General features: G+C 46.3%; 1 long non-coding RNA gene and 1 other non-coding gene across 2 annotated transcripts; both read left to right on the top strand.

Moving 5' to 3' along the window:
* The first annotated feature begins 1,045 nt into the window (after positions 1–1,045).
* LOC146766249 (uncharacterized) lies at positions 1,046–23,167 on the top strand. Its single transcript, XR_014958143.1, has 4 exons — positions 1,046–7,424; positions 16,398–16,477; positions 20,827–20,940; positions 22,270–23,167. It is a non-coding gene; the product is annotated as an uncharacterized LOC146766249 (long non-coding RNA).
* Positions 23,168–47,211: 24,044 nt separating this feature from the next.
* TRNAL-UAA (transfer RNA leucine (anticodon UAA)) lies at positions 47,212–47,294 on the top strand. The gene has a single exon. It is a non-coding gene; the product is annotated as a tRNA-Leu (tRNA).
* The last annotated feature ends 14,358 nt before the right edge of the window (positions 47,295–61,652 follow it).

Below are 61,652 nucleotides of genomic sequence, written 5' to 3'. Positions count from 1 at the left end.
TCTCAGGAGAAAACATGAGCTGATTTCTACTGGAGAGGGAATGAGCAGCTTCCAATTTACCAGACTGGGTGGATTATCTTGTCCTCTTGCTTTTAATAAACTGCACAGGATTAAAGAATGACTGTGGATTAGGTTGATTGTTTTTATTTTTTTCTCAGAGTTTTAACTTGGCACATAATTGGAGGCAAAACAGGGTTCTGGGTCCTTGTGCACCCCTGCCTTCCACACTGCCACTATAGCAAAACAACTAGTGAATCCAGCCAGGAATAGGGACCAGGGGCTTTGTGGCTTTGAAGGACTTACATGTTGTTAAACATTTCACAGTGCTTGAATTGTTTGTATGTATTGTTTTTTGTTTTCTTCCCCCTTCTCTCCTCCACTTCATCTTCAACATCTGCTCACCACAAACCTGATTTTAAAAAATGCATGCACTTATTAATTTATGAGCTGTGGTCAATGCTGTGGGAAGAGAGAGCTGAAGGGAAAAGGGGTTTGTGGAAGCAGCAGGGCTGTAATGAGATCAGCAATGGGGGAGGCTCCACATTTGGACTCTGCTCCTGCTCTGGCTGAGACACTTGATCCTCAAGGGAATGAACAGAGCAAATGGTATCGTCAGCTCCCCAGCAGTTTAATATTTCTCTGAATGATTGATAGCACAATGTACGGGACCTTCAGACATAAGGATGGAAAGGTTTAGACCACAAATATCCTGTGTTTATGGCTGACAGCAGCACCTAGAGGAGAGCAATTGCCCTGATGCTCTCCTCTGCTTCCCAGGGCAGCAGTGACCATTGCCTGGGGCAGGCAGTCCAGCTGTTCATCTCTGTGGAGGGCAAGGAAAGTCTGTTTCTGTTACAGCAACATATTCATAGATGCTCTTTTGTGGTGTGTCCAAAGCCTTGTCTTACTCTGCTGATATCAGGAAAAACAGAGTCAAAGGAGGGTGGCAGCTCCTTCTCATGGCAGAGGGACCAAGGCAAAGCTTTCCAGTGTGGTGGGGCCTGCTGGCATCAGCTCCTGCCTGGTGCATGTGGCTGACACCTGGGCAGAGGGTGGCATCCTGTAGAGACCACAGTGTTGGAAGGTACTGGCTCCTGCACTCTTGAGTGCATTTGCCTCAGTTAAAAAGCAAAAGATGTAAAAAACAGTGGATGGTAGAAGTGTTGTCCTGATTCCCAGCCCCTGATTTCAAGTTTCAATTTGTTGGTACTTCTACTGTAGTCCTATTGGAACCTTGCAAGTGAGATTGATTTTCTCCTTTAACCCTTCTCCCCTACTCCCATCCTAGGAACAGATTTTGCTTCTCACAAGCCCAACAGTGCCTTAGTTTCCAGATGCCCTGAACATGTAGTTTGTGTTGAAGGAGGTGTTTGTGCTGGGCTGGTGGTGGTGGCTCCTCCAAGAGCTGGGCACACCAGCCTGTTTCTGCAAAGCTGTTCAGGAAAATGGCAGTGCTGAACAAACTGGGCTTGTGGTTGAATGGCTTCTCGGGGGACCTTGGTGGCTTCAAGCAGAAAAAGTGCAATTAGTGCTGAGGCATCTGGGATGTGTTATGACTCTTCTGACACACAGAGCATCATATGGGTTTTTCCAAATGGATGTAAAAAACAAAAAGACAGGTCATCACTTGGCCCTTCTGATCTCAACATGCATCCCATTAATGAAGGGAAAAAATGATGCAGGAAGTTTGTGAGTTGGCTCAGTTGCCTGTGGGAAAAAAGAGAAGTGAGGAGGGAAAAATACTACTTTAAACATAACATCCATATGCCCATTTAGGATTTAATAAGAGTTACCACATCTCTGGTAAGTGACAGCTGGTTATTAGAAGCATACACTGAAGCTGTGGATCATCTAAAGTCAAAGCTGATGCTTAGCTATTTGTACACCAGTACATCTGCCTTTAATAATGGCTTTTAATTTTGTTAACACGCTTTAACTAGCTTATTAAATCAGAATAAAGTGGGAATCTGAGTCTTAATGAAACCGCACAAAAAGGATCCAACCTCAAACTCTGCCTCCCTGCTTGTATCCCATGATGCTCCAGATAAAAATATGTCCAAGGATAGGTTTAAACCAGCATGTTATTCTGGCAGAGTTACAACAATATTATATTTCCCCTCTCTATCCATTCTTCCTTTTTTTGACTTCTGCATTGCCATTCTTGGCACCCTCCAGAGTTTCTGTGTGTGGCACGGGTGGGAAGCTCAGCCTGGTTTAAAGTTATTCCATCCAAAAAATTGGTAGCAAGCATGATTTCTCCTGACTCTTAGAGAGGAGGTGGCACTTCTGGCCTCTCTAGGTGAGTGAGTGATCTGAATCAACTCTTCAGAGTGCAACATCCTGAGCTGCAAGGGAGCAAAAGCTTGGACTTGGAGGCACAGGCTGCATCTGTTGTGTTTTCTGCTTTAATAATGACAGACTGAGATGCTTTTAGTGTGGTGGGAGTGTCCCTCAGCCCATCATACTGGATAAGCACTGCCAGCACATTGCTGCTGCACTCTGCATTTGCAAACAGATTTGCTTGGATTGGGCTCACCTTCTGTTTTCCAAGCCAGCCCTGGTGTTTGTGCCAATGTGGGCAGGGAGGCAGCACTCTGGGATGGCTGCTGGTGGCTACCATGTGGGCAAGAGGCAAATGAGTGTCCTCCCTGCAATCTGTGCTGTGACAGGGAGGGAAGAAGGGCAGGTCAGACTTTAGTGATGCCAGTGCCTTCCAATTCCTGTCCCACAGCACCCTCTGCACCTCCCTGATAATTCCCATGGACTCTCTCAGTCCTTGCCTGGGGAGATGCACCAGTGTGAGATGTGCTCCTTGAGTACATGGTAGAAGGGCAGCAGCATGGTGTTAGTGCTTGGGTTCCCATCCAGGCATGCTCTGAGTCTGGCTTAAAAGAAGAAATGATGTTTTGGAATCAGGTTTTTGGGTTGCCTGCACCACCTGCTGCCCCTCTCCAGCTTGGTGAGGTTCAGCCAGTGGTTCCCTGCCCACAGGGTGGCATGGACTAAGGCTGAGGTTCTGCTTTATAAATCATCTCTATGTTTAAGTCTATCTACTCTGTTTCAGCCAGTTTGTTGTTACTTTATGTATTCAAATACTCCCCAGTTAACAAATTCTTTATGGGATGCTACTCTCAGCTCTTTGTCACCATCTCAAGACAGTGTCCCACCGCAGGTCACCTGCTCCTGTCGTGTTCCACCCTTCTCTCTGGTGAGGGCTGTTGAGATGTGTCCTGGTTTGAAAAGAAAAACCAGCGAGAGGCTCTAAGTCAGAAATACAATTTATTAGGAAAAAGGGAACAAAGAACCAAATACATACAATAGCACAAAAGAAGAACCACTGACAGAGTTAGAGATGCAACCTGACACTTGCTGGCTGGGGCGGTGGTAGCAGATATTGTTCATCTCTGTGGACTGATGTAGTTTCCCTCTGGAGGTCCAGTGTAGAGAAGGTCTCGGCTGTTCCTCTTGGAAGAGGGGATCTCCTTGCTGTCTCCACAGCCCTGCTTATATCCTTGATGGCATCGTTTGGCTCCTCCCTCTGGGTGGAGCATCTCACAATAGAATGCTGTGACCTTATCAGCCATGTGGCTGAAAGAACAGATCCTCCTGGAGGGACTTATCTCTGAGTCATGAGATAAGGGGAAAAAAAAGGGATTGCAGCTGGAGGTGGTAATGGAATACACCCCAATATTATAGCCTAGGACAAGATGCCAGCAGAGCACTGGGCAGGCCGAGCTCAGCATGCTCCGGGCTTGTGGCCTCGCTGGTCCCCGCTTCCATCTGACCAGCAGAGCGCAGAAATTGCCTGTTACCTCGGGTCGATTTGTCATGCACTCCTAAATTGCTTTGTATTGACACGCTGTCAGAAATGGATTGTCACATTAACCCAGCCACAGCCGGGCTGGGGCTGGCCAGCACGTGCTCTTGGACTGATCTCCCTACAGGTTCAGGGCAGGCTGGTTTCCTCTTGGGTTTGCAGAGATGTTTCACAGCACTTTTAATTATGATCCAGATGAGCCAGTAAAAGGCAAGGCTCTCCATATCCTCTGTTATGTAGCTATTTCTTCCTTTGTTGGATTAAAAAGGTGACTTGAAAGGATGCTAGCTCCTTACCTCAGCTATAGGGCCTACTGGTCTGACTCACAAGCTCTCTTCCAACATGGGAGCAAGTGACTGAGCACAGGATCCCAAGGCTTAAATTATTAAATTAAATTAATTTCCCCAAGATGAGTCTGTTTGCCCATGATGGTAGTTGTGAGTGATCCTCCCTGTCCTTATCTTGACCCTTGAGTGTTCATTATATTTTGTCTCCCCTCTCCAGCTGAGAAGGGGAGTGGTAGAGCAGCTTTGGTGGGCACCTGACATCCAGTCAGGGTCAGTTCACCACATCAGTGATTTTGAATATGGTGAATATAAGGAAGCAAGAGTGATGGACTCACTTTTCCCCATGAGCCAGCTTGCACAGAAACTCCCATTTCTCCTGGTCATTTTTCTAGGTGATGTGTAATTTCTAGAGCTTCCCATCCCTACCCCTGATGACCTCTTCAATTTTTCTAATGAGATTCCTCCTCAGAGATTAGCAAATGCCTCATTAAGTCAGAGTGTACACCGCCCACTTCATTCTCTTTGTCTTTTCATGAAAGAAAAATCCAACACAGTGCTATGTGAGCTGGCAAAACTCAGCCCATGAAGCCAGAGGTGCAGACAGTGCTTATGCAAGTGGGTCTGAGCTCAGTGATGAACATGGTCATTCCTGCAGTGAACATTCCCTGTGCTCCATGAACTCCTCCATGGCACAGGAGAGGCAGCCACAGTGCCTTGGCCATTTGGTCATTCTTGGCTGAGAGTGCTGATATCAGAGCCAGCTCTGGAGTGGCATTTACCCAGACACACATTTTATCTGGTAGCTTTGTCCCTGCAGCCCACTTTACATTAAATGCCATGCTGCTGATGTGGCAGGATGCTTCAGCCCCTGCTGCCTGAAGCCACATGGATGAGAGACACTGGACTTCAGCCCAGGAGCCCTCCCAGGAGCTTTTCCACCCTCCTCCCTGTGACCCTGTATCTGAACATCTTTGTCCTTTTCGGTACCTGACACTGCTGTTGTATTGCAGATGAAAAACATCCTTTGCTGTATGGAATAGTTCCTGCCATTTTCCCACTTGATTTGTCTTTCTCTGCTCACTTCTTTTTTTGCTGCTCAGCCTTTTCTTCTCATTCCTGTGCTCCTTCCCCCCTCACCCCGATCAGTCAGACTTCTCCTAAGCCCTGATGTGTTGTGACTGGGGCTGACTGACAGCACTTCGTGCCTGACACACATCTCTGGGATGCAGCCCAGGATGTGTATTTAAGAGCAAAGTTGTATTGTAAAGTGCCATGTGGGAGTCTCTGAGAAAGGAGTCAAAACACCATCAAGCCTATTCTTCCTGAGAGGAATGGAGATGTTGTGTGGAGCCTGCTGATGCCAGGAGAGACTCTGAAGGCTGGGTAGGAATCATCCTGTCCCATAGGCACTGAAAGCTGCACTTAGTCTCTTTGCAGAGCCAGGGCAAGGGTTGAGGGGAGCTATGGAGAACCCACCCCCATTTTCTGGATTGGTGATGCTATTTTTAAACTCACCATGGGTCTGTGTGGATGACATGGAGCAAGCAGAGGAGTCACCTTCTACTGCACCCATTCTGGGCACAGGGCATGGTACCCTGTGGTGGCTGTTTCTGGAATTTTGGCTAGGAAAGGTGAGAAAATTTGGGCAGCAACTGAAAAAAGTTGATTAATGAGTCTTCCTTCCATCTCCTCTTCATCAGACGACGTCAGAGATGCTGTTTCCCACCTTCCCAAAATTTGTTTCTTTCCACCCTAAATCTGGAATGAGATCATGGAAATGTAGAATAGTTTGGGTTGGACAGGACCTTTAAAGGCCACCTAGTCCAGCCCCTGCAGTGAGTAGGGACATCTTCAACTAGATCAGATTACTCAGAGCCCTGTCCAATCTGACCTTGAATGTTTCAAGGGATGGGCACCTGCCACCTCTCTGGGCAGCTTTTGCCAGTGTTTTACCACCCTTATTGTACAAAACTTAATCTTTGTATCAAATCTGAATGGACTGTCCTTCAGTTTAGAACTGTTTCCTCAAGAGATGTGCTGGCAGAGCTCTGGATGGACTCACAACTCTGAACCACTTTGTTCTGCCACCACACTCATCTTGTTTCAGCCCTGCGTGGGCTCTTGGGCTATTTTTGGTGTACATGAGAGCATTTTCCAGAGAATGGGCCTTGATGAATTTGCAGAGAGTGGTGCTTTGCTGGGAATGAAGGAAGGTTGTCCTGGCACAGAGGAGCTGGGTGAAGTAGAAACAGCTGTTGTCCTCCTCTCTCTCAACCCACCTGCAGGCTCAAGGCCACTTGCCCAAGCTCAGCAATTATCTCCTGGGGCTTAGAGCCAGTCTGCTCTGCTTTTCCCCAGCCAATGCAGGCTTTAGAGGAGCTGGCTGGGCTGGAAGGTCTAATTTGTACTTGGAGGAGGCCTGTAGTTTTGAGGGCCATCTTTAGCACCATCATGACACCATCCCCTGCCTGCCACCTCCTGAGTTTTCTGCATGTAGAGTCATCTCTTCCCACTGAGAGCCTTCTGTGTTTATCTCCCTGTCTTATGCAAAGTCACCTAAAAATCCTTTTTGCTGGCCTCCCAGTAACCCCAGGTGCTCCTTGAAAATCTCTTGGAGAAGTAATCATCCCGTTTGGATTGCAGCATCAGTGACCTTCAGTGCCTCTGACAGTCCAAATTTTCTTGTGTGTTTGACTGTAGAGCACCAAAAGTCAAACACAGCTGTAGGCTTCTGGTTTGTAGAGTTTTCTTCACCTGGGAGAAAACCAACAGGGTGATAGTTTGTTCCTTGATCTCTTCACCTGCTACCCTGTCCCCTGCTCTTCTGGTGGCTTTGATACCTTCCCTGGTGGAAGGCAGGGAGAAGACCTCAGTAACTGGTGCTGCTAATGGGAGGTGTTCTCATTTCTGTAGGTGGGGGAGAAGCACATGGTGATTATGATGAGAAATGGGGACTGATTTTGGGGTCTTTGCCTCCCCCCACATAGCAACAGTGTTCCTCTGTCCTGCCATGGGACCAAGAGGTATGGGTTGAAAGAGATCTCAGGATTTGCTTGGAGCACAGGATCACTGGGGGCCTTCTTGACTTGATTTGACTTGACTTAATTTGACTTGACTACCACACTAGTTTTTCTGCTGATTCTTAATGCCTCATCTTCTTTCATCCGAATCCTATTCATCTCCAGCTTTACGTTCTTTTTTTTCTGTTCCCATTTTCCAGCTACAGCACCAGTCCCTGGAAGAAGAGGAGTGTTGGAGCTGAACTTTATCCATCACAGACACAACCCTCCAATCATACTGCAGAGATGCTTCCTGGGCAGGTAGGTGTCAGAAGTGCACCAGCAAGGGTGAGCTGCTCCAGATGGAGCTATGAAAATGTTCCCAACTGATGTGGTATCTTGGTTAAAATTCACATCAGGAGGTAGCCTGGAGCTATTGAGGGCCATCCCTTCAGATGGAAGGGGTAATTCCTGTGCAGGAATTAGCAGTCAGCACACCTGTTACTACAAGAGACTACAGCTGAAAAGAGAAGAAGGATGGGAGGGGGTGAGGAAAAAAAAAAAAAAGAGGCTCTTCAATTTAGTGCAATTATCTCAATTTTCCCAGGATAAGGATCCTTGAGATATTTATCTGATTTATAAGGGTGCGCAGCAAGGCGGCAGACACGTCCTTAAAGAGACATTTATCAATTTCTTAAGTGTGGCTGAGGGGAGAAGAAAGAAAAAGCAAACCAGTGAGAAGGAGACACTGCAAGGAGACTTTTGGGCTTGAGAAGGAAAAAGGAAGTCTGCTCACTCTGTATATTTTCACTGATGATTAATAATCTGTGGAGAACTGCAGAAGCAGGAAGAGGTTGGCTGGACTGGGACAATGGCAGAAATCCTGTTGTAGATGGGTTGCCTTTATACTTTCAGCAATTTCTATTCCAGGGATGTGTATTAAGTATTTCTTGAAGAACTTCTTTAGCTTACATTTCTGCTGGAGAAATGCAGAGGGTTAGATTTATGCCAGGCCTGGAGACCCTGCCCAGTTACAGAAAATGCTCTGAACCTGTTTAAGTTTGGTTAAGGTGACACAAGATTTCAGCAGGATTCATCTTGTCCAAGTGCAGATGTTCTGGGCTCAGAGAATGCATGATTGTCTGCACTCACTTTTAGGAAAGGGGAGCAGAATTCACCTGACACTCTTGACTGCCCAATATTGGAGGGAGTGCACTCCTCTCTATTAAAAAAAACAGCCCTCTTTTTTATCTCCTTCAGTGCCACCACACTTTCTAATTTTTCCCTCTTGCCCATTTCACTGCTATGACCTTTAGTCCTCCTCCTCTGTACCAAATCCTAATGCCTCTTTGTCCCTTTATGCCCTGCAGCTGCCATTGTTTTATGTGCACCTTAGTAGCTAAAATGGTTCTGGAGACCTTTTGCATCTTGCAGGCTGCACCTTTGTTCTCTTCCTCATCCTTGTCTTCATATTATCTGTACAGAGAAGCAGGTATGAAAATTCTCATCTTTCCTAAGAGTGCAGCTGCCTTACTGCCATTCCTGCAGCTCCTCACAGCTCCCCTTCCCCTCCATCACATTCAGGCTTCCCTTCCCAGCCCTTTTGCCCCTCTGTTGCTCCTTCACGTCTACATCCCTTATTGTTCAGCTGACTCTGGCTTGTCACATTGTACCTCTCCTTTAATTTGACAACAGAGAGGAAAAAAGAAGGGATTCAGTGGACGAGAATGAAATGGGAAGTGGGAGAGGAGGAGCAGAGAAAGAGAACATCAGAGGGAATAAGAGCAAATGCTCGTGGCTTAATGTGGCTCAGGAATTCACCTGCGGGAGTCACCGACTGAGGGGTCACCGACCCTTGTGAGTAAATTTCTGTAATAAACTGGTAAAAGTACTGGCAGACCCAAGTGATTTAGTTTAGAAATTGCTATAGTTCAGCTCGCCTCAAGTGCAATTCAGCAGGACTGTTACCAAGTGCAAAACCATTGTCAGCCTAAATATGGATTACTTTTCTTTGTCCCTTAAGTTCATCTCCTTACAGCATGGTTATGTTCTCATAAATGTGTTGCAGCATGTTTGCCAGCAGCTGACCCATTGGAAAGGATTTGTGTCCACCAGAAAAGCCTTTTGGATAAACCTCTCTCTGGCAATATGCCTTTTTAAGGCCCTCCTGCACACAGGTTGCTCTAGGAAATAACTGCTTTGTCAAGGACCTGTTAACTTCAATATCAAAGGTCTGACTGAGGCAACAACCTTTGGCTGTCACACATGGGCACCCACTTGTCATCACTTGCTGTGGATCTGTCACCTCCTGCCCTCCTCTGTGACAGCTACTTCAATAAATGAGATGCAGCCTTACTATGAGGGGAGGGATTTTCAGATCCCTGATCTCAGTGAAGTTCCTCATGGCGTTAGAAAGTCAGAGATGCTTATCTGCCTGTGGTATTTTTATTCTTCTCTGGTATCATCTTCACTTACTTGGGCCTGTGGCTGGATCCTGCTGGGGTGGGAAGGCAGTCCATAAGCCTCCGTAAGGTCCAGTCCAGATCCAGTTGTTCAGCTCCCTGTATTGGCATTTGCATGGTACAGGCACTGGTTTCCTGTCGTGGTGTAACAAATAAGAGACTTTCCTTCTTAAAAGCCTTGTTGAGATACGTAATATGCATTTCTGCTCCATAGAGCAGAGTAGAGGGCAAATTATATAGAGAATATATATCTTGTGTAGTGTTGGTGTTTGTGCAGTGGGATCCTGCTCTGTGAGTAGGGGCCAGAATAGTGCAAGTGGAAGTACAGTCAGGTGCAGGGTGTTGACATTTATCCTGTTTGCCTTCACCTTGGCCCACCTGCCCATGGTGCCCCACAGTACAGACTGCAGCACCCACATGGGTGCTCATCTCAGTTCATCCTCACCTTTAGGTCTGTACAGACCTGGCAGCCAGCAGTTTGCACTGTCCTTCCACCTGCACATCTGCCTCTCCAAGCAGGTCACCATCTGCATTGGTGCCCAGAAGCAAGTAAAGCATGTGCTGGAGGTGTCACACTCACGGCAGAAATGATGGCATCTGGGGTGTCCTGGTGTGTTGTGCAGTGCATCAGCTATGATTTCACATCACTCTGGATCTGTAGGGGAGAAGTGGGTGCCCTTACCCCCCTGAGTACCCTTAGTCTCTCTCCCCAAATGTGGACAGTGAGCCAGAGGATGTGGCAGTGGAGAAATAGCCCCAGCAAGAGAGTGTTGGGGCTGTTGGGCATCCCTTTGAAGCAGAAGCAACCTTGTAGGAGATCCCTGGTGTACTCTGGAAGGGGTGATTAGTGTGAGGAGCCCTGCTACCAGCAGCCCATTGCTACTCACCTGCCCTTTTACCACTGAACTGCCTTTAGTCATGAGCTGTGCTGTGCAGGTGAGGGAAAAAAAAAAGAGAAAGAAAACTAGGGGAGAGGAAAAAACAAATCAAGAAACAGTGTGTTTCGTGTTGTTTGATCTTTGAGGAATGCTGAAGAAATCTCTTAGGCCACTGTCTCCCCGGTTGTGCTGGTAAGGAGATTATGGACCTCATGCTTTCACAGGAAAACACCCAGCTGCTGGGCCTGGCACAGTAATCCAGACAAAGGATAACAGCAGCCTAATTAATTCTCATGTCTCTGAATCTGATAACAGCACAGTACACAGACGAGTCCGTAAGGACTTAATGAGTTTAATCGACTGCACTTGATGATTTTATTTGAAACCTTGTGCCACAAATTAAACTATTAAAAATGCACTTGAACTTGATTGGCAGCTGTAATCCAGGCAAAGTCTACTTAATCCGTGGGGGTGGGAAGCAGGGATGGGTGCAAAAGGCTGGAGATGAGGAGAGTGGAGGGGAGGTTCTGGTAGGGAAGGGGATTTGGGGATGAGTTTAAAGGAAAGCTGGAAAGAAGGGCAGAACCTCACAGAAGCTGGGGGTGAGGGTGGGAGGGTAGGGGGTTAATCTGTGCCCACCCAGCCCTGGACTGAACTGTGGAATGTGGGAAGGGTTCAATGTGTTCTTGCCCTGTGCTCTGCCCTGCAGCAGTTTCCAAGCAGCTGAAGGGGTTGTTAGTTGGTCAGAGTGAATCAGCTGCTGGCTCTGGAGTGAGGTGTAACAGCAAGGTTTTGCTCAACTGAGATGGGGAGGGTGTGAATCTTGGGTCCAACTCCCAAATCTCATGCATACCAGCTTGGTGAAAGGCCCAGGAAATGCACACAGGGATATTCACTGTGTCCCAAGCAGTGCTGTCACCAGTGGGCAGGCACACACGAATTCTCAGCTGCTCATCATCAGTAAAAGCTGCCCAGGTGAAAATCAGCCTGTAAAAAGGTATCTGTGCAGAAACAGATACACTGTCCTATGTGTTCTCTGCCAACTGCTGTCACTTAGTGTTTGGCTGTGCTCATCCAGTTTGCTCCCCTACACAAATACCTATATACACATTAAGATGTGCACAGTGATTTGGTTCAAAATGGGTCATTAGCCAAGGAGGGAAATAGCATGTAAGTTTCCTTTGAAAGTCTCTTGCCCCCCACTCTGCTATTTAAAGTAATTTGCAAAAAATTTGCAAAATTATAAACCAATTTGCAAATAAAGATCATGATTAATGGCATATTCTTTAGGAGGTGACAGATCTGTAATAGATCTGTAATCCCCTTTATTATGCAGGAACCATTAACAGCAGTAGGTGTTAAGAGACTACATTACAGCTAGAATAGGCTTCAGCTGTACCTCTGGAGTGGAATGGGTCAAGTTTCTGTTGCTATGGCTTCTTAACTATTGTCATGGTCATAATTGGTAGAAAGGAATGAATCTCAGTGCCACTTGGGTTTCACAGCTTGCCCACCTCACCCTACCCTAAAACTTATGCCCTTTGGCAGCAGAGGGAAAGCCTTCATCTGCTGATGAGTGGAGGCATTGCACATCACCATGGCAGGAGGGGCAGGTGGCTTGTCCCTTTGTGCATCTCATCTCCAGCTTTCTTCCTGCTGTCACCTGGAAGGGACAAGACAAGGGGTAATGGCTTCAAACTGAAAGATGGTAGACTTACATTTGATATTAGGAATAAATTCATGGCTTTGAGGTTGGTGAGGCCCTGGCACAAGTTGCCCAGATAGGCTATGGATGTCCCATCCCTGAAAGTGTTGAAGGCCAGGTTGAGCAATGCTTTGAACAATCTTGTTGAGTGGAAGCTGTCTCTGACCATGGCAGGGGGTTTGGAGCCGGATGGTCTTTAAGGCTTTTTCCAACCCAATCTAGTCTATGATTCTGTGATCTACACCACTCCTGGATGTGTCTTGGGATCTCACAGGAGTGCTGGGGGTGAAGGGTTATTTTGGCAAGCAGCTCTCGGGGCTGTATGTGGTTGGTGAAGCTTTGGTGCAAGGGGGCAGAGGAGCAGGAGGGAGGGTATGCAGCATTTTTTAGTGGGAGCCTGTAGCACACCCACACCCTGTGCTGGAGACTGAGCCCCACCATCTAAAGCAATTCTCAAAGACACTGAGGGATCAAGAGCAGTGCCAGTGCCTTTGATTTTTGAAACAGCAGGGCTTTGCTACATGGACATAAGCAGATGATCCGGCAGTCCAAAGCGCACACCCTGCTGTGAAGGATGGTAAAATCCTACTCCAGTGATTCCCTTCACTCAGAGAAAATCCATCCCTGACCTTACACCTTTCAAGGAGTTTAATGCATTGTACATGGATGGGACAGACTGAGAAGCTGTCAGAGAAGTTCCATCTATCCTGCTGAGTACCAGCCTGGGGCAGAGGGCAGCCCGGTCTTGCTCCCTCCTGCACACACTTTCAATACCATGTTGTGAACTTGGTGGATTGACAAGTAGCTGAAATGTTTTTATTTGATAGGTTGCAGCATTATCATTTCTTCCCCCCCTCCCCCTCCATTTTTTTTGTCTAACACTACATCTGCAGCAGGTGCTGGGCAGTGCCACAGTGTGTTGTGATCTTGTGAGGCTGTGGCACCTGCAGTGCTCTGCCTCTGTAGCAGGCTGGGACAGGAGCGTGGGTGAGGAAATGGGCACTGCAGCAGTCATTCATTAGTGATTTCGTGGTGCTCTTTCTAGAGAAAAAGTGTGTTAGGGGAGTTTTTTTCAGATGAGTTAACACTGAGATCTTGTCTGCTTTTCCTTCTGAAGCCTGGCAATTCTAGAAAGTACAGAGATTGTAATTTAAGGCATTGTGCATGCTGACTAATTATACTGGTCCTGGCCATAGCTGCCTTTTGTGTTTCTCACTTTAAAATACACTGTAAATTTGCAATTCACTGTTAAACAGATGCTGTATGCTTTCTCAGTAGTGGATACATTTTAAATATTTTTACAGAAAGAAAAATAATTGGCATATCTTTGACAGAATAATTCTTAAAGATCTTAACAGGAGAGATCAGCTAGGGAATGGCAAAATATTTTCATCTGTTTAGTGTTGTTAGTGCTTTGATTAAACAGACTAATATTTCTGAGTCTGTCACTTAGCATGAACAGCAGGATATTTTGTTATCAGGTAATTCCCTGCCTACAGTGGCTGCAGAAATGGTTGGATGTAAATCATGCAGTTAATAATACTCCAATACAGAAGGCAGATGCAACTGCTAATTGCAGAGCCTGGGATGCTCAGTGAAATCACAACAACTTATCAGCCTCTGTCGGGTCACTTGGGCTCTCCCCCAGCCTCACAACTCCTGCCAGGCAGGATGCTGTGCCTGGTGGCATGAGGGCTGTCCCCTCTGCTGCTCCCACAGCTGAATCCCAGGGCGGGCTGGGGACAGAGCCAGCCCAGGGCTGTCCCCACGGCAGGGAAGTGCTGGCAGGAGCCACAGTGTGGGCAAACAGCCACAGAGCCAGCACACGCACTGCGCTCCTCAAATATTTACCCTTTGTTTCAATCTCGACCTCTTTGCCTCTCAAGATAAATAATTTAGTGTGGAAGCCTTGAAGGTTAATCTTGCATTTATTTAATGTTACAGGACACTTGGCTCACTTACAGCTAAAAGCCCTGCATGCTGGCTGTTAGTTTATTTAATCCAAGTGCCATTTTCTTCCCCCTCTTCTCTCTGAATTGTTGAAAGGGAGGAAGGAGAGGAAGCAAGGGGAAGGAAGGGTTATCTGTATGTGGCTTTTAGCTCCTGCTGCAAACTCCATCAGGAGCAGCACCCTGGGGAGACGTCGATCCGAGTGCCTCAGCCCAGCCAGGCATGGCATCCACCAGCCCATGCAAGAGGCTGGCTCCCAGCACCCTGAGAAAAGGGGGAGGGCAGAGGGTCTGACACTGACACCCCCAGCACACCGCTGTGACAGAGCCTTGCCCAAATGTGTCAGAATTTGTGCTGTGCCAGGAAAAGAAAAAAGAGACAGCATGATGGGTGTAAGGAGGGGGAAGAGGTGAGGCAGTGGGGAGGAAGAGTATGTTTGCCTTCATTGATGAGATGCTTTTTCTCTCCTTTGTCCGAAAGCATCAGGTGGTCCTTTGCAGGAGACCTCTATAGCTGCTAGAAAGCTAACGCAGAAGGGGAGGGTATCTGGGTGAGGTGTGGGCTCTGATTTACCTTGCTTGAATGATGTTTGTAATAATTTCTAGCAAGCCAGGCCAGAACTTTTGGGTGGTTTGCAGCTGGTTCAGCAGTGGGGGGTTCAGCAGTGGGGGGCTCAGCACCTCTTCCTGCTGTCAGGGCCAGCAATGAGGAAATGGCCAGGAACTTCCAGATTTCAGCAAAGGCAGAAATAATCTTTTTGCTCAAGAGTTTCACAATGATGGATATGAAGAGCTGTAAACTTACTTGACAGTAACTTGCAAGGACTGGAGAAGACATTTCAGCATCATCCCTCTCCTTGCTCTCATTTCCAGAGAGGCACAAAAACAAATGCATGGTCCTTCCTGAGACTTTGTTAATATATCTACACTCCAGAAATATTGGACAAAGAAGCTGGAGAGAAAAAAAAAAAGCCAGACACAGGAGGCAGACTGGCTGCTGAATTTGGTTTGGCTTTTACAGCCCAGCCCACAATTTTGGATCAGAAATTTTGTGTTAGCTGCTCCCTCCCAACTGGGGCTTACAGCCAGGAACTCAGTAGGGGGGTAAATTCCAAGATTTCAGAACAGCCTGTCTGTATTTGTTCAGTGCAGACCCACGTGGACAGCAGGCAGTGAGGAAGCCAGGTTTTCCTGTCCTCATGGCCGAGCCTAGTGGAAATGTCACTCCCACATTGTGGCCTCAGGCTGCCCTCCCAGGCTCTGGCTGAAGAAATCTCCCTCCCAACCTCAGCTTGTACTTCACCAGGTCTCAAAAGCCACTTTGGCAAACTCTGCAGTCGTCTGAATGTGCTCCTTATCTCTTGCAGTGATAGCTACACTCATCCACCACTTCAGAGCAACTTCCTTCCCACCCCTGTTTTTAGAGGCCTCCTAAGGCGAAATGTCTCTGATTTCTCTAAAGGAAATAATACCTACATTCAGAAGCATTAGGGCCAGCAAGGGAAGAGGAGAAGTGTCAGAGGATGCTGACAGTGTGATCACACTAGCATGTCACCCTAGCATAGTCACATTTTCACCTGCTCATGCCGTCCAGCCCAGCTGTGACTTGCTGGTAATTACTTGCTTGTAGCTGGTGTGAGACTCCCAGTTCTCAAAGCCATCTGCTTACCTCCAGGTCCCTGCTGTGTGATCTTTCATTTGGAGTTCACCTCTACAGTTTATGGCGGTTTCCAGGATATTGTTCCAGCTGGAGAGCCTCTCGACTCCATCTTGTGCTGGCTTTTCTCCTTTTAAAGGACACTTTGCATCTTTCAAAAAGCACCAACAGGATGCTCAAGGTAGCCTGGCAGGATTTGACCCAAAAAGGATAACCATGTGTGATAGGTGGGAGACTTGAGCGTCTGGGTGTTTGTTTGTGCAATCCAAATCTCCTCAGGTAGAGATGTGAACAGAATGACCTTTCCCATGAGCTTCAAGTGCTTCAGTATTAAATGGGAAATGGCACAAGATCAATGTGTCTCGTAGCTTTTCAATGCCTCAGTCTGAACCAGGAGAGACAGTGATAAGAAAAAGAATAATTTAATGAACAATATGTGTTGTTTTTTCTTCCTTCTAGTGAGGATTCTCATATATGTTTGGATTTCTGAGTAGGTTTATTTTTGTTCAAGGCAGTAATTCAATTCAATTTTGATTTCATTTTGGTTCCTATTGGTATGTACTGGAAAGGATATGAGAATGGGATCTCTGGGAAGAAGATTAAGACACCTAAGTTTGACCTCTGCCTGAACTACCTTCTGCAGGAATCACTTCCCCATGTTGTGGAGGAAGATCCCTCACCTGCTGCCTGGAGATGCCCTGCATGTGTGAGCAGTGTCTGGAGGTAGGACAACCTGGGGAAATGGTGAATTACAATTGGTGACTGCTTTGTAATTCCCTCCACACTGGAAGAGGTTTGACCTAAAAGTTTCCTAAGAGCAGCTGGGAATTCACGACCTGAGCTGTGGTTTGTCTCCTAGGACCTTTGAGAAGAAACCGTATGGATGTGTTCCTCAGACATTTTTGTGTTAGCCTTTACGTACCACTTCCACAGTTTAACATTTTAAATCATGACAAACACCCTTCCAGTCAAAACAGCTTCTATCAAACTCACTCTCATAACACCCTGCCACCCACAAGGATGTGCTGATTGCTGCCAACCTTTTGGCAAGCTCTTTGCTTTTGTATTAGGACAAGGTGATTGACAATGCTTTGTGTGTCTTGATAATGGAGAAATGTGCTACTTAGAAAGAGAAAAATTCACATCAGTGTCTCCCCAACATAATCTGCTGACTGCCTTTTCCTCCCCCCTCTATATTTAAAAAATACATCAATCCAGACAGCTGCAGGGGCTGAAGAAAGCAGCTAATTCCCCTAACAAGTCTCTTGCAGAGAGAAGTGCCAGCCAACCCAACTCTGAACATGGGACTGGAAGTGTGTATAGGATTAGGGGCATATCTGGTGGCCCAGATTCCCCAAAGCCAATTAATGACTGTTACAGAAGGAGGATTTTCTTTCTGAGGTTAGAAATTCATCCTTGAGTCTGGAGGGGGAAATTTAAAAAAAAAAAAAGAGAAGGAAAAAAGCTAGAAGAGCTCAGGACTCAAAGGGAAAGTTCAAAGGGTTGGGATTTTTTGCAGCTGGAGCTCGGAAGAGAGGGGTTTGTGTGAGCGTGTGTGTTTTTGTACTGCTCTCTTCCTTCCTCCAGCTCTGTTTTCCTTATTGATCCCTCTCGTAATATGATTTCCCTCTGGTATAATTGAGCGAAAAATAACTGAGAGTAAAGTCTTGTAGATTTGCTCCTGCCCGAGTGTTTGTCTTGTCCTAGATGGCCGTGGACCAGCACAGATGCTGAGTGCTGTTCTGTGCTGTGCCACGGAGCCCAGGGGCAGCTTTGGAGTAACCCTGAGAACAGAGGTGCTGGGGGCTGTGTCTGCTCTGCAGGGCAGGGAAATGCCCAGTTTTCCTCGGTCCCTTTTTTGCTCCTCAGCAATCTGGCAGTGTGGTTCCTGGAGAGCAGAGGGATTTGCTGGAGATGCTCTGTGTGGCACCAGTGGGCAGTGACTGTGCTGGACCCAAAGGTGGCTTTGGGAGCCCGTGCAGCAGGTTTGCACCATTCCTTTGCCTCTCCCAGCTTCCATTCCATAGACATCCCTGTCTCTGTTTACTAAGAGCTTTGGGATCCCCTGTGATGAAGGCGTGCAAACAATTATCACTGGAGCTAGGACAGAAAGCAGAAGGCTTGTTTGTTTTTTTGGATCCAGGGATGTTTGCTCAGCTGCATTGGTATCACTGCTAATTATTAAGACATTTATTACCATGCTTTATTTATGTGTGTGGGTGCTTGTTTACCTTTCCCTGAAGCCTACAGATTTAGTTGTTTTTGGAAAAGGGTTTTTGGATCCTCAGTAGGATGGTTGGTAAGTCCCAATGCTCCCACTGAGGGGTAGGGTAGTGATATCTCTTTGGCAGTTCAGGACTTACTGCTTTCACTTCTATTCCTTTATTTCCAAGAGCTGATTTTTTTTAAGTTTCCTGGAAGAATATGGGATGTCTGCTCTGCTGTTCATTTTTTATATGTCCCTCACCCTCTCTATTTTAATCGGAAAATCTTGTGCTCAAGAGGCTTCTCTCATCTCAAAATCCAGCTTGAAGTGCTGGAACAGGGGAGATGGCTGGTGCTGAGAAGCTCTCCGGGGGCCAGGGCAAGGTGGGGGATTAATGAAAGAGATCTGTTCATACAGACCATTATGAAAAGTGGAGTTGAGGCTTTGCAGGTGCTATGTGGGGATGGGGAGATTAACTTCTGCTGGGGCTTATGGCTGGGATCAGGGCAGGTGCAGCTGGCAGTAGGTAAATATAAAATATGTGAGCTTGATATTAAAAAGGGGCTCTTATGTGGAGAAAGCCTTGAAAGCTGTTCACCTCTGCCCCAGCCCTGCTGCAGCACACCATGGAAGCAGGAACATGGAAGGATGTTTTTTCTTGAGGGCTTATGTACTGCTTTTGCTGGACCATTTCAGTGATGTCCTGGTAAGGAATGGGTGGCATTGAAGTTATCTCCATGGCAACAGCTATGGAGGGCACAGATTAAGTGGGTAGGACAAGGATGTGCGAGTCAGGACACCTGGTTTTTGTTTTCAGGGTTCGTGATACGATCTTGGGACAGTTGGTTCAATACCTGTAACCTGGCATTTACCATGCCAGCCCCTGTAAAGTGGTTAGAGATTGAGGGTTAAAGGTGTTTGCAGGCAGGGCAGGGAAGCAGCTCTTGAAGATCTCACTGACTCCAATCCCAAAGCTGGGGTGTCCTGCCGCCAAACAGGACTATCTTTAATTTAATGACGAGGTGTCTTCTTCCCTTATTCTTTTCCCACTCTTGCCTGGTACCTTTACAGCATCTTTTCCCTGATTTCCATGGATCTAAACAGGCTGGGCCTCGCAGAGTGCTCAGACTCTATGGCTGCGAGGCAGCATTATGCTGGAGGGAGCAGGTAATTTCATGAGTGTTTACATACATCTGCATTCCATATCGGCTCCAATTTGTGCATTTGTCAAAACCAGCATGCTGGTGTTTCTCAGAAATTTTGCTTTTCCTTAACCTTTTCTGTGCAGAGCAGAGAAGAGCCTCTGTCTCCCGGGCAAAAGCAGAGCTCACGTGCAGAAGCCGCCTGCCTGTCCCACAGCTGGGGGAATGCCTTTTGATAAGCTCTCAGCTGGGTGCAGAAGGATGGGCTCTGGGCTCTCCCACTGGGGTTCCTCAGCTCCAGAAGCACGGGAAGAGCTGTGGCCATCCCTGCTTCACTGCTTACATGAACAGATGGTGCAAACTGCAGCTGCAGCAGAGCCCAGAGCTCTGTGCAGTGAGGAAGGGGATGCTGGCTGGTCCCTCCACCTCTGTATCCTGCTCCATCTTGGGCATCTACAGCACAGCAGCCAGGGGACTGAGCAGGCAGAAATTTGTTGTGTAGCAGCAAATAATTCTAGTGGATCTTTTTTAAGCAGGTGGTGTTTAGTGGCAGCTTGCCTTGCCTTTGTTTTATTGATTTGAGGTTGCTGCAGAGTTGTTCAGGTTAAAAGAGAGAGGGGAAAAAAAGCAGGCAATGGGGACAGACCTGCAGGATCTTGGAGCTGGCACAAAAGTCTTGTCTGAGTTCTCCATGGAAAGGCTTTGTGGGTCATGAATGGAAACCTGATGCAGTGTTCTGGCTGTGACTCCTTTGGGAATGATCCTGCAGTTAGGGAAAGTGCATAGGAAAGGTGTGATGCAAAAAGAGATGATCTTCAGCCACGTTCCTGCAAGTACCTTCCACTTTGAAGCCTGCTGTGACTGCACACCCTCTTTGAGCCTAAAGGCAGAGCACTGGCCAGCCCAGGGCTGCTGAGCTTTGTGGTGCTTGCAAACAAAGAGCTTGCACTTCCCAAGCCAGATGAAAATCACCCGCCAGGCTGGCAATGCTCAGCTGGGTGAGGAAGCAAGACCAGGGCGCTAGCAGATGCTGATGGTGTAGCTGGGACTAAGGGCTGGAAACAACCACTTCACTTATAGGTAACTTGGAAACATCTGACTTGGGTTGGGACTCCGGGTGCTCCATCAGAGAGCTTCAGTGAGATTTAAGGGTGATTTGTGGGATGACAGAGCATGATATATATAGGATGGGCTGGGCACCCCAAAATCATGGGCACCCTTATTCAAGGTGTGGAGTTCAGTGAGGAAGCAAGTGAGCCTAGTCAGGAATCATGAATCAGTTGGAGTTAACTCTGCTCAGGTGTTAACCATGTTAACCATGACCCTGTCAAAGTGCTGGTCTCTCAGGGAAGGAGGTGGGAACAGGCCCAGCAAACCTATAGGACTAGATGGACTGCTGTTCTCAGGAAAAATGACTGTGACTGGTGAAACCAATCTATCATTATTGGGTGTCTCTTTCTCACTGCAGGGGCTGGATCCTGGAAAGCATGCAAAGCACAATATGCAGAGGCTAGCCATTAGTTTAGTTCTTATTTACTGGGGTGTAACTCTGAGAATTAAAAAATAGCATAGAAGTTGGCTCATTCCCAGTAAACAGTGGTTTGGGAGGGATGAGAACATCCTTTCCTTTTGGACCAGGAAACACTGAAAAATAGATCTTCTGTTATCTCTTCCTCTAGAGAGCAGAGCTGAAATGACATGCCTCCTCTTTCACCTCATTGCAGGATTGCTCTGATTGTTGTGATGATTGCCTCAATCCATAAGAATTTTAAGAAAAATACCTTTTGATTAGTCAGCCCAGCCTCGCACAAGAAAACCAGGCACCCCCAGTCAGCCAGGTAAGCATCAGCTTTCCCAGCCTGCTGAGGGAGAAGGATGCCCTGTGGAGCAAGTCCCAGGGTTTAGGGCAGAGCAGGCTTGGCTCCCAAGAGATTGTAAACATTAGAAAGAATGAGTATAAGGAGTAAGCATTAGAAAGGTGAGTATGAGGAGGAACACAGACTGTACAGATGATAGCAGCAGCCATGTCTAGGTACTGTTCTCTAAATGAGCCTTTTCTGGGAAGAAACTTGCATCAGCAAGTAAGAGTTGGCATTTACCAAAGCCTTTACAGTTGCACGTGTCATTCCTTCTTCATTGTTGTGGGGTGTGCTGCAGCCAGCCTTTCATATGTCTGACCAGTAATTAATTAGGAGAGGATCAAGGCTGATAATTCCCTGTAATCCCTTCTCTCTCATCTTTTTGTTCCATAATCCTTTTAATGCTAGCAACTTGGGGGGTGGGGAGTGGCAGGGGCAGCAGGAGAAGCCTGAGCTGTGGTGTGGTGCTGGTGCTGGTCAGAGCCTGGCTTTGTGATGCCAGAGCATCCCTCTGCTTCCCTCCAATGGCATTCCCCGAGGGAAGCATCCCAAACTGGAGGCAGCTCATGGGGCAGCATAGGAGAGGAGAACCTTCCTGTGGGGAGAACAGGGCTGGGATGCAACGAAGCAGGGGCAGGGCAGACAGCAGAGTCCCTGATTCTCCAAATGCTGACAGATTCCAGCTTAACCTCAGGATCTCCACTGACCAGATCTCTGCAGAGACCATTAGGACATCCCTCCAATGACAGGATTTTGCTCCAGCTCTCTGCCATCCTTCTTGTCATACCATGAGGACACTTAATCAGTGCTCTGCATCATCCTGTGATCTGGAGAGGGAACTGCCATCTGTGGAATTCTGATGTCTGCAGAGGTCCAGGTGTTGGCAACACAGAGATGGGGAAAGAAGTCCTGGATGGGGAGATAGGTGGGAGGACTTGCCTATGGGTAGAGTTCAGAGCTGCTGCTGCATTCAGGTGTGTAAGCGAGGAGTGGTCAGAGATGGTGGATTTTGAGCAGAAAAGGTTTAGGAAGTGAGAAAGCTGGCATCTGATGTGGCAGTGACAGCTGTAATAGCTCTGCCCTTCCATATGAATTAGCCAACATGAGCGCTGCTAACACTGACCCTCCTCCCTGCCAGGTCAGGAGGAAATGGAGAGTGTTGCCAGCCTGCATGACAAAGTGTTTGGGTGTTGAGAAAGCCCAGCATTAAATCAGCCTCCAATCTACAGGAAAGTTGTTCATGTTCCACAGCCCAACATCCTCATTTCCCTCTGACTCAATTTCTTTAAATACTTTCTTCCCCAACAGCTGGAAGATGAGATGTGAACCTGCTGATTCCAGGGACTAAGTGGGTCTGAAGGGCCTTTTGTTTGATCAGAGCTGTGGTTATTACCCCTGACAGTCACAGGCGAGGAAGTCTCCAATGTGTGTTTGACTGAGTTAAGGTGCCTTTGATTCAAACTTCTCTTTATCCCATTTAAACTGCAGATCATTTCCATTCACAGTGAGAGGAAACTAAATAATTCAGTGCCAGACAGCACCATTGATGCAGCTGGAGCTATGGGATGCCTTTACCATGCAGAAGACATGGCCTTGGCTGCTTAAGGGGAGGGAGTTTTGGGAGATGTAGGGCTCTCTGGGCTGGATGAAGGCTTGATGCACGGTAACACATCATGATGGAACAGATAGGAAAATACATGTGATGCTTTATGGACAGAACAAGGGCCATTTGCTGTCACAATCCCTAAATCCCCTCTCTCTGTGTATTTAATAATACAGATGTCTATAAAGTAAATGCCAGCTGATTATCAGAAAACCTATTTGCTGAGCATGAACAACTTGTGATAATCGAACACCGGAGATAAACACTGGCTATATTTTTTTGTAACTTCAAAGAGTTATAATCTGCAGTGTACCAAAATAATAAATGCCCATTGAGTAAACTCCTTTGTCTCTGTATCACAGTGCAAATCCAAGCTGGGTCCCTGGAACTGTTGATACTTAGAGGCTCCTACCTCCCTTCCATTGGGATGTAGATGGAAGCCTATTTCCTGCATGACATGCATTGTGTCTTTCTAATTCTTCTCTCCCGTGGCTGTGCATGGGATGTCACTCAACCTACAGCATAACACCAGCACAAAGGATGGCCAGAAATATGGTGTCCACAGCACCCTGCAGCCTGGAGCCTTCCTCCAGCCTCACTTTGCAGAGATGTAGTTTACAGTGATTAGAGATGACCATGGGTATTCACTGACCTGCAAAAGCAAGCTGGGGAAGCCTCTAGCAGGTTTGCAGCTGTTCCCATCTGAAAGACCATCATCTGGCCCAAACAGAGCCATTTTCTTCAATACAGTAATCTGTGTATTCCTTTCACCTCTGTACACAGTTAGGAGCACATGGGCTTCTGTTCGTCCAGTCTTTGTGCTGAGCTGCAGCTCTGCTGTGGGCTTTTTTCCTATGCATCATTTAAAATAGCACAGAGTTAAACATCTATTTTAAAATAGCTTTGTTAAAAAAGAAAAGCTTACTCCCCATGGCAATCAAAGAAAGGAAGAATAACCTCCCCACAGCACCCGCCAAGTTTCAGGTGAAGGGGAATATGTGAGAAATAAACACGGTGCCTCTGCCTGACACTTCCGATGGGGTCAAGTTTTTCTTGCACCATAATGAGGTCTTGTTAGGAAAGTGGGAGCGGTGAGGTATGCTCCTTTCGCTTGGATCTCTGCATTTCAAGCTGCCTGCAGAAGGAGTGTGGTTGGGGATGGGAAAGAAAAAAAATTACTCGTTAGATATTTCTACCCTGGGCTTGGATGTTCTGAGGATACAACAGTGAAGAAAGAAAAGATGGGAGCAGGAGTAGCAGGAGGCCAGGCAAGCTCTACAAACAGTGCTCATCTTCCCCCCTTTCTTTTTTGTGCCAATCTTTGTTGGTGCCTCCATTAGATGTTTTAACTTCACTTTCTGTGATGAGGAACCTGGGAGATGTCTTGGCAAAAGCTTTGCTTTCCTGGCAATAAGAAGGCAATACAGATTTGGGGGCTCTTGTGGCATCTGAGTGGATGGGGAGGGGGAAGGAATCCAAACTTTCAATCAAGCCCTGCCAGCTCTTTTCCTTTTGAGAGGAATGAGGCTTGCCTTGTTAAAGGCAGAGCGCAAGTGAGAGCGGGCAATGTGCCAAGAGCCATTTGAGAGGCAGGTGAGACTTTCTGAAGTAAGAAATATCCATTCCACTCTAAATTGAAGTGTGTTAAATAAGGATGCTGTTCAGTGCTAATAAGGCAGGGAATGAGCTGGAGAGCACAGCTGGGGTTACGGCTCTCGGAGAGCAGAGGACCCGTGCTCGGATTTGGCCGCGGCTCTGCTGTGTGCAGGGAAATGAGCTCCAGGCAGGTGTTGCCCTACTTCCTGAGCATGCACATCGGTCAGCAAAGGCATGGTTTGCTTGACTTAGCTTTTTTTTAGTGTTTGAGCCCTAGGGTGGGAGTGATAGGGGTGGTGGAGGTCATGGCTGAGTGTGCAGAGGGACAGGGCTGGGTTTGGAGCTGGCATGTTGTGGAGAGCTGCAGTGATGGACTGGAGCATTTGGACTTTCCACACAGGGCTGGCTCAGCACCTGCTTTCATTAGGCTTTTCTCTACCTGCAGGTCCGAACCCTCAACAGGAGAAATGCTCTCAGTTTTTATTTTTATTTTTTATTTTTTAATTTTAATTTTTAAATTATTTTTTAAAATGCTGAAGCATAGAAGAGCAGATGGAAATTAACACATAAATCCAGGTTGGAGGGTGTCACCAAAAAGATAGGTTGCACAGTAATTAAAGAGCATGAAATTTTCCATGAGATATTTTTTTAGTGTGCTCTAAATAGCCAATTGCTGTTTCTTAAATATTCAGTAATTACTGTAACTGGATGCAGTTTGGCTTGGAATTTAATGCGACCTTACTGGAGAGTCTATTTGATCACCAGGAGGCTGGTGGGATAATTTAACAGTAGTGCCTGTCTCTGCTTATTGATTGTGTCCAGAAGGCAGCGCAGTGGTGTCCAGTCGATAGGGCACGAGAAGGGGGCACGAGGCACGGCCTGCCCCTCGCTCCACTGCCAAGGGGGCTGGGGTGAGCCCTGGGGGTGCTCATCTCCAGCTGTGAGGGATTTTGTGCTCCACAGAGCCCTCCTTCCCGGAGCCCTCCCTCGATTTTATAGCAGAGCAGCAAGAGGCAGGGGTGGAGGTGTGTGTTTGCTTGGGTTGGTGCTCAGGGGAGCCCCGTGCTCTTTGCAGTGACCCTGAGGCTGGTTTGCCTCTGCTATCCTAATGTACTGGATCCCTGAGGTGTGTTGCCAAACCCTCCTACCCCCTCTGTGTGTATGTTAAGGATGAGGAAACACACCCTGGATATTTACCTCATGACATAGTGGAGAAAGACTCTTTGGGAAAACGCTATTTCCACCCTTGCTGGCTGGTGGTTCGGAAAACATGATCTGCCAAGTACGTGCTTTCCTGAACCAATACAGGGCCTAGGAAATTACCCAGGAGGAGGGGATGTTGTCTGGGCACAGCTGTGCTCTGGGTCAGCTGCAGGGTGAGGGAGGCTGGTGTGGGTGGGCAGCTCTGCTGGGATGCCCTAGGAAGAGGCCTCATGGTCCAGGCAGATCCTTTGTGAAGTTACTCCTGGGCTTTGTCTTGGGTTTTCTCCAGGGTGTCCCTGGACACCCTCTGGAAGTTGTCTCAGCCTAGGAGCCATGCCTAAATGGTAGCAGGAATCAGACTGCACATTCCCAAGCAGAATGCCCTGGCTGCCTCTACACTCCTGAGCATCTCCACGTGCTTCCTTGCTGTACCTCAGGGCACACATCTCACAGCAGCAGATGATATTGCTCTGGCAAGCTGCTGGGCAGCCCCCCAGTCATCTCAGATATTTAGGGATTGGAAGGTTAACCAGTGGTAAACTTTGGAGTGTCTTCCTCAGCACTTTGAGGTCATGGATAAAATGCAGTACTGAAGGACAGGCAGGTTGGTCCCTGCCAAATCTGAGCTTGTGCAGCTCTGGTTGCTCTTAAAATATATACCTGGGAGACTCTGAGTCAGGAAGGAGACAAATTCCTAATTCATAGCTCAGACCTGCCCACCCAGCTCCCAGCACCAATCAGGTAAGTTTAGTATGTCTAGGCAATGGCTGCAGCATCTCTTTATGCCTGGAAGTGATAAGCTCTGGTTTAAGGCCACAGTAGTGGGTTTGAAATTCCTACTTCCAAACATTGCTTCTATAATTAGGTGGTTTTGTATTGTGTGCCTCTCCCCAGGAATGAAAAAAAAAAAAAAACAAGAACAAACCTGTGAGATATTTTTGCACAAGTTCCTGCCCTCCAAAATGGAAAAACAGACTTGGAAGCTGAAACAACTCCAGCTGCTCAGCTCATTTAATTGTTGCAAGTGAGGAACAGGCACTTTAGAAAGAAATACTTTTTTTAATTGCAAACCAGCTTTCCCTGATAATTTATTCCTTTTTCTTCCTGAATGAGATTTCATCCTGACCTCGAAGCCCTTGGATCACACAGACAGAGTGTCACAGGATTATTTTACTCAGGGAGGGAGGCTCACTTCCACAAGCATTCCTCTGTATTCCCATTCCTGGAGCTACAGTTGCCTGATCTTTCAGACTCATAATCTAAGTGGACCTGCATCACTGGAACCCAATTTAATGCCAAGCCATAAATTGAAGGATCAGGAGCACCCAGCCACAATGAAATCCTGTTCACAGATTACGGAGTCCTGGCTGAGCAGCCCTAGAAATTGAACTGGGGGACTGGACTAAATCAATTTGATTCACCCTAAGGACAGTGATGCTACTGAAATGTATAAAACAGAAGACAGCAGGATCTCCCATTACCATGAACCAAAATAAGGGGATGAGCCATTCAAAAGTGCAGCCTGATCTTTTCTAGTACCATGTCCCAAGTGCTGGCTTCACTCTCTGTCTGTTCCCTTTATTCCCTTTTCCTCCCCTCCTCTTCCCTTTCCTCAGCTTGAGTAGTGGTAATTTTAGGCTCTAGGTTATAAAGAAATAATGATGGTCCTGAAAAAGGAGCTGGCTTCTATACAAAGCTTAGAGTGGAGCTGGACCTGCCATGTGTCCATTCTCTGGCATGGAACCTGGATAACCTTAACACAGTTTAGGTACTCCTGGGAAAGGGAGGGAGTAGACCAGTATTCTCCTGAAGGAATATTCCATACATGAGACCTCACTGGGACCTCAGGTGGAGAAAGAAGGGCATTGAGATGAACATCTGAAAGAGAATGCATTGTGCCATCCTTCCACCAAGTGCTTTGTGGATTGTCTCCCTTTCACAGGAGAAATCAGTGATCTGGAGCTCGAGAATGTGCTCATTTAATGCTCCATGTAGCAGCTCCAGAGTGGAGAGGGATGGGGGGAATGGAAGTTGATGCCACAAGCCACGAGCCTTGCTCTCATAACTCCAGAGCTTGCTCATGGGACAAGGCTCCACTTAGTGCAGGGGGAAAGGCAAGATCCCATTCAATGTCTCCATAGGAGCAAAAACAACTGCAAAATGTGGACTAAGCACTGTTCTTCAAGCAGAGCAGTTCATGCAAGAAGGCAAAGAATGCAGCTCAGGAAAAGCCTCTTACCCTGCTCTTCTGCCACTGCTCAGCATATCACTGCCTGCACCTCTCTGTGACTGCCAAATGTGACTGGGTCAGGGATGCCCTGATGCAGCAGGAAAGCTGATGGATGCTGCAGATGGCTGCAGTGGGGCTTGGAAATCCACAGCCTGTGAATGACCCTAGCACAATCCTTCATCCGTGGGAAAGCAGGGCTATTCCTGCTTCAAATCATGATCCTGAAGTTGCATATTTGATGGAGGATGCACAGGGAGTTTACTAAAGAAATTGTGTGGACATGTACACTCATACCCCACACGTGGAAAGTTCAGATCAAAGGCATCTTCTGTGGAATTTCTCCTACCCACAATATTCTTGGAAATTGCCCCTCTGCCTGAAGAGTTTGCAAACAATAATGACTGGCCCTTGTTCAAAACACTAGCTGTAGCTGGTGGGAGATGGCTCACCACACGGCAGTCAGCAGAGCAGTCCATCATAATTCAGATGTGGCTCGATCAAATTCAAGGCAGTATAAGATGTGGAACAGATTACAGGCTGGATCATATAAGCCACAAACCACATTAAAAGAGTAGGGACAACAATAGATATTCTGCTCTCACACTTAAACATGATCCTAAATGAAAGGATTTCCCCTGCCTCCAGCCCTTCTTCCCCTTAAGCAGGATTTCTGTCTCCAGAAAATGCCATCCAGTTGCATGAAGAGCCTTGGGAACCGTGAGCATCTTTGCATAACAATGTCACGTCAAAGAAATTCCTGCCTGCTCCTTGTCTACCACCTGATGTATTGTGCCCCAAAGTGGTTTTGACTACCTGCCACCTCAGCAACACCCGCTGGCTATGGAAGTAGCAATTGCAGAGGCAGCTGTGAAAATGAAAAGTAAAATGGGGTGGAGGAAGGAGGGGAAAAGCCAGCTCCATGGCGTGCTGAAGTGTTGGGACAATGGAGGGAAGAGGAAGGCCAGCTGGGAATGGGTTTTGTCCTCCACTTTCCAAATGAGAGATGATGTCTCTCAAGTGCCACACAAATGAGCAGTGGTGTGGAAGGGCTTTCTAATAATAAAGCAGTTCATTAACAGTGATGGTCGGCATTTTTTAAGAGGGACAAATTGTTTTCCTCCAGAGAGTAGAGCCCTCTCTTGCTGCAGCCCTGATGTTATCTGTGTGTGTGTGTGTGTACAGGGGCAGAAGGAGGGAAAACAGGGTGTTTTGGTACCCAGGGCCTGATGCTGAGCCTCCATTCTGCTTCTGGCTGCACCTTCAGCCCCAGGGGTGCTGTGTGGGGTCCCTGGGAGATGGGGTATCAGGGCTACCCAACACGTCTAGAGCAGATGTAATTAAAGCCTTCCCTGCCTGCCACACAGCATATGGGACATGTTAGCAGAGTAATTAAATTTTGTGAAGAGAGTCTTTGCTGGAAAGCTGGAGGGTGGGTTGGTGGGACCAGGGAGAGCAGCAGTGCTGCCTCTCTCACCACCTCCGGCCCTCACTCCAAATTGCTCCCTGTGACAAGCTGAGGAAATAATTAAGTGGTGACTCATTTGCATTATTTGTTGAGTTTGCATGTATTAAAAAATTCCGAGGAAGCTGGTCAAGCTGTACAGATGCTGCAGATGAAATAGAGGCTATATTTATATGTGTGTGTGAGTCCAAAGCAGAAAGGCAGAGGTGGGGATTGGAGAGCAGAAGGGGGAGAGAAGGGAATGGGGAGAACAGAAAATCTGATTTTCGCAGACCTGGGTAAAATATGTGCAGCGTACAGTAAATTTGCCAATTAGTGAAAAATTCCAGGAGGATGGAAACTGCTCATGAATTGGAGTCAGTGCATATCTCTGGTGAGGGATGGACTGAGGGGGATCACAAAGACTAGAAGTGTTGGTTTGCAGGTTTCAGAGTAGGACATGTCTTTTCTTTACCAGGTGAAACTTTCTGAGGCAAGATCTTTACATGTCAAACTTACATTTTGATATAGTCTTTTTCACTCTAAAATGAGAGCAAGCCTCTTTTCTAGAAAAGTAAATAGGTCAACTAATAACTCAGTTCAAAGAAAATTCCTGTCAGGATTGAATGAGTCATTTGTCGTTGTCCCACATTGAATGTTGTTTTGTTTCACTTCCCCCCAAAGCTGAGATTTGAGGCAAATCATACTCAGTTTATGCATCATACTGTTTTCTTTGGTCCAAATATTTTGTTTTCCCCTATTGAAATTGGTATTCACCCCACTTAGTGTTTGTGCAGCTCTCACAAAGGAGCCAGTTCTCATAAACACTCAGCTTCCAGCAGTGCTGATTGTGGAGCTTACTAATACATGGAATGGGTTTATCTCTTCCTGAGAACACATCTATAAGGACCTACCCTTTTCTGTCTCTTCAGGATGCTCATGGAGCAAATTGTGGATTGGGAAGGCTGGAAAATGGTGACCAACCACTGACCTGTCTGCAATGATTGCTGGATCCAAAGCTTTTGTGGTGAGGGAATAGAGTAGGTTGCTCCAGCACTGCTGGGATGTGTTATTCCCTGTTGGGCACAAGCATGGGGCAGCTTTCACATAGCACAGGCAGCTCTGCTTGGAGCAGTGCTCCCTAATTACCCTCCTGATGATGAGAGTGGCAGCCCCCTGTGCCAGTCCCAGCTGTATGGCTGCAGGTGTGCCAGCACCCCCGGGAGCTGAGCTGGGCAGTGGGATGCAGGCTCGGGCATCCCCTTCTCCTTCCTTCAGGGCACTGCCCCCCTGATGTGCTCCAGCAGCCTCAGCTGACAAAGGCTGAGCACAGGCCTTGCTGTAGGGTAGGTGTGACACTCTACCTGTGACGTGTTTTGGGTTTTGAAACACATCTGAGATGTGCAAGGGGAGGGAGAGGGGGTGGGATGTGGCTTTGTTTTGGGTAAACCCTCTTGCAATGTCCAATCCTCAGAACTGCTGAGGCACAGAAAATGTGTCCACAACAGCAATGTTTACTTGGTGTACTGGAAAAATTGCTCTACCTGGTTGTCCACAGGACCTTGGATCACCTCAGCTGGTTGGGATAGACAAACCCACACATGCAGGCAAACCCATTCTTTTACCCTATTCTGAAAGTGATGGTGGGTTAGGAGCAAGGCTTTAAGTAAAGAGTGATGCTGAAAAGTGGGGTCACAGTAACTGTTTGCCAAAAGAGCACTGTCTGGCTTCTTACTTGTTTAGTATCTGCTTCAGCATCTGCACCACTCCTTTCCTGGAGAACCCTTGCTCCAGCTGGAGGGGGTAGCTGTGACTAAGGGCATGAGTCTCCTCTTATCACTGCCGGTTCTCTCTGTCAAGGCATTTTTTCATTGAAAATGAGACATGCTTGTATCAAAAATAGTCCTGAGCCAAAAAAAGCACCATTGGTAGTGCTGAATGGTAGAAAGTTCAGATTTCAGTGTTCTTTCCCCCTCTTTTCCAGTTAGAAGTTATAGACTGGAGACTCCCCACAAGTCATTAAAGCTCCTACATTTAGCATCGATTCTTCCAAAGTACTGTCTTCCCCAAAGGGTTTGTTCATCTTTTGGAAATGCTTCCCTTGGTAGTTTCTCTTGCCTCTCCTGGAAGCTGCTCCTTTATCTAATTGCTCAGCAAGAGCAGAGCTTTCCCTGCACCTCATCTCATCTTGGTGGGTTATGGTTTAAGATTGTCAGGCTTGTGAGTCAGCAGTAACAGTGGATACTTTGGAAATCTGCAGTCAATGGACCCAGACCTTGTGTGCTGCTCCAAACTTCCTGACCTCCAGACACTCACTAGCTCAGCGTGCTCAGGTATCCTTGGCCATCCTTGGGTACAAAAGGGCCAAACATCACGATCTCACCTGGGATCCATGGCAGCCTGCTGATCTCCAGTGCCTGCTGCTGGAGCGTGGTGTGAGCTGTGCCAGCCCAGCCTCACGTGTGCCCTGCGTGCCACCCTGTGCCATAGCCAGAGAAGCTCTGTCATATGCTGGGAAAATCCAGGTGCAATCTGGGGATTGGCTTTGCAAGGATGCAAAATGCAGAGCAGAACGGGGCCTCACCATGGGCTTGATGCCCCTCTCCAATAGCACATGGGTGTATGTGGGAATGAGTTAAAGCTGTCAGAGGGCTCTTGACTCTGTCAAAAGACACAGTGAGTGAAAGACACCACCCTTACTCCTCCTGATTCCCAGCTCTATCCGAATTAAGGGGATCAGCAGCACTTGTACATGGCAGCACCATGTCACCCTTATACTTGCTGGCTTTTTAATAGTCCAGGGCAGCACCTGTCCAGCAGCAGCAGTGTTGCCCTGATTTTGAAAGTGTTAAGTTTTCTTTTATAGTTCTTTTAAAAGTTTTAAAGTTCTCATAAAACTTCTTTAATCTTCTGATAATGTTTGCATATTTCTACTGGAGTTCTCACACACTGTTCATGTAAATAATTATTGTTTTTCATTCTTCTTTATAGGAGGAAACAATTTATAGACTGTTAATTTGACCAGTGTGGTTGGAGAGGTAACAATTTCATCCTCCAATCCACTGTCACTTTTACAATTCTATATATTGCAAGGTCAGAAATAAAATTAGCTTTTTTTCTCTCTTGAACTCACCAAGTTTCTGTGTACTCATTTTGTGTCCAATAGCGACAGAGCAGAGGCTGCAGGACCTTCCTGGCCCTAAGGAAGACTCCCTCACTTGAACTGCAGACCAGAAGGATGGAGTTTGTTTAATGAGCATGTGCCCCATTTGCTCAAGAGGATGAAACTGCAAATGTCACTAGGTTGTGGATCATTTCCCCACTGTGCCAAAAATGACAGGCAGCTGTTGACACATGAAGAAAAGATGGATGGGAAGGACATGATGGAGAAAGTCACCTTGCATGGGGTGATGTGACACAGTCAAGAACCTTTCCTCCAAGGAGACCTGAGATGGTGCTGCTCAATATGCTCCTATCTACAGAGCTCCTGCTTTCTCCTTGTCTTGGCTTAGATGGTAGAAACTTCATGTACAATTTGCTTTGCAGCATGCCAGCCTGGCAACTCTAGTGAGAGAAATGGGGAGCGAAGAAGAAATATGTAACTAGGTCAGTCTGCTTTACATTACAGCTTCATCCTTTACCCAGGGAGGAGTTGTGGTCTTTGCCTGCCCCTCACTGTTCCCATTCAGTCACTTGATGGGGTTTCCAGCTACTTTGAGCCTACAACCCTCAGATCAAGACTTTTTCTTTTTTTTTTTTTTTCCTTCCTTAACTTGGCTTTCACGTTCGACTTTGCTTCTTTCAACCTGTGTTCTGAGGCTCACAGTGGAAGAAACCTTTTACTGTATTTAATTTTAAAAGTTCCTTCCCTATAAAAGTCTTGGCAAACTGGGCTGGCTCAGTGGTTAGTTCTTTGCTCTCTTCCTTGCAGGGGCAAAGTTCAGTTACTTAGCATCTGGCTGCTTGTTCCTTAATCCAAGAAGGAGTTTTTAATCACAGTAGGGCTGGATGCTTTGGCTTATTCACAGTAGGGCTACAATGCCAATTGCCATTAGGTCTCTTGTTCAAATATGGCCTGGATTGCTAGCAAAGTTTTAACTGTTTTGTGGCCAGTGATGAGGAGTTGCTGGGTTCAGGCTGTGTGCTGATGGGTGGATGTGCCTGTTCAGTAAGCACACCCACACAAGGAGCACCAGGGCATTTCCCATTGCTCTTTTTGTACCCACCCCACTCTTAGTTTGTGCTATTTGCCAGAGACCGAGGAATACATGGGGTGGACAAGGTCAAGCACTTGCAGATGTCCTTGAAGTCTGAGGGATGCAGCCAGGGACTGGTGTGTCCTCCTTGTGAATCCAGAGGCAGGGAGCATCCTGCCTCACTTATCCCTCTGCACATTCCCCTGTGGCCAGATGAGCAGAGCTGTCGCACCACAAACCTCTGCATCTCCCTTGGGTGAAGCCCGTCCCTACAGCACTTTGGATTTCCCCACTGAGGCTACAAACTTCCTGTTCCTTGTGATAAAGCTCACTGATGCCTTCCTGTGTTGTCCTCCTTTTCTTCTGCTTTGTTGGTCCAAAGCTGGAGACAAGGCAGCCCAGCCAGACTGCCTTAATTGGCTTTGGAAACACTGCTGGCATGGTATCATTAATACCATCATCAGTATGAAAGCAGAGATGGCACATATGGGCTGTTAGTAAGCATGTTAATTATGGAGAGGTGCTGCATTACTCACTGTGGGCTAGACCCTGCCCTCTGGCAAGTGGCACTGTCATCACTCTGCCCTCCCCGCAAACAGGTGCCAGAGCATCCTTCCCCAGTCCATGTGTGCCCCCGTGCCTGCGTGGGGAAGCTTTGGCCTTCTCTGGACTGCATCTGACAGAAAAAGGCACTGACACTTTGGGTAAGGCACTGGAAATCATCAAGAAGAGGAACTCTGCTTGTCAAATATTAGTGAGCATTTTAGAGGCAAAGCTGACTTTTTTTTTTTTCTTAATGATTCTAGTACAACTCAGGCTCAGACAGTATTTGCAAACCATGGGGAGAAAAAGATTTAAAAACAACAACAGAAGAGCATTAACAGGAAATAATCTCATCAGCCCCAACTCTCCAGCAGTGCTGAAGACAAGAAAATGATGCCTTTTTATTAGCCTTATTGTCTTTAATTAAAGCATTCAGCAGAACCCTCTGATAATGGACTGCAAGTGAGGTCGGCAGCATTTGTAATAACACAATACAGAGTTCAATTAAGTTGCACTTTTGTAGCTTTTCATCTTCAGTTTAAACAAGCTCATGATATATACAGAATGATTACCTTTCTGAGCCGGAGGAAAAGAGGGGGGGCACAGGGGCTTGGGAGACAAATCACTTGTTGCTGTATAACTGATGTTATAAACCCCCTCCATTTCTCCACATCATTTTCATGTGTTCAGTCAGCTTGTAGGGCTGGTTGTAATTTGGCTGCTGTACTGCAGCCATTAGGTATGGCTTTCTATACCACAGTTTCCTCTCTCTGTGGGTAACCACTGCAGGTTTCCTAAGCCTGAACCTCTAAAAAATATATTTTGGTGGTTGCAGTACCTAAAGAACTCCAAACAAACCTGGGGATCAGAGATGGCAGAAGAAAAGGTTAGAGGTCCAGGTATAACCATTTGAGCTGAAAGACTGTGGATGATTGACAAGCAGTTGATATTTGCTGCTCCTTCTTTTCCCTGCTCTTTTGAATTATTGGTCATAAAACACCCTGCAGTCACACTCTTGCTGCGTCAGAGAGAGAAGCCAAGAAAAGACCCACATGGCTAACACTTATCTTTATCTTCACCATTAAGTAATGCTAAATTAGAATGAAATCACTCTGGTAATACAGGTGACAGCTATATGGCGACCAAATGAATTCCCCACGATCAGGGCTGTTAAAGAGGCACATTGGCAGAATTCATGATGATGGGACACTTACTGTGCATATAACTCATGTGCACACACAGGAAACCCAGGGTAAATCTGGCTGCTGGTTTATGGCAGGCTTTATAAAAAATTAAAAAAAGAGAAAGAAGGTGGCTTTTAGAGCCTCTGCTCACTTTCTCATATCTCCAGCCCTGATGTAATTTGCAATAACTGAATTGCACTGCTAACCTGCTATGGTGGGGAGGAAGGGATGTGAATAGGATGCAGGGACTTTACTGAGGCTTCTGGAAGAGATTCTGGATGCTTCCATCTCCCATGCTGCCACCCAGAGATTGTCCCTTATGGCCTGGCACAGGAGCCATCACCAGTGGGACTGTGCTCCATGGATGGCAGTGGCAGCTCACAGCAGCCAACAGCTCCTTGTGGATAGGCAAAGAGCTGAGCCTGACCTGGATGCCTACAGGTAGGGATTGCCATGAAGTTAGTGTGGGGCTGTTTCTGGGACATTTATGGCCCCTGTTGATTGCTGTAGCCTTATACAAATGAGAGGATTGAACCATGCTTGGTCTCCATCACAGCTGTCCCCACAGGCCATGTCATGTGCTGCTTCCATCATGTGAAAAAGAGCAGTTTTTGGATAGGTGTCTATGTCCATAGAGCTTTGGCATGTGAGTTGTTCTTGCCAGGATGCTGGGGCCTGCCATGGGGGTATTAATCAGTCTGTATTTATGGCACAAGAAAGTCTCTACCCCTGTGCTGACTGTTATGCTGTGGTACCCCATGGTCTATCACACAAGGACAGTATCCTCTGCATACAGGCAAAAATTACAGCACAATATATTATTTCTGCCTCCTTACATCCTGGTTATACCTGAATACAGTTATATTTTGTGTTTTTACCCTCTCTCATGTAGTGCAGCTATGTACTGTTAAACAGCTGTTCAGCTCCCCCCTAGAAAAATAGCTTCAATAAAGTGCATTTCCCATACAGGTCATATATTGGTTACTCCATCCTTTTGGGAGAACTTTCAGACAGGAAATGTGGAGGCAGAGGAAGTTGTCCCAGTAGAGCACAACAACAGTTAAATTAAATCCAACCCTGGCTCTCACTACCTGCCATTGTTACAGAAATTAAAAGAGAAAGCAAAAGGACTGAGCTGCACCAGGGCTGTGTCACTGCCACTGCTGAGTGCTCCATCTCACGGGGTAGCTGTTGGCACTTTTATCCTAGAGAAGGTGAATCAAGTTTTATACAGCAACATCTTAACTTCTGTGATTCAACAACTGTTTTTTTTTTTGTATTCTTTGGTTAAAAGAGTAGAGCAGTGCCATACCTGTGTTATATTCTAGTCGAGGCATGATTGATGGGTAAAGGGGAACACTAATGTGACCAGGCCCCTTCATTCATGACGTTAAATGAAACGGCAAAAGGGAAGAAAGAAAACACATTGGAACTGTCTAGAAACAGAGCTGACCTCTGGTAGATTTTAGAGTCAAAGAGGTACAAAAGGGGCTGCCTCTGACTGTTCCCCCTGGACCACACAATTCACCAGACCTGTTTGGGCCCGTGGCTATGACTTCGTGTGGTCATGGCAGGAATCACTTCAGTGCAGACCCAGTGTGTTGTGTGCTCCACGTGGCTTTGCTGTTATTGCACCCTGACTGCTGCTGAGACAATTTCTTGCCTATTAAAATGCAGTTATGGCCTGGAAAGCGATAGTGTAAGAATGCCTTATCAGTGCTCCATAGCTATTTGCTCCAATCATCCGTACCAAAGGCCCGAGAATGCTCCCACAGAAGCCAATAAGACTTTTACCATTGACTTCAAAGGCAGCAGAGAGCAATTTAGCTGCTGCCACTAGACAAAGCAGGTTAGGCTACAGCTGGTACTTCCACAGCTAACTTGGCTCTGAAATCCTGACAATCTAAATGTATTTTTGCTGCATGGGATGTTTAAAAATAGACAAGACAAAGTAGTGGGGAAAGCAGATTGCTGGGAATATTCCCTCCCTGGTAGGAGAAATGGACTAGCTGAAGCTAGCAGGGCTTTTCCATCTCCAATGTGTACGAGTCTATGATTTTTGTCAGTAAACTAAGCACTTCTGAGCCTGAGGCAGCACAGAAAGCCGCTAAAAGCAATTTAGAGGTGCTGGTATAATAATTTCTCGATCCAAGAATAACTTCTGGTTTTGCATATATTGTAGGGCTCTCAAAGATTCCCCTGAATCCAGTAGAAAGCAGTGTCTTAAGTAGAGGTGATTCCACGGACAGAAAATGTAAGTCACAATATTGTGAAAGTCTTGAAAGGGCTGCTGTCCCTGCTGCCTCATGGGAGCAGGATATCGAGTGTACAATGCTGGAGAAGATCAAAGAGACAGCTCCACATATAAGCAGGCCAACAATGTTTAGTGAATCAATGTCTCAATACTTTAAATTATCCTCAGAACAGTTACTTTGAAGGCATGAAAGACTAAGGGTGTTTTGTTTGGTTTGTTTGTTTTTTTAGTTTTGTCTTAAGCAACATGGAGAACGTAGATCAGGTCAAAAAGCTTCCTACATACAGGTGGTCATCGTCTAGCTGTTTGTCACCCTCATGGACTTCATCAAAACTTGGTCAGGAGCTCCAGTGTTTGGAAAGGAGAAGCTAAAAGAAACGGAAGAGTAAAAAATGAGGCTCAAAATCAAAGCCCTCAGACAAGATATAAAGACAGTTTACTCAGCCCGTGTATGTTTTCAGGGCACTGTGTGAATGATAGAGGGAAGGGATGCATAAACTGGATAAGTACCATTTGCTAGAAGTGGAGCCAGCTGGAGTACTCAGGAGAAAGGAGCACAGACCTGGGCAGGGCTCTGCTCTCCACACTCTCTCATCAGTGTGGGATTATTCAGGCAGCAGAATGCCCTGGTTGAAAGCTGGAAGTGCCCCATCGTTTCAGCAGGAGATTGCAGATACCCCCTGCTCAGCCCTTTCCTGCATCCTGGGCTGGAGAGTCACCCTTGTGGGAGACAGGTCAGGGCACCCACCTCAGCTCCTCAAAAAGCTCTGCTGATGCATTGAAGTGGACTCAACACAAGCCTGAGTGTTTCATTAGCCAGGTTTTCCAGCTGGGAGGAGAGGCTCTGATTGCATTGACCTTAATGCGAAATTAGAGCTGTTTAAGCAGGTAACAGCCAGACAGCTGGGTGCAGCCATGCGATGGAGGCGTTTGTCTCTATTTGCAGACAAGCTGTGTGTGTGTTTCCGTTCTGCTCAACTTTTGCTGCTTGTTTGTTTAGTTAATAAGAGACAGCAATCTGCCTCATGGAGCAAACAGAAGAGCAGAGAGCACTGAAAGAAGGGCTTTTGTTCGACACTCGCTGGCCTTACAGCACCAGTTGTGTTTCACCTGCAAGGCAAGAGAGCTGGAGGGAGATACCTGCATCCAACAGAGATTTTCCCCTGGGGGAGCATGTCTTGTCTTTCTCCACCAGTCTGGGTACAAGACTGCTGTGTTCCCATCCCTGTGCTGGGCTTAGTCACTCGTGAGAGACTGGGCAGTGTGTCACTATCTCCCTGCTTCTCACATCCAGCTCGATGTAGCTGTACAGGAGTTGCCAAAATTTTGCCTCAAGAGGCGGACAGGAGGAAGTGACTACACCCTCCTGTCCATGTTAGTGCTTTAGAGAAAGAAAGCAGAAAGAAGGCAGCATGGACAGCTGCTACAAAACTTCTCCCTCATCCATCTCCACAGGAGGACTAATGTTGCATTTCAGGAAAATGCTCTGCCACTGTCTTGTCCTCTGTTTCTGCACCCAGCAAGTTTTTGAGCGCCAGTCTTACAGCCTCATGCTTTTATCCATCAACCTTAAGTGCCCCAGATGCTGCTAAGGACTGAAACACAGCTGCTACTTTTTGGAGTTAACAATCTTCCCATTTGGTGTTGGTGAGGTGTTCCCCAGCATCACCAGCTGTCCTGCCAAGGATGGGTGCTGCAGGCTTTTAGTAAACTAAAGATGGACTGAGATGCATGAACTCATTTTAGGGGATCATCAGGCAGGCAAGAGATTGAGCCCTGATCCTGGGCCTGTATTGCAGACATATGTTAAAGGACTCTGACTGTGCTTGCTCACTCCAGTGTAAACTGTTGTCTCACCCCCATGCCTCTGCTCCCACGTTTCTCAGTGTGTTCCTTGGATGTCTGAATTGCTGGCCTCAGTGTATGATTTCTAGCTCTGACCCCAGAAACATTCTTTTTACAGAGCAGGTATTTGCACAACTGCATTTACTTTCCCCATGCCCTCACTGCTCATATCTGGACCATTTCTTCCCCCGGTTCTCTGAGTACTTTCCTGCAGTGTTGAGGGGCTTGAACAATAAATGAAAGAGAGGGAATCCTTTGGGATTCAGAGGGAATCTCTGAAATGAACCAGGGAAGGCAGTGGCAAACATTTCCCAACAGGCCTTGACCCAGAGAATGCTGGAGGCAGCAGAAGTCCCCAGAAAAGAATCTCTGCAGTTTTAAGGCTGGGTCCCAGTTGAGTAGAGAATGCATTAGGGAGCCCAGCCCCTCGTGCTGGGTGCTGTACAGACACAGGGTGGGACAGAACTGCACACACATGCACACATCCCTTCTTGCATGTGTACACTTTAAATCCGATGCCTTTGGATCTCCAGTTAGCTGTCTGTTATGTATTGGCCTGTCCTCTAGGAACACAAATTAACACATGCTACCTAGTTTATCCTGTGCTTAGCTGCTAATTAGGAGTTTTTTAGGATGTACAATAGGAGGTGTTACCAATTAACTCAATTGTGGACCAAGACCAAAGCTGTTATTTGCTTTGTCATAGCTATTGAAAGCCAAATAAACAAATAGTAGTGTCTTTTCAGTCTTTCCCCTGTGCTTTAGCACAGCTGTTCAGCAAAATAATAATAATTTCATTGTCTACTTTCCAAAACTTTATGTTTAAAGCAGATCATAAAAAATCTTCACATGGCTTACTTTGCCTAATTGTTACAAACTCAGGCTGTAAATCCTAGAAGAAAGGATATATCTTACTTAAAAAAAACCCCAAACACAAAAGAAAGTCCAACCAAAAGGAAGCAAATTAAGAATGAAATATGTTAGAGTTTGTCTGACTGTTTATGATCAGAAGTTCTGAAAGAAGCCATTGGAGAGAAGTGCTTGATGTTCAGAAGGGCTGTAGTATTCATTTCACTGTGGCTCTTCTGAAAACAAAGTGTAAAAAAATATCATAGTTACAGCAAATTAGCATAAATTTGAAGAACTGCTTTTTTTTTTCTAATTTTTTAACTCCAGAAGTTTCTTTTCCAGTTTCCCAGGAAGCCACCAGCCATGTGATTTGAGACAGATTTCTTGTGTTGTACGCTCTCCTGGTGGCCAGTTCCTCTTGGAGATGGCCTTGCCCCTCAAAGGCCTCTGTTCCATGGGAGAAGCAAAGGATGAGAAGGACAGGAGCCAGCTGATGGGAATGAAATGGATCAGGAAAAGCAAAATTAAAGCAAAATTCTTTCAAATGCTAGACGGAAGACTGACTTGGATCTGAAGCTGTTGAACTTCACAGGTCTGCCCTCCTTCACCCCCATCCTTCTCTTTCATAAGCCTCTTTTCCCTTTACTTGGTAGCATGAGCATGAGTCATGAGGCAACAAATGGAAACTGAAATGCCACAGTCGTGGTGTCCCCTGGCAGGCAGGGGTAAGCTCACAGAAGCAGGTGAGTGCTCAGCCTTTGGCAGCTCCCTTCAACGCTCACATCTAATTAGGACAATCCTGAATTTTGACATTATTGATGTTTTTAGCAAGTTGGTCTCTTCCAAGGCAGCAAAGAAGTCCAGCTGGGAACCCATATGGAGAAAAAGATATATATTCCATAAACTTGTTATCTCCAGAAAACTTCTTGTATGTACTATGTGTGAGCTCACTCTATACACCTACTCTTCTCCACAACCTGATTTTAGACATTGCATGACAGATAGCAGATACCTGTCAGCATTTTAATATTTCTATTTGGAATCCACTGTAAGGCAAGTGATGCTCTCTTTTAGAGAGGAAAATATTTTCCTGGTCTTCCTATGAATTTTTGGTCACCCACAGCAGTCTCAGTCATCAGTGATTTCCACATTCCTTTCATGGGTGGAAGATTAAATTCACTCTAATCTGATTATTTGCTGGAAAACACAAATGCAGGTGCTTGGAGATTATCACCAGTGAGCTCCTTTAACACCCTGGCAGTGGCAATCCTTGGGCATAGTCCAAGATTCGGTGTTGTGTCAGTTTGAGTTCTAACTTTAAAACAATTTAATTTAGCAGAGCAGATATATGTCCAGTTACTTCAGCACATATGGTGAGGAATAAGTTATAAAGGTATTGGAATGCTGCCTGATGTAGGTACCCATACCCTCAGAAACACAGACTGGGTGAAGCAGACAGATCTTTTCCTTCTTTCAGTTCTAATATAAGCAGCATAGTGGTGGTCATGGGGGCCCCAGGAATGCCTGATCCTTAGCTGAGGTGCAGCTACAGCTATAGATAGGCACATAGACTTGAGCCCACCCAGGGGTGGAAAGTGGATGGCAAAACTGCATTTTAAGCCTAGTTCAAGGTTGCTCCTGGGGAGAGGCACTGACAGCACTGCCTGAACAAGCTCCTGCATCTCATCCCACACTAGTGTAGGCATGAACTGATGTGCTCCAGGCTGAGCCTGCCCACCCCTGAGGATGGGTGCCCCAGCCCACCAGAGATGCTGCTACACTGCCAGCTGGGCGCTCTCTTCCACGAAACGGTATCCCCTCACTTCCTACGTCCATTCACTTGTCAAGAGCAGGCTCATTTTTACACTGTGGATTCTAAATTTTCTCTGATGTAATTATTGTTTGACACTGCAGCCTTTCCAAGCACCTTACATAAGGAAAAAGGGAGAATTAAATATGATAAGCCTAAAAATAAAACTATTAAAAGGAGGCAGATGCTGGTTTGTGAGCAGCAGGAATGATGTGGTGCCTCTGAGAGATGGTACGTGGAGCCAAAGGAGATGTTCTGCTTTTAGGCAATCCCTTTTATTGTATTTCAGTGAAGTTCTGCACTTTTCTGAAGTTCTTAGGTGCAGGGCTTTTAGAAATGAGTCTGTTATTTCTCTTTGCTCTTGCAAAAACCACGACTTTCATACCATTTCCCAAGTCAATCTTCTTGAACAGACTGCAGCCAAAATTTTCCTTCCCTAATTAACCCGGAATGTTTTTTGAAGAAGTTTTAGCTGCAGAGAACATCAAATTTAGCTCTTAGCCTGCAGCCAAGCTCTGGGCTAAAGAACACATGTCATTTTAGGAATTCAGGCAGATGCACCTTGACATCTGGGATGTGATCTGTCGCCTGCACGCTTCCCTGCTGTGCTAACAAGCAGGAGTGGGCACTGCTGATGCTGCAGGTGGAGAGCAAAAGGTTTTTCCCATTCATTCCAGCACTTTTGTCCAAGGTATGTGAATAATTGTAGGAGACTTTTTTGACAAATGTGAACCTCTTCTACTGGTGTTTGTCCACATGTAACTCAGTCACCTCATTTTCCTCCCTGGGTTGATATACAGAGGAGAGTTACTGCAGTATTTCCTAAGTTATGGTTCCAGAAGGGATGGAGTTCTCCACTGAGCTGTTGTTTACCAGAGCTGACTCCTCTGTCATGTGAAAAGGCAGCCAAAAGTAACACATAAGTTTTTATTGTGTGATTTTGGAATGCCCTTATAGAGCCTGGTTTAAACACCTCTGGTGATCAATACATGCTGAAATGCAGGCATGGAGAGTGGGGCTGGAAGGGAGAGTGTGCTTCAAGTCAGGACTGGCCAAGTTTCTCTCTCTGCAGTGACTGTAGAAAAGCTGACTGCATTGGCAAGAACAGATGAACATGCAGCAAATGTCTTATTTGCATCAGGTCCTTTTATGACTCCATGGTTTGGGCACTCAGCATCTGAGGCACCAGTACCACAGCACTGTGATTCTTGATGTGTTCTTGAGCTTTCCCTTCTGCAAAGCTGTGACTCATTTTCTCTGTTTGGAAGACACACAGAACATCGACAGGAAGAGATGTGCCCATGATGGTCTCACAAAATCTAATTCAGACTGAAAAAAGGTGAAGTCTTGATGAACCACTCGTGCATCCTGTCCAGAACATCTTTAGGAACAATTGAATATGGGTGGCTGATGACTTTGAAATGCTGAACCATTACTGTTCATTCCTGACATCTCCTCACAAGCCCACTCACAATCAAAGCAGAAACAATGCTGCAAAGCCAGGCTGCTTTGAACCCTCAAGATTAATTTTTTGAGAAACTCCCTGTTGTCCAACAAATATTTGCAGAAAAAAACTGGGAGAATAATTTAGGGTAGTGATACCTTGTGGAAAATTATAAACATCTGGGACAGCATTCCTGAGAAGGAGAAAGTAGGCAAATCTGTTATTGTCTGTGACTTACTACTTTAGCTCTGGTAGCTGCATTGCTTTTGGTTTGATGGAGTTTTTTGTTGTTGTTGTTGTTGTTGTTGTTGTTGTTGTTGTTTTAAGAATTTACTCAAGAAAGAAGACTTATTTTACCTTTGGGATAAATAACCTCCCGTAATTGCACAACTCCACTGGTGTTTAATCAAGTCTGTGTGCCCACAGTAAGTGGTCTTTGGTTTTCTGGCCAAACACCAGTATTTGCAAGCCACATGGAAAAACTTTCCTCTGGAGGTACACAGCACCATAAGGTTTGTAGTTTCACAGGGGCTGAATTCCACCAACAAGCAGCAGGGCATCATGTCAAATTCTGCAGAGTATAAGCCTTTACCCATAGCAATACAATATGGATTTTCTAGCCAGCCTATAGCAAAAGTCCTGTGAATACAAAGATAGGCTGAATTGCCTCTCAAGAGGGAGAAAAGGCAGGGAGCAAGAGTGATCTTCAGTGCTTTCTTGCCTGTTTGTTCTTAAATCTACTGAGGCCCAGTTAAATAGTAATGCTGTTCAACTCTTCTTTTTGTCAATGAACTCCAGCTAATATCAAAATGTGGTAGATTCCAATCATGAAGGACATCAGTAGTATATTTTTACAAAGTCCTAAGAGCTTCCCCATTAATTTCTACATGAACACATCTATAATGAAGTTTCCCCCAAAGACTATGGCACAAGGTGGAGCTAAGCAGTCAAATCATGCTTAGCCTAAGATGACCCTTGTAGGGCTGCCAAAGCTTGGAGTCAGAGAGCTCCAAAGGGAACTCAGTGCTGAGCTCTTTCATAGCAGGGGAAGGGCACAAGAGGACCACAGATGAGAACCCTGTCCCACTTTTCCCCTTTTCCAACTAGTTTCTAAAGCAATGATATTGAGAATATTTTTGCCTCCACTTTAATATGGAGCAGTTTCAGCCTGAAATCCCTCAAAGTGTCATTTTTTACTCTACTTTGCTCTTAACTTTAAGGCTTTGGATTTTTTTATTAATTACCAATCAACCACTCTTTAGCTGCACTAGTAGTATGTGGGACAGAGTTGCCCCCAGAGCCAACTGAAATTAAACATAGATCTACTGAATAGAGACCAAGTGCCAGAAGATCTCCTTTGGAGGGAGAAGAGGGAAGAAACAGCTTTCCAGTTAACATTGCCAATGTGTTTCTGAACCAAAGGATGATTCCTTTCTGACTTCAGGACATTATTGTCTTTCTCTGGCAGAACATGTGTTCTGAAAGCCTATAGCCACTGTGTCATCTTCAAGCTGACATTTCGTGGAGATACTGCAAGCAAGGTACAGCCAGCCTGGCTTGGGATTGCACAGGAGACATCCAAGACAGTACATGTAATTCAGCTGATATTACAACGCTGCCAGAGGCAAGGCTGACTCTGGACACAGCCAGGGCTCTGTGCAGGTGAAGCCAACCAACTTTGTGGATGATGCACAGGCAGGGCAGACCCTGGGAAGCAGCTGAATTTTTAGATACAGTCAGGTTGTGCCTGTGACCCCCTTGGATATGTGTCACAGTAAGTCTGTACCAGTCCAGGGAAACTGAGCTGCCCCCACTCCTGTGCCTCTGTAGGATGTACATGGAGATTGTCTGAAATTTGGGCAGCAGTGGTGCAAGAACAGGCGCATACCTCATTGTCCCGTACCTCGTCCAACCCTCCCTGCATCAGCAAAAACACCAGTCAAAAAGAGGGTTCTGCAAAGGCTGGAAAGGCTCAGGGGGCTTTGGAGGAAGAGCAATCAGTGCCCAGCAGCAGGTCTGTGCTCAGGCTGCTCCCTTCCCAGTTTGATTGCGTGGCTGCCCCCCAGTTCAGCACAGTGGATCGGCTCAGCTCCTCAAATGGGTGCAAACGGGCTCTTGGCCAAGCACTGGAGGCTGTTTCAACACAAGGATTTATGGTGAGCTCAGGGAGGCTTGGAGGGGTTTGTGTCTGGGACAGAGTGGCCCCTGGAGAGAGCAGCAGAGGCATTGTGCAGCCCTGCTGTTCTGGGCCAGCATCTCCCTTCCCTGCCTGTGCTGGATGGATGCCACGGAGCAGGAAGCATCAGTCAAGCCTGCTCTCTCACACATCCATACCACTCCCTCCCTCCATGCATGCATTAAACCTTCACTGGAGCAGAATTCCACCACTTTATTCATCCCTCGGGCTGCCAATTCAAGTAGCATTTCCCAGCCTGGACCCAAGGGGTTAAGGTGGGTTGTTAACTTCAAAGCTGGGCTCTTTGGGGATGTGAGCAGTGTGGGTTATGGACATCCTTGCAGGCAGGTCCCTTCTCTCCACGCTGTGAAGAGCAGATGTGGTGTAAAAAACTTCCTTTTTGGGAGGGCATGATTAATCTTTGCTTCTTAGAGGATGACAAATATATTATATTCGCTGACATGCACACACATTCTCCTCTGCTGACGGGTGACCCCTGTCTTAATGCCAAGCGTGTGAGCTCCAGCTCTGTAAACGAAGAGGAGAGCTTTGCAAGCTCATTAATGCTTTGAAGTCGCTCATTAGGAGCAGATTCCTCGGGAGCTGGCGAGCACAACACCCTTTGTGAGCATGACTTCATTTGATATTAATGTGGGTGCTGCAGCTGGAGGCATCCAGGGATGCTGTGCTGTGATTCTGCACACACAGACCAGCACGGCAGATTGCTGTGGCTGTAATGAACAGGGTAAAAAGGGAAAGTTTCTCTTCCCTCTTGTGAGTTTTTCTCCTCCTGTCAGCATATGAATAGGTTGACCCAGTCCTCCGCTGAGCCCAGGATGTGCAGCATTCCCTCATGGAATGTCTGCAATATTGCTGCCTTTTCCCTAATACCTGTGAATTATCTCTGGAGGCCAGGGTGACCCCCCCCAGACTGAGGAGTTCTGTGTCACCCTCTTTTGAGGCCGGGAAATATCCCTTTTTGGTGCCTCTCACCTTTCCATCAGCCAATGAGAAGCCCTCCAAGTGTCTCAGCTACCCCAGGGCACAGCAATGAGCAGTCTCTGTGAAAGAAAGGAGGAAATTGCTCTCACCCTGAAGCAGGACAGGACCAGGACAGCCTGGCTGAGAATATCTGCAGCAGATAGAATACTTTGGTAAAAGGGTCTGGCAGGGTTTCTCTGTGATAACATCCCTGTGCTGGCCTGAGAAGATTGAGGACGGCTGAATTCAGAAACAGAATTTATCAGGCTCGTGTGGCTTAAGGGCTAAAAACTTCCTGCACATGGACGCCCGAGGGTTGTGGGTTTGAATCCCAAGAATTTTCAATAGTGGTGTTTGAGTTTTTTTTGTTCTCCCTTGATGATGGAAACACCTCACCCCAAAGGAAAAATAAAGACCTTCCTGTAGCACTGTCTGTCCCAGCCAGATGCACTAGCAGAGTACCTTATGCAGACAGGAGGGGGTAAGGAGTGGCACCTGGGGTGCAGAGCCAGGGCTTTAACTGTGTGCTGTGTGTGGCTGAGAGCTGCCAGGCTGTCAGAGCTGCTCCCTTCCCCTGAGGCCCCAGTGGGGTCAGGAGGGACCTCCCAGAGTTGTCCCTCCTGCTCCAGGGTGCCTGTTGGCATCACCACCAGTGACTGTGGTTCTTGTGTGAGGATCTAGGGTGGCACACAGGGGCTGTGCCATTCTTCATGGCCCGTGAGACCTGCTCTCTCCTGATGAGATGTTCTATCAATTGCTGGAGGCGCTAAAGAAAGCAGTGAGGAGGGAATGGTGTCACTGGGCTTGGAAAACATCCTGGGTTGGGACACCGAGGGCTTGGTGAAGTGTGGGCTCTCAGGGAGGAGCTGGTGGGCCAGGGGAGAGGCCAGAGCCCACCAGGATGGCCGAGTGGTGAAGGCGTTGGACTTAAGATCCAATGGGTGCATGCCCGCGTGGGTTCGAACCCCACTTCTGGTAGGAGCCTCCTTTTCCTCCAGCTCCAAAGCCCCCCGCCCAGCTTTTGGAGCATCACTTCAGAGCAGGGATGGGATCTCTGGCCCCGTGCCCGGGGAGCTGAGGCCATTCCATGCTCCAGCATGAGGACCCTGGTGGGACTGGGCCCCCCAGCCATCCAGGCTGAATGCGTACAGAGGCACAAGCCAGTCCCTCTGGCACACAGGCTGTGGATCTCCTCTCCCATGCAGGGAGTGCTGAGACAGTCATAGGCTTGAATCCCACATACTCCCAAAATAGTGACTTGTTTTTCTCAGGGCAGAAATAGAAAAACCTGACTACCCGGAACAGGGAAAAAAAAAAAAGGTGTTGAGCACTAAATATTTTGGGCAAGTCACAAGTGGAAAACAGTGCAAACAAGTGGGTTCAGGGAAACAGGTTTGGGGTTTCTGGAGTTTGTTCCTTTTGTCAGCCTCGCCCCATGACCCCAGGCCCATTGCAGACTCACCCAAAGCAACATTTGTCACTCTCTGAGGGGATTTGGAAGTGTCACAACCCCCTGGAAGAAGCCAGCATGGCAGGACGATATTCCTCATGCTGCTGCTTAGATTTAGGAAATGCATGAGGAGCTGAGAGCTGCTCCTCTCTTGCACTGGGTCACTGCCGTGGTCTGTTTTGGGTCAGTGCCTCCAAATGCTCACGAGACTTTTGCTCCCGTCCTTGTGTGCTTGGATGGGCAGCAGATATTCCCCCCAGTAGAGGGTTAGGCTGCTGGACTCACAGAGATGCTGTCAGGCTTTCATTTGGCTGCTTTGCTCCAGCCCGAGGCCAATCGGAAATGTCCTACTGCTGGGACATGATTTGAAGTGATGGTGTTAATTTGGTTAATTAGGATTCCTGGGAAGCGTGCACTTCTTGCAAATCAGCTTACCATTGTAGTATCACTGCAAAGAGTTATTTGCTGGTGCATGGGGTTATGTATGAATTTATGATTATGATGTAGGACCATTAATTTCATGTTTGTGGCAGATGATACAGCTCAATTAAAAGTTGCACGTTGAGATCTTTGGCTCTCTCTGATATGTGAGAATCGGATGGTGGCCTCCAGGAAATCTTAAAGGGCCTCATGAATGGCCATATAACAAATGGGGCAAGACCCAGAGGAGAGGACAAGGGAGGAATTACTCTGCTCCTCTCCCATTTGATTAGTGCTGGGAGGGAAATTTTGTGCATATCTGCTGTAGTTGACTTGTGGCAACTAACCTCAGTCATTAAGTGATGCAAAGAATGACAAACACATCTCTGAGGTATCCCAGGGGTCTCAACAGCACAGTGGGTCAAATCCTTTGCCTCTGGTGGCTAGGAGTCAGACTCCTGTCTCGTTCATGTGTCAAAGGCATTTGGTGGCCTCTGCTGAGTTCAAAACTGAAATCTCCTCATCTGAGTGTCTCTGTTGATCCATATTCTCACAAAGCTTGTGGTTTTACTGCCCAAGGGTATGGGTTCTGTGTGTTTCAGATCCCTCGGGGGTGTTTATCCATTTTACAAAACTATTGGGCAGACAGAGCATCATCTGGAGGCACCAGGAGCTGAATTCACAGCCTTTGTACGGCACAGCCCACCAGAGCTGTAGGGATGGCTGGGGCCAGACGTTAATGTGAGTCAGGACTGAGATCAGATGGCAAATCCCTGTAAGAGTCTGGGGCTGGAGATCTGGGGATTGAAACAGCAATGAGTCCAGTGACCAGGGTAGGGGAAGGCTGATAGGGGACTGTTAAGTGAACTGCCTTAGACGAGGCCATAGCTTTCCCCCTTCTCACCCCACGTCCTCCAAGGGACTGACAGAGGTAAAAAAAGAGCAGCTTGTTCAAAACCCATTTCCATGTATCATATTTATTAAGACAGTTACTGCAGGTTAAATATCAATAGTTTATTGCAAATATATTTATTATAGATTAACTATGCAGTATCTGCATCTGTTATGTTGTGGTTAAAAGTAAGCCTCAGTGAAAGGTTTTTAATAATGAATTTGTGTTGAAGTAGTGCATAATAAGTATCTTTAGCAATCTTATTCTCAATTTCATGTGACAGTTTTATGTTCAATAAATACCCAGAGATTATTAAAAACATATTTATCAAAGATTAACAGTGATGAAACAGATACAAATCTAAGCTGTTAAACTCAATATGCATACTTATAATAATCAATTCCTATATTAAACCACAATAATGGCCTTGTTTAATTTAAATGAAATAGGTTTTTTTGTACCTTTGTAAGTCTGTTTTTTCTGTGTGGTCCTGCTTGCAGGTCTCAGGTAGACCCTGGGACATTTGGACATCAAATAAATCAAATAATTAGGTAAAAGCCAAACAGACCTAGAATAAGGCAGGCTGTTTCAGGAACAGGGAGCCATTCAAAGGATGTAGGTCAAAGCCAGTTCACAGACACCAGAGCAGCTAGTCTAGCTTGCCTCCACTCCACATCCCTGAGAAATCCCCATATTCAATCTAACCTAGAGCTCATACCACCACCTACAACCACAGCATTTCCAGGACTGGGGGTCCAGAGCAGCAACCCTCCACTTTACAAGCACAGATGCACCCACACTGTTTTGGATGCTGAAAGCTGCCACTTGCCTTGTATCCTGTTATTACCTAGCACTTGGAGGCAGAGTGCTAAAATGAGCTAAGTCTTTGGAGGATAAACAAAATGTTATTGTTTTAGTCTTGTATTGCTGCTGTTCTAATTGCTGGCTGCTGAGTACTGAGAACTGGTACCTGTGACTCTTCCTGCCTCCTCTGCCTCCTCTGCCTGCACCTGCCTGCAGGTGCTGTTAGCTCTGTCCCAGACTGACTGTGAAAAGTGTCATGGGCTGTCTGGGTGCATTGTGGAGTATTGGTGGCCTTTGGACCACAGGAGGATTTAGATTCCTGAGTCCTTTCTGACAGCTGGCTGGAAACTCCACAAGGCATCTCCCAGCTGGTCTGGATCCAGTGTCCCATCCCAACATGTGGTGGTGGTTTAATCTTGTGTGTGAACTTGCACCTGTACATCAGTGGAGCTAAGTGCCAAATCCAGATGAGGATGTGAATCATAGGAACCCAAATTTGAGGGAAACACCCTGTGTCTAGAACATGAGCTGTGCCATGACGCGAGGGCCATGGTGTTGTTTTTATACATTGAGAGGTATCTGCTTCTTGAGATTACAGGATCTCAGAAACAATCTGAGAGGGATGGACAAATTCCCCACTGCTGCTCAGCAGTATCTCAAATACGGAGTGATTTTCCATCACTGAATTGTCTGTTGATTTCTTTTCTTTAGGAGTTTGAAAACCAGGCTCAGGCACTGCTTTAAGGGATGCTACTTCTCCATGTTAGATGCTATGGAGCAGTTTTGTAGGATCAGGTGTGTGCATGGGTCTGCCAGGAATCTCTTCAAAGCCAGAGCAGAGTCAGGAGATGATGAAGGCAGCTGGGCAGCCTTTTGGAGATGGACAGATCTCTTGGAGAGGTGATGGCTGAGAAGAAGCAGGGAGCTTCTGGACTGTATGAGCCACTTGGGGTAAGGACATATGTGTGCTGTGTGCATCTTTCTGTCTGTATCTCCTGCTATGGGAGTTCCATCTGTGCTTGTGGCAGCAGTATATGGAGCACGTGTCTGCTTGGAGGGATGTGTTTGACTTGAAAAATGGCCCATATGACCAGGGAAGATCTTTCTGTGCTTAGCTGGGCAAGGACAGTGCTGGCTCCACTGGGTGCTGTAGGGATGCATCATCATATTTTGTCAAGGTCAGGTCTGCATGATGCTTCCAGTGACCATCTGTGTCAGGAGTCTCTGGCTTCACTTTTTGGCCCATCTGTGAAATGTGACCTGAAGAGCTCAGAGGCTCTGTGTGTCCCCAGTGCAATCTCTGTGAACATCAGAACAGTCATTTCTGATTATATCCCAAATGAATTTGTCTCCTGCCTTTGTTCCTCATCCAAACACTCCCAGTGGAGGATGCTGAATTGGTAGGGCAGAGTTTCACATCTTAGCAATGGGCTGCAATTACAGAGGTGGCCAGAGAAAAGAGACAAGCAGGCATGCACCACTGCCTTTAATAGAAGGCAATGATTCTTGTGGGCTCCAGAGTAACAGGAGAGATCTGGTTTTAATAAATTAGCAGCCTACAAGTAACAATCTCAAGCAATTAAACACTGGAATGAAGGTGTGCACTATGAATGTATTCTGGGGTTGACAAGAAGGTGGCAAAGACAGTATTTGAGCAGTGGAGAAGGCAAAAATAAAACAAAAAATTCCCTAGAGAGCATAGGAGAGCTCTTCTCCCCCTCTCATTTCTATTGTGCATGCATGTGGAAGTCTCATCTTGCTCCCCATCACCCGTCCTTCTTTCAGTGGTTCCCAGGGACCTGATTTGGAGCCTCCCTGAGCTCATTCAAGTCTCTATCATCATTATCACTCTTGTGCCTGCTCTCACCCATGCAGGTAAGGAAATTCCCCTGATGAGGAGGGGATGGTTGGTGGGAAATATGGAAAGTACCTGGGAGTAGTGAAGGTAGCTATGAGCTGAGGAGGGGAACAAATAAATATGAAATAAAACTGTTAAGCTCCTTGTTTTATATTAATAGCCTGTATGGAATACTCTTTGCCATAGAATTGAATTTATTTCCATTTAAAGGCTGTTCTTCTCAATCAATGCTGCTAATAAATAGCTGCTGATGGCCATGACCCCCTGGGCTGAGGGAAGAATTTATCTTCTGAGCCAATTAAAGGAATTGAATAATTCCTTTTAATAATACTATGGGTTTTTAATAGAAGAAAAAAAACAAACCACCCACAAGCCCAACAGGAGAGGGAAAGAAATCCTTCCCCTGAGCCTTGCAGGGAAGGGTCAGTCAGGCTTTGCCAGGGTCAGGATTAGAAGCTTTAACTTGTCTTGTGCAATTGGAAGGGGAAATAGAGTGTTTCCTGTGAAACCACAGGAATGATTTTCTTTTCTGCTGTCTTAAAAAAACCCAACAACAACAACAACATAAAACAGAAATCAAAAAGCATAGTCACAAATTATGTTCCCTTGTTTACAGAGGTGTAAAAGTCTTGGAGATATTAGTGAGGTCCTCTACCTAGGTGGGAGAGAAGGACAGGTGGGGCCAGCTGTGATATCTCTTGCATTGCTGTGATCGGCAGGACACCCCTCCCCATGCTGGGAATTATCTGGGTGCCCCATGGGCACAAGGGCTGCAGGCCAGGGAAGCAGAACATTTCACCTCAGACACTCCCACACTCATGGGGGTAAGACAGGGCTGGCCTCTCCACAGCTATTTCTGAGACTCACATGACTTTTTTTAATGCCAAAAGTCCTCACTTGTACATTTCCTCTCGTGGGATCATCCTATGAGACACGTGGGTTCCCACAGCTGGTAGTGGAGCCAGTGCTCGGCCAGGAGAGCATTTGTGCCTTGTAAGACAAGCAGGTGTGAAGCAGGTGGCAAGGGAAGCAGAACAGACAGCTATTGAGTTTTCACAAAGCCACATAACCCCAAATGGCACTGGGTCTTCTCCACTCCATCACTCTCCTGTCAATGAAATCTCAAGACTCCTGTTGGCATTGGATGAGAGCATCAGTCAACCACACAAGTCTCCTTCGACCACTCCTGTGCTGTAGGGAAGTCTCTTATCTCCATTTTACAGATGGCAAGCAGAGGCACAGAGAGGTTAATTGACTTGCCCAAAGTCAGCACAGGAGGTCTATAAGTGACGCCAGGTCCCTTGAATCCCTGTCCTCTGGCTTAATCATAAGACCATCCATCTTCATCCTCGTTCCCCTCAGGATTCCCCAGCATCTGTGACAGCGTAGGCGCTCGTGTTGGCAAATTGCAGGTGGAGACAGAACTGGGAGATGGGCTTTTCCAGCAATGCTTTCTCGACCCCATATCCCAACAGAACATCAATTTTGACCTTGAAAGCTTAGGTTTTTTTAAAACTCCAGTGTACTTTGGGAACTGTGATACAAATGTGCTTGTGTGTTTGCTCTTTGGGGAACCATTTCACCATTTCAGAGATTCTAAAGCAAAAGGACATTGCATCACTGCTTTGATAAAGGACTCCTTTCCTGGGTTTTAATGAACCCTCCAGATCAAAATGATAAACAGATTGAAATCACAGGTAGAAAACAGTGACCTTTATTTGCAAGTGATCACCTGGTAATAGATCACTGAATGACTCTGGAGATTTGTCCTTGACAGCCGTTCCCCATCTGTTTGAACAGGTCTGTTCATGCTGGAGCATTGAGAAGTGGGTCAGGGTGTGAACATTTCCATCACAATGTCTCTTGTTTCAGAAGTGGGAATGGAAGAGGTGGAGAGTCCAGAGTGAGACACTGAGGAACAGGGAGCACGTATTAAGCTCCCTTTGAGACTGGGAAGGATCACAACTCTAAGTCCACCTCTTTCAAATTGCAGGCTTTCTGCAACTTCTCTGTAGTTCTTGCTCTCTCTCATTTTTTATTAATTACCCAGTGACAATTTTCCCAGAAGACTCTATTTTTCCATTAATTATTAGAAAGACTAGAGGGAAAATGTTGAGCTGTTGGAGAACTCACTTTAGGAACATCAGGAGGGAGCATTTTCTAAAGGCTACATGTGTATCTTTTTGCCATTCTCATTGCACAAGAGGCTAAATGACCTGCCTGGGATGCACAACAGCTTTTTTTTTGTAGCAGCATGGCACACTGAGCAAGGAAACTTAATTTAAGTGCTGGTTTGTTGGCCCTGGAGACCAACATACTGCTCGGGCAGAATCGATCAGCAAGCTCTGTGTATGATTTATTATCATGTCCTGTGTGTAGGAGAATTCACAGACAGAAACCAGTGTCAGTTTAAGACTGTGCTGCACTTGCATCACTGTTTTCCACAGATGAAGGTGTAGATATGGTAAGAGAAACATTAATGCTGGGCTAAATCTCAGGTCCAAGTGGTGACTGTTCCCAGTACAGATGGCTAATGAAGGTGGAGGAAGAGCATCTGCTTTTTCTCTCTTCCTAAAACCATGGCTTTTATAATTGTACCTTCCACAGAATATGGAGATTCATAGGAATGTCTTGAAAGAAAGCCAGGAAGCTCAGTGTTAAAATGGAAACCTCCTTGGTTTGGCAAAGCTGAGCACCACAGTCATTCAACCTGTTTGACAGAACAGGAGCTGATATTTTTATGATGGTGATCTGGGAACCTGCTCCTGCAGGTTACCAGAGGCTACTGAATATCACTGCTTCTAGGATATCTCATATTTAAGTACTTCTGTATAATTAGAAGAGTGTTCTCCATACATGAACAAGCTTTGAAACAAGCCAAGAAGGGACTGAGTTTCCTTCAGAAATATCTGACAAGACTTACAGTGTCCTACATGTGCTCATAGGAGGCTTTGGTGAACACAGCATTACAGCTGAGTGGGGACACAGAGCAGAGCTCAGCATGACCTGCTGCCTTCAGAAACAGAATGAAAAAGTGTGCAAAGCTAATGGGTTTCTGGACTTTAATTTAAGGAATTTAAGTTGCATTGATGGTTGGTGCCACCCTTCCCATGCTAACTCTGTTTTCTGGGCCACTCTTGGCTTTGCACACAGGACATCCCTGCCGGAGCCCATGCCAGGGCATCCACAAGGGTTCCTCCTGGAGCTCTCTGCCCAGGTGTTGCATTTATTACACACCACCTCCCATGCTGTTTTACAGCATTGTTTCTATGATTACCCACCACCCTCCAGAACCCACAGAAACCAGAAAGAGGCAGGATTACATTCCACAGCAGCAAGAGCTGTCGTGTACAGTGAGGGGCATAATACCTGATGAAGTGCTAGCCCACAGCCAGGTCATGGTTGTGAGGCTGCTGCCCTGGGAGACATTCCTTGTGCTGGGAAGTGCCAGGGTTGAGACAGGGGTGGGCAAAGGGAGGACACCTTGTCCAGCCTCGGGTAATTGTCGTGCTGCTCCCGGCCACACAACTGCTCAGCTTCATGCCAACACCAGCTGGGATCTGGCACTAGCTGGAGGTCATTGCAAGGATGGGATGGGGGGAGTGGTTGCAGCTATAGGAGATTTTTTTGCTAAGAAACACCCCATAATGGCTAACATGGACCTTTTTGGCCACAAAGGTTTTCTGGAATGAATTTACAAACATGGCATGTAATTGGATTTGGCCTGTAAAAGCTTTTTCTTCACAGAATAATGAGTTGGATGCATTTCCATGATTTGGCATAGCTTGTTTTAATGGTGCTTGTGTGGAATATTCTAAGATATTTTTACAGAAGAACCAAGGATTTGATCTGGATAACACAACCGTGATGGAGAATGAAATTTGATGAGAATAATTACTTAACAGAACTCCTTACAGTGCTTAGCTGTCTGTCTAGTTGGACCAGATCATGCCCACAAATCCGTTACTGTAATGTGATATTTGCTTTCTGGTAAACCAGCCAAATATGTGTATGTGCAAGAACACTACCCAAAAGAGTTGAAACAACTCACAAAAAGAAGAGATTTGGAAGGTCTCAAAGTGAAGAAGATTAAAATCTTATTCTCTTGATGAGAAATCTGGAATTATTGTTAAAATAACTTTTTTAAATCAAGTTCCTTCTTCTAGAAATAATTCATCCTAAACCATAAGCTGCTTTCAAGGGGCCCCTTTCTCCTCCAACTATATCAGCAATTAACAGTTTTGACAAGTTATTGTCCCTCAGTTCCAGGTAAATCTTTGGAGTCCTCGAAGTGCCAGTGGATGACGAACTGGGGATCAATTTGAACTAGTATATTATTGCAAATAAAATAGACTGCTTCCACAGAGGGAAGTTGGGCCATGGGAAAGAAACAGCTCTTCCCTATTTGTTTCTGATTTGTCCTTGAAACAAATCACATTCTTGGTCCTGGCCTCCATGACGTGACCAGATGACAGGACCTGGGAGAAAGATAAAAGAAGAGCAACCAGACCACCCTTCTGCCTTCTGATCACTAAATGATCAGATGTCTGGGAAAAATGATTTATGTGGGAAGGCTCAAACCACTAAACTAGGCTATGAGATGACAACGCGTAGTTCTGCATGTGGGAAAAAAAGGCCTAAAAATATCTGAAGGGTGTAAACATGACTGAGAGAGCTGTGGTATCAAAGGGACAGTGCTGAGTACAGGACTCAGAGCTGGCAGCTTTCCTTGCTGTTCAGAGCAGTGGATGGAACATAACTGAGAGGCAGAGCATCATCAACACTTCAGCCTCTCCCTCCGTGACTTGATCTGTCATGATCTACTCCAGCCCTGTGTCAGGCATCAGTGCTCGTCCCACAGAAATACTGCCTGGACACAAAACAAAGAAACAGAATATTTTCCCCTCCTCTAAAACCTCCCAACACCACAAGGCAAACCCCATCCTGTTGAAATCAAAAAACCTTTCTCTATTGTGCTGTTAAAGCTGCTTTCACCTGTCAAATATAATCTGTCCTTTTAGAATCTACCTTCCTTTTGAAATAATAACACAACATATGGATTATCACTACCAGACTCCAAGACTTTAAAGAAATAGTTCCATATTTCCTGTGGCTCTCTTTAGATGTATGGTTAGATTCTCAGCTGATGGGAAGCCACACTCATTCATGGCAGCTGAAGACGCAGCCTCTTGTTTTTTGTCTTGTCTTCTCATCTCACTGAACTTTCCAAGGATCTAAATTAATGCAAGGGAAATACGACCTTGCCTCAGTGAATTGTTTTGAGGGCTAATGTGCTGAGAGATTTATGGGCAAAGAGGGGTTTTTTTTCTGCTTCCTTTAATAAAAAGTGCTCTCATTCAGCAGCTTTGATGGAAAGCCTGCAAGGACCCATGATAAGTATGTAACTGGAACAGACTCATATTAACTATCACTGTTACAAATCTATTAGTCCCACACATTAGAGCATGTGCTGGACCTGATGAGCTACACTAGTGGGAACAGGAGTAATTTTGTGAAATAGATGTAGCTTGCAAATCTTTTCGACTGTTATCCAATTCCTTTTGTTTCAGTTTAATTAGGAGATAAAACATGGCCTTAAGAGCTTGGATGAGTGGAGGGAGCTCCATGTGAAGGACAGGGAAGCAGCTGCAGGGGATTCCCAGCTGCTCTGCTGCAAGCCTGGTGGCTTTTGCCTGCAAGGTGGTTTTGCTGTTCCGCCAAGGACTGGTGGAGGCAACGTTGCCCGAAGCGCTGCAGGAGGACAGAGCTGCTCACACAAGGTGGGTTGGCCTTGGATTTTCTCACATCCTTTCCTTGTGCTGCCAGCACCCAGCGTGCTGGGAGATGCTGGGCTGTCTCCCAGGGCTCTGAGCTGCTCTGCTGCCGGGACACCGCTGGGGCTGAGCCTGGCCCAGCAGAGATCCTGATGTGAGGGGGGTGCCAGCAGCTCCTAACAGGGTAACACGGCAACAGCAGAGAGCAGCAACGAGGCAAATCAGATGGTGGCTCTTTCTCAACCACGTATGCACTATAATGAGCAGAGACGAGCCCCTGAGACCGGTGATGCTGATGACAAATTAATATAAAATCAAACCATACACTTTAAAGACAAGAGCATCCAGCCCTTCTCATAAGTGATGCAGGACATGTTTCATCCAGAGCATATCTGCTATCACTGGTGCACTTTCTGCTCTTGAATTCATCTGTTTGTACGTTTGGGGACTGGCATGATTAGCGTTTGGCTTTGTAGAATTCAGAACCTAATTCCTGTGAGTTTTCATGTCTTCCTTTTCCTTGTTTTGATTCTTGTTTGCCCATTTGTTAGTTTGTTTATCAACTTATTTCCTGTTTGAAACAAAAATAGAAGAGATAGGAACTTGCTTTCTTCCTGGACAGATTCCTTTGTATACTGATTTATTTCGTTTTTTTAAAGACGGACACCTGGTTTTCTTATAAATGAGTGTTGGCAGGCTGGGAAGCTTAGGGGGAGGAGGGAGAAAAGGAAAAATGCATCTGTTTTTAAAACAAATGCAACACTGAAGTAAAGCTTTATAATATCATCTGAGATTGGCCTGATTGTCTGATGCTTTAAACATATGGTATGCTCCTATATATATTATGCATGAAACTAGCTGCATGCACATAGCAGTCATTTTGCAATGCTTTACACAGAGTCTGCCAAATCCTGAACTTCTTATTCAAACCCAGCTCCCGGTGAAGACAATGAGCTTTTATCTAAGCCTCACTGCCTTTGGCATGCTCCATCCCTTCTCCCTTAATTTAATCTCAACTGCAAGAGGATTTCAACATTTCATCCTTTGGCACTGAGTGCCGACCTTCCTGCTCCCCAGGGCATGCAAATTTGGAGCTGGAAGGGTGTGGTGGTGTGGCAGTGAAAGAAGTGCCACTGGGAAGGAAGAAAAAGCTTCATGTGAGTGAGCTTAGCAGGCTCTGAGGCAATGCTGACACACCTTTGTGTGCTGCTTGGCTCATGCCCAGTGTGCACAGCATAGACTGGCTTTGTCTGGGATCTCTAGGGCAGTTTTCCAGATCCACCTGGGCAAGGCAGGCACTGGGACAGGCTAGGGTAGGAGCTGAGGAAAAGCTGTAGCAAGTCCTGCTCTAACACAGACCTTTCCCTCCTACTTAGTCTCAGTCTGGTTGAGCTTTCCTTTGTGGGGAGGAAAGCTGCTGCTCTTCACATCAATCCTTGCACTGCTGGCTTTGCAAGAAATTGAGCAAGGGAGAGATATTGCAGTTATTGCATGTATTTCTTGGCTATCATCAGTGCTGTGCTTGGCCCTGTAAGTGATAGGTGTTTTTTTAGGGTGTGCTGGGGGGAACATATTTTTCTTTTTATAAAGTTATTTTTAGGATTGAGAAGGGGAAAAGAAGGGGCTTGTCTTACCACAAATTATTATCATGTGTTTCCTTGCTGTGTTGAGGTGTTTACCCCTTAGTGGAGGTGACAGACCAGAGGAACTGACTGACAAGTGTCCATTTTATGACTTCATATTTCTTATGCCTCTGCAAGTGGTGGCAATGCTGAAGTGCAAAGGATGGATTTTCCAGTTGAAGAAAAGCAAAGAAGCTTCAAATCGCCTGGTCCCACACCACCTGTAGTTGAAGCAGAGCCTCTGGTTGCACAGCAAGATGTCATCATCCTGTCAAGATCATCCTGAAGGCCTGAGGCATCCAGAAATTATTGTGGAGGGTTTTGCAAGAGTCCCTCTGCCATTAGCTCTGCAACAGAAAATCTCCAGGAGTATGTTATCTTTGACAGGTGTAATTATGCCTAATGCAGTGTCAAAACTTTGCAGTTTTGAAGAACTTACTGTCAGTCTGAACCCTGTCCACCCACAGTTCCATCAGAGAGGGTCTGAAAATGGTCAATACTTCTTCTAAGTTGCAATAGTTAGAAGCCTGCAGGAATTTTAGGAATTTAATTAGAGAGATTATCCTTCTCCTTTTTCCATTTTTAACACTGCACAAGAAAATCTGTTTTTTTTTCTGTCTTTGAATTTCATTTTCTTCTCCGCCCAAAATGTTATTGAAATCTCCTGGGCTCCATCATTTGATGAATTCCTGTCCTCTTCTTCCTGCCAATATACTCTGTGGCCCTGCTGCACTGTCACCAAAATCCTATGCAATTAGGCCCCAAAGGATGATTCAAATTCAGATTTAATCTTGGGCAAAGAGAAGCCTTTAGATCAAACATCCCCACTACTGTGCAAAGCAAAGGCTCTGAATGCACCACCATGTAACAATCATTAGAGAGCTGAAGATCTGAAATTTAACACTCACGTAGATGAGTGATGGATAAACATCACTTTCCTAAAAAAGCACTTTCTCAGGCTCTTTAATCCATCCAGAATTTAACAACTGGGTGCTGACTGAGGCACAGCTTGACTGGGGAGAGATGAAGGGACAGAGAGGAAGCTTAACACAGAGCCAGCTCAAAGCGAGTGCCTTTAATGCTGCCAGACTCAGATGCTTTGAAGAAGAAGCCCTTGTGTCCTCCGTGGTTCTCCGTGGCAACTTTTTGGCATTAAAGTTTGTGTGAGAGAATTATGAGTTTCCCATTATCACGTATGGAGATGTGATCCATTGTGCTGCTTCCCATGCTGTGGAGATTTAACATTCACCACACTTTGTCCTGCAGATACGCTGTGATGTGTCCTTTACAAGCTACACTGAAATCTTGACTGACATTTCTTATCTGATGGGGGCTGCTTTTCCACTGGCTGCTTTTTAGAGTGATAAATGTCAGGAGTTTGGGAGTTGGCTTGTATCTAGGCTCTCCATCTGAGACTTTGGGCAGGTAATTATCCTGAGACCATGGGACTTTGTCATGAAATCCACTGCCATGCTCATATAAGGAATGAGTCAGCCAAGGGTCATGGATTTGGTGTATCCAGGAATTGGGAAGTATCCACAGAGATAAAGAGAGACGGATAGAATCTGGGCAACGATTTTCCCCAACCAAAGATGAAAGCAGACGTTTTCTGACATGGTGGAGTTGTCTGTCTTGATCATCTGGGAAGGCCATAAGTTAGGATTGACCCAGTAGCCTCCAGATTTGAGGCTTCAGTCAACCAAGCAAAGCAACTAACCCTTGCAGGCTGGTGTCACAGCTGGAGCAGAGTGATAAACCTCCTACGTGAGGGCACTGGTAAAGAAAGCAGAGATCCGTGGCAGTCAGGGGGCTCCAAACAGAAAACTTTCTTCCCCTAGAAATCCCTAACACATTTTGTCCTGGCAGAAAGTGCAAGGAGAAAACATCTATAGGCATGGTATTTTCTTCTGTCCCTTCCTTCTCCTGTGTCTTGCTTTTTCTCCTGGGTCTACTTTTTCCTTCAATTTCTGTATTTATCACCTGGAAGCTGAAAACAGGATTCACTGCAATCCAGGACCCTTTTAGTATAACATTTCTCAGTGCTCACAAGGTCTGAGAAATTAGAGTTGACATTTATTGGAGGAAGGAAGAGATGGGTGTCACCTTGCTTATTCTTCTCTTTTCCCAGTGTTCTTATTCTTCTCTTTTCCCAGTGTTCTTATTCTTCTCTTTTCCCAGGATGTTCACAGCTGTGTGGCTGGAATAACTGAAGCCTCCAGCTGGAATTAATGTCAATCTTTTTTTATTTTTTCCCCTGAAAAAGCAGCACAACCAATCTCAGTGAGCTCTTTGCATCCCCATATGCCACAGAAGGAGGTAAGAGAAGTGTTTTCATCCTAGCCAGGTATGAGGTAACTGTGAGAGGCTGCCTGGCTCTGGCTGATGCTGCCAGCAAGCCTGGGACAGGTGAGCTGGGATGGCGTGGGGTGGCACTGGATGATGGAGAGGCTGCCACAGTGCTCCCCACTACTCTGGAGCTGAGTGCAATTTGCTTCTCTTTAGGCACCACAGCTCTG

This window comes from Lonchura striata, chromosome 12 (genome assembly GCF_050655825.1).
Source record: "Lonchura striata isolate lonStrDom1 chromosome 12, ASM5065582v1, whole genome shotgun sequence".
NCBI classification, from domain to species: domain Eukaryota; kingdom Metazoa; phylum Chordata; class Aves; order Passeriformes; family Estrildidae; genus Lonchura; species Lonchura striata.
This window is presented reverse-complemented; position numbering and strand designations above follow the sequence as displayed.